The sequence below is a fragment of the Pogona vitticeps genome, chromosome 9, assembly GCF_051106095.1.
Source record: "Pogona vitticeps strain Pit_001003342236 chromosome 9, PviZW2.1, whole genome shotgun sequence".
Taxonomy (NCBI): Eukaryota; Metazoa; Chordata; class Lepidosauria; order Squamata; family Agamidae; genus Pogona; species Pogona vitticeps.
The window spans coordinates 8,279,673-8,346,620 of record NC_135791.1 but is presented as its reverse complement, the minus strand read 5'-3'; the positions used below and the strand labels follow the sequence as shown (position 1 = coordinate 8,346,620).

General features: G+C 44.4%; 2 long non-coding RNA genes across 2 annotated transcripts; one reads left to right on the top strand and one right to left on the bottom strand.

Annotated features, from left to right (window-relative positions):
• The first annotated feature begins 6,383 nt into the window (after positions 1 to 6,383).
• Positions 6,384 to 44,277, top strand: LOC110086152 (uncharacterized). The gene is made up of 3 exons (XR_002301772.3): positions 6,384 to 6,566; positions 10,294 to 10,397; positions 43,659 to 44,277. It is a non-coding gene; the product is annotated as an uncharacterized LOC110086152 (long non-coding RNA).
• On the bottom strand, positions 38,350 to 49,694 carry LOC144584269 (uncharacterized). Its single transcript, XR_013538406.1, has 2 exons — positions 49,413 to 49,694; positions 38,350 to 40,630 (listed from the first exon to the last, which is right to left on the bottom strand). It is a non-coding gene; the product is annotated as an uncharacterized LOC144584269 (long non-coding RNA).
• Between the last annotated feature and the right edge of the window lie 17,254 nt (positions 49,695 to 66,948).

The window sequence follows — 66,948 nt, the reverse complement described above, 5'->3', positions numbered from 1 at the left end:
AAGCAGGTTTGGAAACAAGCTTTTGAACATATGCTGGTTTTTTGCTTTCCTTTGAGAACCTCCTTTATGCTTTCCTCTACTTCTAGCCCACTCCAGCTACAGCTCCCCTCACACTGCCAACACAAGCTCACCTGTCACCTGAGTGAGTGGATGAGGACACATGTCCTATCATTTTCTCCTTGATGTCAAAAGGTATTTAGTAATGACTCACTGAGAGTGCCTAATAACACTCTTGCCAGGTGTGAGAGACAGACAGAGAGGAAACCCCACCTCCTTCACAATTCCCTTGCTTTCATAGCCTTCACTCCTATTTGCTCTAATAATCGTATAGGTAAGTCCTTCATTTTGATAGTTATTCTCCTTTAAAGAGATGGAAAACAATGAAACCAGGGAAAAGATGCCTGAACAATAATGTCTAAACTGCCAGAGCCGTTGAATAGAGCAAGGGTGGACTAAAGAAACATTTTAGGAAGGGGACATTTCCTTAGCACACTAATCCACAGAACCTTGGAGACTGGTTGGGCACAGCGTCTTTTCCTCATCAGGGTGTTTCTGTCAGGAGGGTCAGGAGGGCAACAAAATGGTGAAGGTGGCCACTTGTTGCCTTCTCCTGACATCGTGTCTAATGAATTTAAGGAATTTGCTACTATAATAAATGACTTATGGTGAACCTTTTCAGGGTTTTCCAGGTAGAGAATACACAGTTAACCCTTCCCTTCTCCTGTGGGCACCCTGGGATTGCGTAGCTTGCCCATGACCACACAGGCTTGCTGTACGCACAAAAGGCACAGTGGGAGATTGGACTCCCAAACTCTGGCTCCATAGTCAGATACTTAATCCAATGAACTATCCAGCCAGCACATAATACAGTGGTGCCTCGCTAGACGATGATAATCCGTTCCACTGAAATCGCTGTTTAGCGAAATCATTGTCTAGCAAAAAGCATTTCCCCATTGGAATGCATTGAAACCTGTTTAATGCGTTCCAACGGGGAAGAATCACCATTGTCTAGCGAAGATCGGCCATAGGAAATCCGCTTTGCGAACCGCCAATCAGCTGTTTAAATCGCTGTCTTGCGAGCACAGAGGGAGCTGTCAAAATTGTCGTCTAGCGAAAATCGGTTTGCGAATCAGGGACCAAACGTTGTCCAGTGAAATTCCCCCATAGGAATCACTGTTTTGCAAATCGCTATAGTGATCGCAAAAAGTCAATGTCTAGTGAAAAAAGTGTCATGCGGGGTAACTGTCTAGCGAGGCACCTCTGTATATGGTATGATCCACTTAAAGCACTGAAAGTTGTGCAGTAAAGAAATGTCCCTCTATCTATCCCAACAGAGGAAGCAAAATCTCTTTCCCAAAATTCTCTCTCTCTCTCTCTCTCACACACACACACACACACACTTTTGAAAGGACAATACTGGTCTGGCTACACCAGACTGCTCTGTGTTCATTAGATTCTCCAAGGCTATTGAAAGGACATGACGTACAGTACATAAAGGAAACTACATGGGAGAAGATGTTTTAAATATTAATTAATTTTTTTTCTTGCTTAGCAGTAATAATGTAACTATCTAAAAGGCCCTTGTATAACTTCATGCTGGCCTAAATGTAATCTCTCTGGAATGTTCCTGGCAATGTGTAATTTAGAGATTAGTTTAGCAAGGAAGAGGCCATGTGTAATCTCTAGAGATTAACTTTAGGAGGAAGACGCACCTTAAATTTTGGTCTTGTTTATCTACACATTAGAATGTATGAATAATAAGATAAATCCTGTGGTTGCAAAATCTATTTGTGGAATAAAATTAGGTAATGGGGTGTGTATATTTAAAAAGAGGACTTTTCCCTTGATCGAAGACGCACATCACTTTGGCCAAGAGCCCTATGCGCTCTCCTATCCTGCAGAATACTGTAAATCCTTTGAAAAAGTTCCACTTGGTCTTTGACACTTAACTCTCTGTCTCAGGGTATAATTGGGCAGGCAGCCCAGGCAACACGAAAGCATTTTTGCAACAGAGGAAAGAGATGGGGTTGTTTTGCCGTGGAATTGCCTGTATCATTTTTAAAAAAAAGATCAATAAGCAGGGAGACAGTATTGTGAATTAAATTGCAGCATAAAACTACATGCTTGGGAGGGAAAGGAAAGAGTATATTTAAATTCAAGCGATTACTGCTGCTGAGAATGAATTAAAATCCCAGTGCAAGCAATTTAGGTCATGATCAATATGCACAGAAAATGATGTACAAAAACCAAATTAGAGTGGGATGGGGGAAGCATCCAGCCCAAAGGAAGGATATTGTCACACAGCGGGTGGAAGATTGGGATAGTGCGTTGATTTAAGGTCTTAATCAAAATGGCTCCTGACTTGTTTGGTTTTCTTGTTTTCCTTTACCAGCCAACTTCTTTCTATACCATTCATTTTGCCACTAACCCTGCAGAAATCATATACATATGATTGTCAGTAGTTTTTACTGTTTCCCCTTCACTCTTACGATCCAGTCGAAATTATGGCCGAATCCTGTTAACAGCAACGACAAGCAAGGACATTTGCCTAGTAGTTTTTCCCTCTCCTTTGAGTGATCAGTTGTGCAACTGGTTGCCATTCAGTTTTGCAACCCGTATGTAACGAATCACATGTAGGAACCAACGGAGTTGGTTGCCTGATGCTCTTCCATGGCCATGTCAATGAACATGTTGAGGTTACAATCCACGACGTTGTCTACATCGATCTATCTACCGCTTTATAATGTTTACATAGTTTCTTTAGCAAACTCTCTCTTTCTCTTTCCCTCTCATCTCGTAGTTTCTATAAACGCACTACCTCTCTCTCACTCTCTCTCTCTCTCTCTCTCTCTCTCTCTCTCTCTCTCTGTATCTGTGTGTGCAAAAATTTGGTAGTGTGAATAGTGTATTCCTTCTTTGATTTTTCTTGAGTTAACACAATGCATGTGTGCTGTCTCTCTATCTCTCTCTCATTCTCTGTCTGTGCATATATATAATTATAGGATTTTTGCAATGTTTTCTGCATGCCCTTTTTGTATATGATCTCTGTAGTCTCCGTAGTGTGCACTCTAGTCTGAGGTTGAACAATATCTTGATTAGATCACTGAAACTTACAAAGAAAAGCTTACAAGTTCTCATCGACTGTTCATCAGGTGAAGAGGGTATCAATCTTGAGACTAAGGCAGATGAGTCAAAAAGGGGGCCCAATGGACTGCCTGAGACTTGTGAAGGAGACAGCCAACAAATGGAATTTAGATTCTGGATGAGACTGAGGTGAGCAAGGAGTGTTCCTCTCCCCTTTGCAGACAAAAAGGCTGTCCTCCCTTTTGTCGATCAACCCTACCTGCCAATCTGCCAGTTGCCTTAGGTGATGCTACAAGGGTCCTTTTGTAATCTTGAACAGGAAAATAGAAAGCCACTCCTCAGTCTTCACATTGACAAAATAGACCAAATACATACCGGTACCACACTAGGTTTAAAAGTCTATTGCGTCCCAATGGGTAGTCGTGCCCGGTAGATTGGAAGTGACAGAATCCTTATTCAGATTCAGGTTCATGGACTCTTTGTCTCTCAATGTGAATGCCTTCTGTAGTATCAGTAGCATGTCACGTGAATATGAAATTGGACTCAGCTACGCTTGGCATCCAATGCCATGCCGGTAAGAAGACCAAAGACATGCGCCAACAGTCAGGGATCTTGGAAAGGAGTAAGACATTTGGAGTCGCTTAGTCAAAAAAGCCCATGTTGCGGGTTAGATGACTCACCAACATTCAGGTAAACGGATACTGGGAAACAAATAGGGTATGGCCAAACAGCGTACTGTTGGTTGTTGTGCGTTATTCGGGCTCCTTGGCCATGTTCTGAAGGTTGTTCTTCCTAATGTTTTACCAGTCTCTGTGGCCGGCATCTTCCGAGGACAGGAGTAGCACTGTTGGTTTTTGTCCTCAGAGCCTCAAAAATGAATCGAGCAGGACCAACGCAAGGTCCTAGAGTCTAGGATCTAGACCTTGTCCAGGCCTCTTGAAATACCTACTACACAGACTTTCCTCATGTGAATGGGAAGAGAGAGAGTCCAATGTTCCCTTCCCAAATCTTTCAGTGCCTAACAGAGCATGGGAGAACACAAGAAGCCTTCTTGCCAACACTTTTAGAGATTTTGCAGCTCAGAAAGCTAATGGGATCTTAGCCTGTATTGATGCCAGGTGATAGATGAAATTATTGGATGGAGTGGACTTGCCAAACATCCGTTGACCTATTATTGCCTGACATGCAATGTTTCCTTCCTTCCTTCCATTAGCCCGGGAGGTTTTTTTCTTTTAATATGTCCAGATGAAACCGAACATTTTAAAGGACTGTACTGTTACCTTCGTTTTCAGAATATCAGTATATAGAGAGAAAAGACCATGTGTTTGTTTTTCTGCACTGCTTTCCTGAAAACCAAGGAAACAGTGCAATCTGAGCCGGAAATTTGGAGGTAGAGCAAAATTAGGACATGTGTGGCCCCTGAGCTATGTTAAGCGTATGAACCCTTTATCATTTTTGGAGACGTGTATTATGAGAATTGAATTTAGTGGTTTGGTTTTTTAAATTTAGATGAAGTTCGATAATGTGATGTCCTAAACCACATGTGGGCCATCTCAGCAAGAGAACTGTCTTCACACTTGTCAGCAGCCTGAAGGCCCCACTCCCAGGAAGTGGGGCTAAAGAGGAGGGACATGGACAAAGAGTCAAATCTATATATTTGTTAGGGGTTTTTTTAAATATAGGTAAAGGTAAAGGTTCCCCTTGACAATTCTTGTCCAGTCGTGTTCGACTCTAGGGGGTGGTGCTCATCCCCGTTTCCAAGCCATAGAGCCAGCATTTTGTCCAAAGACAATCTTCCGTGGTCACATGGCCAGTGCGACTTAGACACGGAATGCTGTTACCTTCCCATCGAAGTGGTTCCTATTTATCTACTTGCATTTGCATGCTTTCGAACCGCTAGGTTGGCAGGAGCTGGGACAAGCGACGGGAGCTCACTCCGTTGCATGGATTCGATCTTACAACTGCTTGGTCTTCTGACCCTGCAGCACAGGCTTCTGCGGTTTAGCCCGCAGTGCCACCACGTCTCTGCTTTTAAAATATATATGTGTATATATATATATGCAGTTAATGTACTGTAAGTTTTTGTTAACTGAAAAAACAAGTGTAGGTTTTAAAAGTTTACTTATTTAAAAAGCCCTCTTGCACCCTCTACTGACCCAAATAGTATCTTTTATTTAAAACAAAACAAAATAAAATAAAATGGAGGTATGGGGGGAGGGTGTCTTCCTCAGGAAGCCCCCTTGTGCCCAACTGGGCACAAGGGGGCTTCCTGAGGAAAAACATATTTTAAAAAAATAATTTGGAGAGGAACAGGGCTTTGGGAATGCCAAACGATGCAACTCCGGTCCTAGAATCACATGTGGTCCCCAGACTCTGCTTTAATCAGGTCTGCCCTAAACTGCAACTTTTATTATGCGCCATCAAGTCACTAGTACGTTTTTCATGGAAGGAGGGGCAGGATTTCTTCCCGTCCCCCAAATTTCTTGTTCGAGGGTCCCCCCCCCCCATGTTTGCCATTACTGTTGTGATTCTCTCTTGTTGACGGCAGTGACAACTCCAGGGCTGGAGCGCATCATTTCTACTTCCAAAAGTGACAACGGGAAGGCCTTGGGAAGACCCGTTGGGGGGTCAGCCTTCTCCCAATCTGATTCAGGCCCCGCCATGGAACGTGTCCATTTTTTCTCCTCCACTGAGGACAGAACAGCAGGGGGTGCCAAAATTCCCACTGCAGCCAATGGGGAAGGGGTGTCCCTAACCGAAGGTCTCCATCATGGCTGGACATCTTCCTCCAAGGGAGAGCCTCACCTTACTCTGTCACAGGACTATAACTCTGTACTCCATTTGCTTTTAAAAAAGCTTTCTTTCCAGGGTTTATCTTGGTAATGCTACTCTGTTTTTTTAAAGGGTTTTTTTAATAACATGAAATGTACAATCCTTTTGTCAATCAACAAGTCTCTCAGAAATCCCAGCTAGCCTCATTCCCTTGCAAGAAATACCATCCTCTTGTCTTAGGCTGAGCCGGTGATCTATTCCTCATTGTAAGCAGACCAACATTTAAGTGGTGTCTTTGGCTTTCTTATTATTTCCAGGTCTTGGCTGTTGGTATACCTTCTGTCCCTTTTTTGGCATGAGATAATAGAAGATGTTTTCTTCTGTACCTTGTTACAAAAGGGTTAAATTTACACACAGAGACACGGACACATGGTGGGGAAGGAGGGGGGGACCTAACACGCTCCTGGCCTCATTCTGTTTGGAAAGAAGACATTGACACCCAGAGTGTCATCCATCCCTTTATTGCAAAGATCATCCTCTCACTTGGGTTTGTCTGTTCACAGCCGTCTCCTCCCTCCTCTTTCCCTCCCTCCTTCTCTCTCTCTCTCTCTCTCTCTCTCTCTCTCTCTCTCTCTCTCTCTCTCTTTCTCCTTTGCTTCCTCTCCATCAGGAAGAAACAGCTTGGAGTGTTCTGCAGTTCAAACATTAAGGTACAGTAATTATGCTTCAGCGGGTGTTGGGGGGGTTGAAAGAAGGGGGGAGAGGAAGGAGTATAAGCATGTGGGGTGGAGTGGGAAGATTGCTATACATTGTCCTGTAATGAGTGCCCCATTGTTCCAGCTACAAACCGGGAAAATTTAGGAAGGGGGCTTAGAAAATGTGTCTTGGTACCTAGTGGGAATACTGTATGTTTCTCTCCCTCTCCCCCCCTCCTCTCTCTTTGTGTGTCTGTGTGTGCACATGCATGCATGAGTACGAAAGGACACAGGATCAGAACTGGCATTGAATTACATATATGGACAATTAATATACTTCACAGCAATAGATGCCTTTTTGTGTATGCAAGGTGCATACCTCACCTTCGGAATGACACATCCATAGCGGCATCTCCATCAGCTGCAGAAGCAATGTTCTTGTCTTCTAAGAAATTGGGCCCCCTGCCACTGTGTGTGCATAATCGTACTCGTCGGAATCAATCTTTCCCCCTCCCCATCTTCCATATATCTATCACAACTAGCATTTAATGAGAAAGACTACAAGGAAAGATTGTTCCCTTGTTTTTACATCCAGTGCTGTGACTGTGCAGTTCTTATCAGCATGCAACTACCTCTTTCTTCAGCCACTCCTTTAAATCCCATTGTCCTCTCCGGCTTTCTCTATGCAAAGCTTTCCATAGATCCCTTTTGCATTTTCGTCCCCACTCTCGGAGGCACTTGTCAGGAAACGAGACTGACCCTTGCAATGCTGCAGCCGTCTTTCTGCTCACTTTTATCTTGTCTGGTAGCAAGACCCAGAAACCGCATCACCGCTGCTAGCGCAGTGCACTAGAACCTGAGGTTGATAGAGCTTTGACACACAAATGCCCCATTCTGCCAATAACCGATCATCTAATGCAACCCACGTTCAGCATCCTACTCCCGTTCCATCAGTCCTATTGTTCAGCCTTCGCTCAGCCTTCTACATCAGCCATGGGAGGACCTCAGGCTCTCTGGATTTATTTGGTGTTTTTCTTAACCCAAAATTCAACCAAAGCCACGAGCAAAATAGCGGTGCAAGGAGCTGGAAGTGCATATCTACTTAGAATTATGGAACCATGCTTCTGAGCAGAGGAAGTAAATGAAGAAGGTTGTATTTTAATAGCAGAATTGAGATTATAGCCCCGTCACAGTAGAATGTATTCTTGTTTTTGATCACCTCTCTGCTGTCAACACCAAGCTTTTTGTTGTTGTTGTTTCATCAGCCTAATTTTGAAATTTCTGTTGTTATTTGATACATAGATTCTAAAAACCATGACTAAGCTACGGCAAATTCAGGGATCTGTAGTAAATATTGCTGTATATCCTCAACCCTCCCGCAATTCATACATCCTGTTTTGCTCATGCTGTGCAGAGGGAGCGTGAACGGACAATTACATGCGCTGGATCCTATTATTTTCCAAAGAATAGCTTTTTTTAAAATGTGTTAATGGATACAATAGAAACCATGTCCCCCACACACACCACTTCCCATCCTTTCCCACCTCCTTCTGCCTCAGAGGTTACCCTGTCTTCGAAATGACCTTGAAGGAAAAAGCTGCTTGCAAATTCATGTTACTGCGGGTATTAAAAGCAAGCCAACAAACTGCCTGCATGGATGACTGGAGTCCAAGGGACTACCAGCGAGTTACCAAGATGGATGTGGCTTTGTAGATCAGCTGCTGACCACATCCATTGTCTTTTCTCCCATCTTTGTGAGGCTGTCCTCAGGCTTGGCAGAACTAACAGCACTGCAGAAAAAAACAGAAGGGATAGGAATGTTTGTCCATCCAATTTTCAGAAGGCATGTTCTTCCTCTGATAATTATGTTTGGCCTGTTTGTATCCAGGGACGCAGTGGTTCAGGAATTCTGGAATGTGAGGTCCTTTGTTTTAACAGTTTGCAGTAGCATTGTACGCCTAGGGGCAAAGGGGGAAGGACAGGTATGGCCTAGCAGATGCTCCCTTGTTTAAGGTCAGCTGAGTGAAGACAGTGTTCCAGAAAGGGGTGGATCCAATTTTATCAAAAATTTTTTTATCAAAACTAGGAAATGTCTCCATGTTCGAAGCGGAAAGAACTTAAAATTGGAAATATTCAAGTGTGGAAAAAAACAGAAATTGTCTCAACAGGCAAACTCTTCAAAGTATTCCCGAAGGCTTTCACGGCCGGGATCCGATGGCTGTTGTAGGTTTTTCCGGCTGTTTGGCCTTGTTCCAAAGGTTTTTCTTCCTAACATTTTTTGCCAGTCTCAGAATACGGCCAAACTGCTGGAAAAACCTACGACAGCCAAAGTCGTCAAAGTTTGCATTTGAATCCCTGCATATTGAGCCATGTTTTTGCTGGATCAGAGTTGCCCGCTCTTGCACCTTCTTCTGTTTTCTCCCTTCGCCTCCCTGCACCTCTCTTGGAAAACTTCTGGTAGGAAAGGATTGGTCTTTTCCCCATGATGTGGAAGTGTTTAGGGGAACATTTAATTTCACAGAATCATAGAATAATGGGGGGGAGGGGCCTCTAAGGCCCTCAAGTCTGACCCCCTGCTCAATGCAGGAATCCAGATCAAAGCAGATGTGGCAGATGGCTGTCTAATTTTCTCCTCATTGCCTCCAGTGCTGGAGCATTTCCCTCCTGAGGTCATTGGTTCATTTCTCATAGTACTCTAAGGCTGCGGTCACACCAGCAAAATGTTTCTGTTTACTCCTCGCGAATTTTGGCCCTTCCCCCCCATTCAGAATCCCAGAACCTAACACTTTTTTCCCCATCAGTTAACCATTTCTCACCCAAACACAAAGCAATTATTAGGACTATTTTTCAACAACTGTGAATAGTAAAAAGCTCAACAAACGTGTTGTGTGCATGTTTTTCCAAATGAGGTCCTCCCACCTTTCGAAAGTAAAAAAGGGGGAGCTGGGACGTAGCAAAATTGTCACTGAAACTGAACAGAATTTACTGGAAAGACACTATTGCTGTGGGGGGAGGACAGTAGGAAGAGAGAACAGCCTAATGTGAGATGTTGTTGGTTGCAAGATCTGAGCAGAGCTGTTAATGAGAGGACATTTTAAAGGTCTTTAACTCATTCGATCACCACACATCCGTGACTTGATGGCACATAACATCTTCAGAGGTTTTTCTTAATTACCAAATGGTTGTACAGTATAGTGACAAGAGGAGTGGAATGATTGAAAGGATGAGTGGAATGACAAGACATAGGAGTTCTACTAACACTGAGTAAGATCAGCCACAAAGCAAAAAAACAGTAATTTCATATCTTCTGAATATTGCTTCTCTGTTTATTCCTTTTAAAATGTTTTTTACAGCCAGATGCAGAATCCCTTGGTAAGTATGAATGTCTGTTTGGCTAAGAAAGAATTAAAAAGATATCCCCCCCCCCCCCGAGAGTCAACTAATTGGGTCCTGACTGAAAGTGTCAAACGTTCAGATTTCTCCAGACCTGGAGCTGATTTCCCCTTTGAAGACATGCATCAAGAGCCTAGTCTCAGAAATCCTGAGATAATGTTTACTGAAAGCATGGAGACCTGGGACAAACACAACTGCTCTGTGCTTTTGTAATGTAGAAATACTTTGAATATGTCTTACAAAATTGTATGCTAATTTCCTGGAGATACAAAGCAAAAGGTTTCTTTCTGGAGAACTGTGACTCTATTTCCTTCTTTAAAGCAAGTCTTCTTTTTTTTACTCCTCAAAGAAAACCTGCCTTTTGACCATTCTGTGATCTTTCATTGCCTCCAAACGTCTCGCTTCCTAACTCATGAAGCTGAAATAATGTATCTACTTTGAACACTCTTGCTGGTAAGTCTGTTCCATACATGCCCGATTTTAGAACAAAAATGGTTGCTTTTCCCTTTTGAAAGGCCTTTTTTGAGGAACAGTATTTCAGCCCCTGCACTCTGGATTATTTTTAAAAAGTACTTTGGACCAACCATTCTCTTTCGAGATAAGCTAGACTGACCTTCTTAATTTGTCTGAGCTATTTCAAATCTGAGGACATGTAATTTTATTTATTTATTTATTTATTTGATTTTTACCCCGCCCCTCTAGACCATGTCTACTCGGGGCGGCTTACAAAATAAAACAAAACAGTATAAAAATATATAAAATCATAAAATTACAAATTTCAATTTAAGATCACTTGTTTCTGCATAGGGGTAAAAACAATTTGATTTTAAAAAATCATAACTAAAAAACCGTTTGCCTGAACTTCCCTAACTTAGGCCCATCACAAGAGCAGACTGACTTCTATATCTGTGCCAAACATGATGCTGAAAATAGTTAGTTTCACATTCATAATTTTTTTTTTGTTTGGACTCCCTCGTTTTAAATTTTTAGAATTGCCCTATAGGGTTGCCCTACTGCATAATAACATAAAGATTACAGCTCCCAAAAGTTATAGCTTTAAGCATTATAGCTTTAAGCAATTCTTTAGCCTTCAGTATATCCAGACACACATGAAAAATATGAAGTTTACCCTAGTTATTGCTGTATGATTGTTCGAATCTATGGAGGGAAAGCCATGGTCTCCTTTGAATGTGTTGCCTGCATCTCATAATGAAGTCTGCTGCTGCTTAATGTCTTACTTCCTGCTTCTCACTATTTCTTGCCTTCGTGTAGTGTTACAGGTGAATATTTATCCAATCTGAATGCTTTGACTTCTTAAAATTAAAGGAAAAGATAAACCATATACAAACTCAGCTGGTGGCTGCTATTGCAGATAGAATGGAAATTCCAATGATGCTGGCCAGTGCTGCAGAAAATGTTGATCAGTTTGTTTTGTTTCTGAAGCAGGGCTGCCGTATCGTTCTATGGTCTTCGCTCTAATAGAAAAACATATACATTCGTCGTGTGATCTGCTAAGATTGCAAAGTGCTTGGCTAGTCTAGTGGAGCTAATAGGCTTTTGTGTGTATTTTGCCAGTCTTCTGGCAAAATTAATACACTTAGATCTGACATCAGGAATGGCAATACACAAAAACCTGTTTCAGAATATTTCAATCTACCTGGACACTCTGTGAACGACTTGAGAGTCATTGTTCTGGAAGAAAACCAGTACGAAATAAGACTTGAAAGTGAAACAGTTGAGGTATACATGGATGTTAGAGACCCATTTAAAAGGATTAAATATCAATCAAGTGTTCTTAAGTCACTACCAGGTGTGAAATACTATATTGATTCACACAGTTTGCCACTTCTGTCAACTGTGCTATTGTTACCTTATAGACTGATAATTATTCACAACCTGGTGGCCTGTTCCATTATTAATGAACAATTATCACTTGGTCCTTCATCTGTACTCCCATTTGGTCATGGGGCTATGTATAAATATGTCGTCATCGTTTAGTCGTTTAGTCGTGTCCGACTCTTCGTGACCCCATGGACCAGAGCATGCCAGGCCCTCCTATCTTCTACTGCCTCCCGGAGTTGGGTCAAATTCATGTTGGTTGCTTCGCAGACACTGTCCAGCCATCTCATCCTCGGTCGTCCCCTTCTCCTCTTGCCATCACACTTTCCCAACATCAGGGTCTTTTCCAGGGAGTCTTTTCTTCTCATTAGATGGCCAAAGTACTGGAGCCTCGGCTTCAGGATCTGTCCTTCCAGTGAGCACTCAGGGTTGATTTCCTTTAGAATTGATAGGTTTGTTCTCCTTGCAGTCCAGGGGATGTTCAAGAGTCTCCTCCAGCACCACAATTCAAAGGCATCAATTCTTCGGCGGTCTGCTTTCTTTATGGTCCAGCTCTCACTTCCATATGTATAAATATGACAGTCGTACAATCTCACTCTTCCATCTGAGTAAGTGATTTATGAAAACTCACATTAAAATATAACAGTCTTTAAGATGCCACAACATTTTTGTCTCTAGTTCTTTTCATTCTGTTTGTTTTTTTGTTTTGTCTGATATGATTGAGCAGGATTTTTCTCAATCATTCCAAAGTGCAGGGCATGTAACAACAGCTTCTAGGAAGCCAGATTTAGGTTGAATATTAGGAAAAAATATCTTAACTGTTACAACAGTATGATAATGGAACCAGTTACCTTGGGAGATTGTAAATGTGCCAACGCTGGATGCATTCAAGAGAAATTTGAACAATGATCTGTCAGGGCTACCTTGATTTGGATTCCTGCACTGAGCATAGGGGTTGGACTTAATGGCCTTATAGGCCCCATCCAACTACATTATTCTATGATTCTATGTCTTAAAAGCCCCTAAATTGTTTTCATACACACTACTTCCAGGGCAGTTGTCATCCATTATTTATTTGTGCATCTGATTATTCCTACTTGCATGTGAGGTTGTAGTTATACCAGGGGAAATATTACCCACTTCTAACAATATTTTTCATACTTTCGTTGTAATGCATCGTGATCACATATTATATATACAGTGGTGCCCCGCATAGCGATATTAATCCGTTCCGGATTAATCGTCGCTATCCGGAAACATCGCAATGCGGAAGGGAAAACCCCATAGAAATGCATTTAACTTCGTTTAATGCGTTCCTATGGGGCAAAAACTCACCGTTATGCGAAGATCCTCCATAGCGCCGCCATTTTTGCTGCCTCGGTAAGTGAGGAAATCACACGAAAATGGTTGCGGTGGCCATTTTATACATACCCGGCAGCCATTTTGGAACCACCGATCAGCTGTTCCGCAAACATCGCAATGTGAAGATCGGTAAGCGAAACGCTTACTGATCATCTCAATGCGATGTGTAGACTAGTCAAACATCGCAATGCAATTGCATTAGCGATTCCAAAAAATAGATTGCTATGTGGATTCGTCGTTAAATAGTGCGCTCGTTATGCAAGGCACCACTGTACTTGAATGAACATCACAACATGCTTTAATCTTACCAATTCATTTTCTTCTGTTTAAATCCATACGGCTGGCTACACCATATTGCCAATTATTTTCTTTCTTGTTTATGGGGCACTATTTTTTTAAAAAAATTAAACAATATATCGATATGTTAGGTAGTGTTTTCTGATGGGTAGAATTTCCTCTGCTGCACCGGTGCCTCTGGAAGCAAAGTACTGCACTTAAAAGATACCCACCCCCACCTACCCAGGGCTCACCTGATCAAAATAAAACAGAAACATCCTAACAAGTGGGAATTAAACCACAATTACACTGTTGGATGGTATAATGAATCGCTAATGGCCATTCATTGCATGAGCACAAATTTATGACACAGTCTAACTTTAGCATAGGTAGGGAACAATTCCATGGCGTGATCCCACCCTAAGACTTTCCCTTTTCCTTGATGAAACTCTGAACAAACTTTTTTTTGCCCACTTCTCTGATATTTTAAAGTCACCTTGCATCCTGATTCTGTCTTCTGAAGTGTTAGCTTATCAGTCAGTATCTGTACATATCTCTTCCCCTGCTTTGTTGAAGATAGGGGACACTTGCCCACTTTTAGTCTTTGGGGAGGCTTACTTGTTTTCCAGCAATACAGACAAGAGATTCTCAGATTACTTCTGTAAATTCCTTTAGTATGTTTGGAGGTAATTCATATGGCTCTGGGACTTGAATCTGTTTTCAGCACGTGGTGCACTCTTTTCATTTTAAGGAGAGATACAAGCAAAATGTGTGTCCAATAATTCCATCTCTCTCACTCATCTGGACTTCTTCCTTAGCTCAGTGCAGCAGATCTGTTGTTTCCTTGTTCTTTTTCTTGCTCTGATCATGCCTGAAGACCACCTTTCAGGGGTGTCGTTGTGCCACACCATAGGGGGTCAAAGCACTAGCACTTTTCTGGCAGACAAGACCCTGCTAGATTGCTCCTTACTGGTTTTTTCAGCTCGCTCACTCTCTCCTCTCCCCTCAGGTACCCACTGGCTTGGGTTTGTTTTCAGACCACTTTACTCTTTGCTGGAGGAGGAGTTTTGTCCTACCTTGTGCTCTGTCCAAACAAGTTGCAAACAAGGCTTTCATCCTCTCTCCCTGTGTGGTCAGCTAGTTTGAACAAACCCAAGGAAACATGGAATCCTGATGCAACTTTCCCTTGCTGTGTTACTGCATCCTCACTTGCCTGCCTGCTTGTCTTGTTATGATGGCTTGTGTGCTGCTTGGCTTTCTGCACTCCAGTCTTTGTCTGCTTGCATGTACAAGGTATCAACTAAAACCTAGAAAAGGAATCACCCTGCAACTCACTCATCAAGTGGCTTGGAAACCTTTGCTTCTTTCACACTCTCTGTGTGTGCATGTGTGTGTGTGTTTTCTACTGTCGTGTTGCTGAGCCCAGGAAGATGGGGCAGGAGAGAAGCATAGGGTGGGTATAATAGAAACCCTATAGTTCTGGCTGAGTCATAATTTGGAGCATATGAATGTATATTCAGGCATGTTCACAAAGGTAAGAATGTGCCATGTGTGTAAGTTCCTATTTAGTAAGCTCTGTCCTTCAGTTCTCACATTCCAATTGCGAGTGTCATGCCACCCAATTTTCATAGTGTTTATTAAACCATATTTGCTTTTCTATGTAACAGTTCAAGCTCATCTTGTTTGTTTCCCATGTTCTGTAATATATACTGAGCTGGCCTGGTTAATCTTTCTGCTGTTGTTATTGTTAAACTCCTAGAAATTAAAGATCTTTGCAGATCTACTGCGAGACATCCAGAGATTAATTGGAACATATAGACCTATATGCTCCCACTCCTAATCATAGAAATAACTAGTTAGAAATAACTACGTACTTAGTTATAACAATTTCCTTTTTCAAGCAAGAATACTAGAAGAATACTTTTTACAGTGGTGCCTTGCTAGACAATTACCCCGCATGACAGTTTTTTTTTTTTTGCTAGACATTGGCTTTTTGCGATCGCTATAGCGATTCGCAAAACAGTGATTCCTATGGGGGAATTTCGCTGGACAATGTTTGGTCCTTGCTTCGCAAACCGCTGGACAACTATTTTGACAGCTCCCTCCGTGCTTGCAAAATGGGTGTTTTCCAGACTTAAGCTTCTCAAGATAGCTATTTAAATAGCTGATTGGTGGTTCGCAAAGCAGCTTTCCTATGGTCGATCTTCGCTAGACAACAATGATTCTTCCCCACTGGAACGCATTAAACAGGTTTCAATGCATTCCAATGGGGAAATGCTTTTCACTAGACAATGATTTCGCTAAACAGCAATTTCAGTGGAACGGATTATCATGGTCTAGCGAGGCACCACTGTATTTTTCTGTTCTAAGGGTATGGCTAAATAGAGTAGGTAGGATGACTTGTGCTGACTTGTTTTCTGTCTTGTGCTCTTAGTTTTGAGAAATGTGTTAGCAAAGAGTTATTTTTAAGACTGTAGCTAGAATGGTAACTATCTATTCATGAGGCCATTTGAATGTTTACACCAAATAATTACTTTATAAAAGTAACTTTCTGTTTTTAATCACAGCTCTCAGAATTGCTCAGAATTTGTGAGTAGTGCTGTACTCCCAAAAAGTAACTTTTCCAAATTCTGGACCTTGAACATTCTGCCAAAAAAAAAGGAAGGAAGGAAGGAAGGAAGGAAGGAAGGAAGGAAGGAAGGAAGGAAGGAAGGAAGGAAGGAAGGAAGGAAGGAAGGAAGGAAGGAAGGAAGGAAGGAAGGAAGGAAGGAAGGAAGGAAGGAAGGAAGGAAGGAAGGAAGGAAGGAAGGAAGGAAGGAAATGAAAATGATCTGAGGTAGTAGAAGACACTGTTCAGTGCTTGTTCCTATTCTAGGCTACATGCAAATTAAGATGAGAATATTAGGGCTATCATATCACTCGCAACCAATCTGGAAGCTACCTTTTATGTCAATAGCCCAAGCCTCCCTGGAGCATATTTTGCTCCAGCTGTTATATTAAACCCTTTAGGCCAAAATGCACTCCTGATGTCTATACAGTAGTTTATAAGAGACATATAGGCTTATGCTTTTGTAGAGCCAATAAATAGTTCTCCACAACCTGCGGAGAATCAATGACCTTTGGTGGGGTCACGCGGTGACTCTCCATCCTCCTGACTATCAGCCAAGGCGAATGGAGCTGTTCGCAGTTGCAGCTCAACAATTTTTGCAAGGCCGCGGATTCCTCATCCCATAGGCTTGCACAAGAGATTGACAGCTTTTCAACCAGCCCCTTTGGCAGGCGCATGGTTTACACTACAGCGTTTAAACGGGAAAGAATGTTGTTTCGTATTCATCTCAAACCATATTTAAAAGCACAGTGCCCCCAGGCCAGTTAAAAACTTAGCTGCGCTATGTATCGCTAGCCTTCAGAAAGAAATTGAGCAATTTCTAATTGCAGAAAGAGGAGCATTGGAATGATCTGTCCGGGAGGGTTTCAAAGAATTCATGAGTGTCCCTATTTTTATTTTATTGCTGAAATTGTGGGTGGCTTGTGTAGGCTGAAATCCTGTGCATCCAGTCTGTGTAGATTGAAGCTACCTGCCCATATGCAGGTATGACAGCAGCAGGCCCAACATAAAGTGTACAGTACTGGCATTTTGAGAAAGGGGGAAATGTTGCTGCAGGTCTTGACAGTTCCCATATGTTAGGAATGTTTTACAATTTATTCTCCCTTTGCCAAGTTGAGCAGTGTTCTGGATCTGTTCAAGTACATGCCAAACACCAGATGTGCTTGGCATAATGTGTTTTGAGGGGGGGCAGTGTGCACAGAATAAACCCTTTGCTTTGCTGCATTTTTAATTTAGAGCAGGATTTGTTCTTGACACCAGATACAGAAGCTTGACCTAAATCCTGAAGCAGCAGGAAGCAAGTTAAAGAAACAGTCACTCTTTAATATTTTTTCCCTCAGATTCTTTTATTTGTTTTTTTTTTTTTTTGCGATTGTTAAAACAAACATCTGGAATATTATTGATGCTTTGGATTTGTGCATCAAGCTTCATTTTCATTGCTATTGCTGTTTTAGAAATGGCGATCGGGCACCAGTAAAAACCAATGGGATGGCTCTGGGGCAAGAAACATGTGGTGTTCTGGATGTTGTGATTCACAACAGTCCTGGCCAATGTGAGCACTGCTGTGGTATGATGGAGTTGGAGACATGGAAGGCCACATGGTACTCTCTCTGTGATAACGGACATGTCATTACATTCTGCTTAGTGCTAGAAGACTGAAATAACTGCTTTTCATATATATTTGTTTCGCACGGAAAGTGGTTGCTGCTTATTTCTCAATGTAACTTTAAGTGTGATTTTAACAGGATAATCTTCAACATGTTTACTTAGAAGGAAATCATTCTGAGTTCAGTGGAATTTACCAGTCAGAACAGTGGTTCTCCTATTTTGATCTTCCATGCTTGGGACTACAGCTCCCAGGAGTCCCAGCTCCGATGAAAGGTCAGAGACGCTAGGTTGAAGTCTAGGACGAAGCCCCCCAAAAGTTGCGACTTTCTTATCTAGCAAATGTATTTAGGATTTTAACTCTAAATTTATTTTCCAACCGGCATCTTAAGCTCCTTAAGGCCGCATTCCGATATTGGAAAGGAAGTCCCATTAAACCAAGCAACACTTATTCCTGAATAAATAAGCAGCAGATCGTGCTGTAAACGAAAGGAGCCAAGAGAATCCAAATCAGATCATATGGCAGCATAGCCTTTCTTGATTCGTGGGACTGTGCTGTTGAAGATTAATGGTTATTGTAGTCCCAATACATCTGGATGGTGCAGCCGGTAGGCAGATTTCAGGGCTGGAGGTACCTGTTGGATGGAAGGTTCCAGGAGCCATAGTCCAAAAAAAAAAGTAACTTTCCCAAGCTGTCCACAAGACACAGGAGTAAAGGCAATTACCTGGGCCTTGGCCTGCTTGATTCCAAAGGTGCTTAGATTCACTCAACATATGGGTAAGTGCCTTTCAGACAATGTGGATTTTAATGCACTCCAGTGGATGTGCTGCTTTGAATGATGCTTCAGACTTCTGTTCTGATGCCGCTAAGTAGATCTCACTAAAGTAGTCAACCTTGCTGAGTAAAGGAGACTTTGATTCCCAGCTCTTGTAAACAAAAAACGCCCAAGCAAGCACATTGTAAAATGCATCGCTTTCTGAAACAAGCTATTTTCCCCTGCTTTTCTTCTCCCTTTGAACTGAACAGCAGCAGCAGCAACAAAAGAATATATTGGTACCTTAAAATAAAACATTTATTCTAACTCTTGTGCTTAGTGGGCTGGGAGGGTTGGGGGGAGTTGTGCTGCAGAGAAGAAACAGAGAACTAGAGAGTCACTGAAAGAAGATGAGAAACTGCCGTCAAGCCCTTCCATTAACAGCCTGGCAATTTATTTGGAAGGGAACCACAGATGAGCCTCTTTGTCGATGCAGGTGGAAGTTCTGAAGCAGTCAGCGGAACAATGAAGAGCAGGCCCACCTTTCGTGAGAGAGATGCAAGAAGCAGGTTGGAATCTGCAAACAAGAAAGGGTGGAATCAGATGGGGAAACATTGTGCATTTTGGACTGCTTATGGCGTGGTCAGCTTGTTTCCCAGTAATCACACAACTTAGGGGTATAAGGCCCCAGCCCAACCCCAATCTGTGCCCAAACTGGACCTTTTTGATCCAGCAACAGAGCTGCTTTGGGAAGGGAGGAACTGGCTAGAGCAATTCCAAGACGGAGAGAAGTGTTGTTTTAAGGGAGATCACTCCGGGCAAAGCAACCCTTTCCAGTGCTATCAGATATGATCCTTTCTTGCTGTCTTACTGCAACCCAAGAGTGAACCATGCCCAAGAAAGGGCAGTGGCCCCCAGATTTTTGTTCGATAGAGTCAGCCAAAAATGGCCAACAGATATTGCACTGTAGGTCCCTGCGTTCCTAGTCAGACTATAATAAGCTTTGATCGCTAAAGCCGGATGGGACCCCTAAGGATCATTGAGTCCAGCCCCTGCCAAGGAGGCACGGTGGGGAATCAAACTTCCAACCTCTGGCTCTACAGCCCAAGACCTAAACCACTGAGTTGTCCAGCAGTTAGGCTATGGCGAGGGACCTTTCTTTATTTGTATGAGAGCATTGCTCCATTTCAAATTAGGGACACATATGAAGTATAGATAAACTTAAACACAGAACAGAGTGTTATGATAATTGGACTATTTTTGACCAGATGCACAGTGGGCTACTTCAGTAGGGTTATCTCAGCTGTAGAAGATTGGGGGACGTAGAAGGAGCTTCCCTGAAGAGTGGGAAAACATCGTAAATACACTTGGGTATCATCCCCTGGGCAATGGTGGGTGTGCAACCAGCCAATCCTTTACTTTGAGAAGCGTTGCACTGCAAACTTACTGATGGTGAGGGATGAAAGGCATCTACAACATCTGAAAATGCTACATTTGACCAGTCCCTAACCTGGATCTTTGTAGGCTGGCCACATGAGAAACAGGAAACAGCTTCTGTACCTTTCATAATTATATGGAGGAGATGTAGACATCTTATTCTGGGTGGGAAAACATTTATTCATTAGAATGGTCATGCATATAATTCCATGGAGGACAGCCTCTGTTGGAAGCGCTGCCAGATCTAAGTCCAGTGGAAGGAAAAGAGATAGACATCTGAATCTCTTGTGCAGGCTTTGAATGTGTAGGTAGTGACATGAGGGCTATGTTTCTCTCTTTCCTACACCAACTATCCATTTCCTACTCTTCTTTTGTGAGAATTGCTGTCCTTTATTGGCAGTACCTTTTCCCCCCTTGCTGTGCGAGCCTCTGTTCCAAACTGGGTGTGTGGAAAATATATTTTCATTTGGACTACCCAAGGAGTGGGTGCATTTGGGGAAGCCAAGCTACTGACCAGGACCATTTTATATATAAAATGAGTAAATAAATGTAGAAACAAGATAAAACTTAGGTAACCTACTAACCTAGTAATACAGCAATACCAAACAAGATGGTGTGTATATTAGGTTACTAGGTTACCTACGTTTTATCTCATTTCTACATTTATTTACCCAGTTTCACCTCATGGCTGATTTCAGAATCAACCCACAACCCAGTTGTTCCTCTCAAGCCTTGCCTGTGTGGACACCTCAAAATCCTCTGTCTGTGGTATCACTCAAGTTGATCCCTGGTCTCAGGTTTGGGCCCTAAAACCTCAAGCGAATGGGCAGCTGCTGCTTCCATATTGAACGGTAGCTGTGGATAACACAAAAGTTTGAGCACTGGATAAGCCTATTAAAAAGCAGAAACATCACCTTGCTGACAAAGGCCCGCATAGTCAAAGCTACGGTTTTTCCAGTAGCAATGTATGGAAGTGAGAGCTGGACCGTAAAGAAGGCTGACTGCTGAAGAATTTATGCCTTTGACTTGTGGTGCTGGAGGAGACTCTTGAGAGTCCCCTGGACTGCAAAGAGAACAAACCTATCCATTCTGAAGGAAATCAACCTTGAGTGCTCACTGGAAGGACAGATCCTGAAGCTGAGGCTCCAATACTTTGGCCATCTCATGAGAAGAGAAGACTCCCTGGAAAAGACCCTGATGTTGGGAAAGGGTGAAGGCAAGAGGAGAAGGGGACGACTGAGGACAAGATGGTTGGACAGTGTCACTGAAGCTACCAACATGAATTTGGCCCAATTCCGGGAGGCAGTGGAAGACAGGAGGGCCTGGCATGCTCTGGTCCATGGGGTCATGAAGAGTCAGACACAACAACAGCAACAAATACCGGTGGAGAGATTACCTGCATGAATAAAATCACAGAACTTCAAGGGATTCAAGATATTGTTGTAAGGCACTAGTTAGTCCAGTGGCTAGCTATCTTCCTCGAGGTTTGGACAGCTTTTCCAGAAAGGGAATGACTAAATAAGGTTTGCACATTCACACAAAATGATGTGCTACAGATTTCAAACTCCATGCAGTGGCGTCTATGTTTGTGCCTCAGAAGTAAATCTAACATCCCCATTGCCTTACCTAATAAGACCCTTTGTCTAGATGCCTCTGTATTTTCAACACTGACTTCCAAGCTTCTCCAGAGTAGCATGGTCACCAACCTGGATTTTGACCTGATCATCTTCAGCCTTGAACTACTGTTGATCCAGATGTTTTAGCTCCAGACTTGACCAGAGAGGTTCTTAGGGGAAATTCCCAGCATTAAGTTATGATGGAAGGCCTGACTCTGAGATCACCTGTGTGTTGCAACAGATGATCTTGAAGACTAGCCTTTGCAAATCATCCTTTGCTTCTGAGGACCTTCTCTTGGAGCCAGAAGACACGGGAAAGGAGTCAAGGTGGTACAGAGGCAGCTCTTGATCCAGAGAGTGTAGCTCTTAATTCATTCTTCGTGTGGTTGCAGGGCACTGCATGGGCATGAGGCTTGGACTTCTAAAAATCAATTGAAAGTATTGGGGAGGGGGAGGAGCTTGGCTTTACCTGTGTTGTAATCAGCACTTTGGCCTATTTTAATTATAAGTAACTTTAAAATGCTGATGGGTTTGGTCGTTGACTTAAACGAATAAAAATAATGCATCTATTTTATTTCATTTGTTTCATGTGGCATTTAATTTAAGGGATAAATACAATTTAGTGAATTAAACAGAAAATATTTGTTTGTAAATAAACTAGTAGTCTTGTAGCACCTTTAAGATTAATTAGAATTTTTTTGTTAAAAAAAAAAAAAACAAGCTAGATATCATTGTAAAAGTTACAAAGGGGTTGTTATTGTTGTTACATGCTTCTGAGTCAGAACCAACGTACAGCAACCCTAACACGGTTTTTCAAAGTAAGTGAGGTATGAAAGGAGTGGCATTCCCAGCTCCACTCCCCCCCCCGGGAGTTTCCATGTGTGAGCGAGGATTTGAATCCGGTTCTCCAGAGTCCTAGTCTGGTCACTCTATCCACGAACTACATTACACTGGAAACTCCCTATAAAGGGGTAGTGGGGGGTTCTTAACGGCTTAACTCCCAATAGATTTATTTCAATGAAATAAAAATATTAAAAATAATATGGATATTATTTTCCAATTTTTTCAGAGTTAGGAAGCTGCAGAAAAAGATCACAAAGTTATTAAGCACTATACTATATTGATTTAATTTTTATTTAACCCCCCCCCAATAATGGGACCTAAGATAGTCACCTGGTGAGTCTTCTGCTCCATATACCTGTACTGTGATTCTACTTAACTCTGTCTAATTCTGGATTATATTAAATTGGTCTACACTGTTTTAAGGCAAAAATGTCTTCCTTTTTTATGACTTTTGCAATTCCATTTTTGGTGCTGCAGCAATAGCTACCCTACCCTAGGGTTTCGATTAGGGTCTGTTTTTTCCCAGTCTTACCTTCAGATGTCAGGAATTGAACCTGTAGCCTTTGGCATGCAAAGAACACATTTTAGCACTGAGAAGATATCCCCAGAATCTCCCAACTAGCATGATCCGTGAAGGATTCTGGGAGTTGCAGTTTTCTAAAAAAAGTCTTTTTTTAAGCTCCATCTAGAGCTTTCTGCATTTTAGGAATATATGCTTGTCCAGCCTTCCTTTCTCTTGTGGTGCAATGCAGATGGATTTCCTCTGGAGCATCCAACTGAAGAGGAGCTTCCTTCTAATACCTCGCCTTGCATACCTCCTTGGAAGAGGATCTCATTTCTGATCCACAGAAATGTATATTCTTCCTTGCGCGATCCTGTAAATCCACAAAGAAGCAAGTAAGAGCAACTCCGGACTCCACAAGAAGGTCTGGTTTTGTTTGATTTTGGCTCCGGTGCAGTTGCATAAATGGACAGAAACTCTCCCTGCTGTATATTTTTCCTCATAATCATGTAGCACTTAGAAACATCACTTTTTATTTTTGCCTTCCAGATCCCAGGATTTGAGTTGACACAGGCATCATTTGCATGTCTGGTTTCTCAGGCCTCTAGCTTTGAAAGAGTTGGGCGCTTTGGAAGGATAATGTGGTTTTAAAAAAAAGGAAACGCATCTTTCCTTTAATGTGTGACCTGACTAGAGATGGGTGCAAACTGAACACAAATTGAGTTGGTTTGTGGTTTGGTTTGCGACCCTGTTTGGGGTTCCTGCTTTTCTGAAATACAACGAAGTGCCAAACGCTTTGTTTTGCTTCAGCAAAACGGATCCCTTCCCACTCTCTCCCCACTGTCCCTGTCTCCTGCTTCCTGGTCCTGTCGCCTCCCCCACAGCTCCTGCCTCGGCTGCTGCCCCCACCCGCAAAGACAGCGGGGCCTGCTGCCTCTGGGGATGTGCCCACAGCCCTGCTGATCAGGGTGCATGCAGACGTGAGTGCATGCGCATGCACATGTGGTGGCAGTGTGGTGGCACGGCAGGAGTGGGTAGGGGTCCCCCCCCAGGCACCAACCAAAAGCCAAACCACAAACTGGTTCAGTTTTCTGGGTGGTTCGTGGTGGTTCGTGGTTCGTAGCTAACCACGAATCATCACGAACCACCATTTTTCAGGTTCCTGCCCTCTCTAGGCTTGATCTGAAAGGCATGTGTGTGTCGAATGGAATAAGACAAAGCAGGCAGAGGCAACACACAATTGCTTGGTGGCAGAGCACATTATTTATTCCTCACTTCTCCAGAAGCACTAATGCCTGCTTCCTCCCTTGCTGCCACCACTCTTCCTCTCAGTTTCTGCTCCAGTCTCACCACTTCTCCCCCACTGGCCTTGCTTCTCTTCTGTCCCACCTCTTTCCCTCACCCACCCCATTCATGGCTCACTCATTTGCCTTTGGATCTCATATGGGCCCACTTAGGATGGCAGAATGACTTTGTTCGCTGACATGGAAGTCAGCCTCACCAAGCAAACCATGTGAGATCTCTTGACCTGACAGGAGCAGGAGAACTATCTTTCAGAACATGCCAACAGTGGAAAGGTTGCAAAGGAGAGGTAGTGAGGGGTCTGGGGTGGATTAGTGGGGATGCTGAGCCTATATTCCCCCCTCCCCATTATTTGGGGACCCCAGCTGAGCTTTGATGGGAAAAGGTGATTGGGAGGAGGGTTGGAAGAGGGTAAAGCATTACTCTGATTTAAATCCTACCTTCTGCTATACGCCTTTGCAATGTAATCTACAGTATGTTCTGACTTTTGCAAGGAAGGCATCTGTGCCCATCCAAATATTGTTGCATGACAATTCCCATTAACCCCAGTAAGCAAAGATCAGGGGTGATATGAACTGTAGTCCAACAGCCCCCTATGAGGGATATCATCCATGTGCTCCTCCCCCATTATAGACACACATCTGTCCTCTCACAGACTTCAGGGAATAGGCCGGGAAAGAACACACCCTCAGCCTAAACTAGCTACCTCCAGCTAGCAAGAATTAGACCACATGATATAAATACAGGGATCGGGCCTTGCAATAAACTGGAATGCCAGATCTGGTCCCTCACCTGCCCTAGGCAAGACTATTATAGGACTTATCTGCATAATCATCTTCCAGTGTGATAAATGCCAGCATTCACTAGCAATGTGGTCCTGCATTGTATCTAGAGTAGACAGGCCCTGTGCAAAAGATTACATGAATACATATCTGACATTACAAATGCCCCTTCAAAATCCAGCTTGTACTTCTGGGGGTTCTCGGTCCACAAACTGCTGAAGCCTACCTTGGAGGATTTTGAGCATAACCCTGCTAGCGTGTGAAATGAGTGCAATTGTGCGGTGGTTGGGGCATTCTTTGGCACTGCCCTTCTTTGGGATTGGGATGTAGACTGATCTTTTCCAATCCTCTGGCCACCACTGAGTTTTCCAAACTTGCTGACATATTGAGTGCAGCACCTTAACAGCGCCATCTTTTAAGATGTTAAATAGTTCCACTGGAATGCCATCACCTCCACTGGCCTTGTTGTTAGCTGTGCTTTCTAAGGCCCACTTGACTTAACTCTCCAGGATGTCTGACTGAAGGTCAGCAACCACACTATCTGGGTTGTTTGGGACATCTAGATCTTTCTGGTACAATTCCTCTGTGTGTTTCTTGCCACCTCTTCTTGATGTCTTCTGCTTCCGTTAGGTCCTTCCCATTTTTGTCCTTTATCATGTCCATCTTTGCACAAAATGTTCCTTTAATAGCTCCAATTTTCTTGAACAGATCTCTGGCTTTTCCCTTTCTATTCTTGTCCTCTATTTCTTTGCACTCTTCATTTAAGAAGGCCCTCTTGCCATTCTTTGGAAGTCTGCATTCAATTTTCTGTAACTTTCTCTATGTCCCTTGCATTTTGTTTCCCTTCTCTTCTCTGCTATTTGTAAGACCTCGTTGGACAGCCATGTGCTTTCTTGCATTTCATTTTCTTTGGGTTGGTTTTTCTTGCTGCCTCCTGTACAATGTTATGAGCCTCCATCCATAGCTCTTCAGGCACTCTGTCCACCAAATCTAGTTCTTTAAATATGTTCTTCACTTCCACTGTGTATTCATAAGGGATTTGGTTTAGATTATACCTGAGTAACCCAGTGGTTTTTCCTACTTTCCTCAGTTTAAGCTTGAGTTTTGCTATAAGAAGCTGATTATCAGAGCCATAATCAGCTCCAGGTCTTGTTTTTGCTGACTATATAGAACTTTTCCATCTTTGGCTGCAGAAAACATAATCAATCTGATTTCAGTATTGCCCATCTGGTGATGTCCAGGTGCAGAGTCACCTCTTGTGTTGTTAGAAAAGAGCGTTTGTGATGACCAGCTTGTTCTCTTGACAACACTCTATTAGCCTTTGCCCTGCTTCATTTTGAACTCCAAAGCCAAACTTACCTGTTGTTCCTTTTATCTCTTGACTCCCTACTTTAGCATTCCAAGAACATCTTTCTTTGGTGTCAGATCTAGAAGATGTTGTAAGTCTTCATAGAATTGGTCAATTTCAGTCTCTTCAGCATCGGTGGTTGGTGCATAAACATGGCTACTGTGATGATGAAAGGTCTACCTTGGTTTTTTATTGACATCATTCTATCATTTTTGAGATTATATCCCAGTACAGCATTTCCCACTCTTTTTTTTGACTATGAGGGCTACTCCATTTCTTCTACGGGATTGTTGCCCGCAGTAGTAGATATGATAATCATCTGAACTGAATTTGCCCATTCCTGTCCATTTTAGTTCACTGATGCCCAGGATGTCAATGTTTATTCTTGCCATCTCCTGTTTGACCACATCCAGCTTACCAAGGTTCATAGATCTTACATTCCAGGTTCCTATGCAGTATTTTTCTTTGCTGCATCGGACTTTCCTTTCACTTCCAGGCGCGTTCACAGCTGAGCGTCCTTTCGGCTTTGGCCCAACCACTTCATTAGCTCTGGAGCTAATTGTACTTGTCCTCCGCTCTTCCTCAGTAGCATGTTGGACGCCTTCCGACCTGAAGGTCCCATCTTCCAGCATCCTATCTTTTAGCCTTTTGTTTCTGTTTATGGGGTCTTCTTGGCAAAGATACTGGAGTGGCTTGCCAGTTCCTGCTCCAGGTGGATTGCGTTTAGTCAGAACTCTCCACTATGACCTGTCCGTCTTGGGTGTCCCTGCACGGCATAGCCCATAGCTTCTCTGAGTTACTCAAGCCCCTTCGCCACGACAAGGCAGCAATCCATGAAGGGGCTCCACCAGTATGGATTGCAGCTATGCCATGCACAGTTGCTATGGCCAATCTGTCACCTTGTGCTTATTCATCTTGTGGTAGGTTTCCCCATAACTGGCTAGGCTAGTCTTCAGATGGCAGACACTAAAGATGGGGAACGATACTTTTTCAAAATACAACTTCTTGGGAAATTGCCTTCGTCTCTGAGCTCCCACTCTGCAGAAATAGCCTTAGAACAATCACATTTATTAAAATTCGAAACCGGCGATGAACCAAATACAAAGACTGGCAAAATAAAGCAAAAAGAGAGAGATGTCCAGCATTATTAGCACGGATGGACAGAATTGTATCAAATCAGGATTAGGCACATGGAAGACAAGGTGGAATCCCTTTGTCACAGTGCCTATGGGTGTGGGGGGGGGCTGTCTGGGGATTTTAAAGGAGCAGAAGCTTTCACATGAGAGCAACATAAATGTGAATAAGCTGCAGAAGTGTAGAAGATAATTAAAATTATTTCCAAGGCACATGTAAAACATTGCCATGATTACTCATTTACTCCTTTCATCACTGTCGTTCTTTTCCCGAGAATATGAAAATCCTCCTACTGGGAATTCTTCTAAATAAAGCATTTAATATAAACAGGGCACGGCTATTTCTTTGCCTCTGTTTTTTTTTTCCTTGAGCACGTACTCCTTCTTTCCTAACAAGAAAACAAAAACAAAACAGCATGGGATTTGTGCATCAAAAGACCTGACCTATATATAGGCAACCATAAAGCCTCGTTGAGATTATTGCTGCTCCCCATCCTCCACTCCTTGTCTGTTTGCCTTTCTGGTGAAAAAAAATGTCTGCAGTGCTTACTCCGAATCCACAGCAACTTGAATGAATTGTTAAGGATGAAACTGCGCATGCATGTGCGGCCCTATGCATGTCTGAATGTGTGTACATGTGTAGATGATTTGTTGCAAACCTAAACTCCAGAGCTTCAATCAGTTATTTTGGGGGGTCACATTCAGCATCTCCAATTCATTGTGGAACATTATTCCCTAGCTAATATCAATGCAGAGATGGAGATAGTTTGGACCCAAGCAACTTAGGGCTTTATAGGTTAAAACTAGCACTCTGAAATGTGCCCTGAAACCGATCGGTAGCCAGTGGAGCTGCTGTAACAGAGGAGTTGTCTGTTTCCTGTAATCAGCCACAGTTAACGATCTGGCTGCAGCATTTTAGATCCTTTGACGTTTCCAAACCCTTTCCAAAGGCAGCCCCACATACGGCACATTACAGTAATCCAATTGAGATGTAAGGAGGGCTCCGTGCTCAGATCAGACCTCTCAAGAAGCAGGCATAGCCAGGGCACTAGTTTTAATTGTGCAAAGGCATTCCTGGCCACTGATGAAACCTGGACATCCAGGCTCAGATGAATCTAGGAACACTCCCAAGCTACATTTCAGAGGGAGCGTAACCCCACCCAGCAGAGGCTGCAACCGTGATCTGGTTATCGACTCATCAGGAGCACCTCTGTCTTGTCTGGACTATGTGTCGGTTTATTCACCCTCATCCACTCCATTACTGACACCAGACTAGGGCTGAAACAACTTCCTTGGATTTAGATGGAAAAAAAAGATAGAGCTGGGTGTCATGAGCATACTGGTGTCTCCAAACCCCAAAACTCTGGACAACTTCTCCCTGTGGTTTTATGTAGTTGTTAAATAGCACTACAAAACAGAACCCTGCGGGACACCACAGGCCAACGGCCAGCGTGTCATACAGGAGTCCCGCAGGACCACTGTCTGAGCTCTCTCCTCTAGGAAGGACCAGTGTTTCTGTCAAACAGTGCCCCCCAAGTCCCACCCCAGAGAGACGGCCCAGAAGGATATCATGGTTGATGGTATACTATGGTTGCCAAGTGAGGACAGAAGCAAGAACAGCTGGGATGTGGCTGTAGTCCCTTCTGTGCCAAAATATTTTGGAGGGCTGTTTTGAACTTCATGAGATGGTGAAGCAAAGGGGCAACGTACAATGGAGGAACATAACACCCTTTAATCTCTCTGGTGAACTCATGTTTGCCATGCCTGTTCCACGGAATACAGAGTAGAAAACTAGGTTCCCATTTCCAAACCCTTTCCTTGGGGTAGGCAACCTGAGCAAGGAAGGTTATATTGGACCAAAGCCGAACAAACATGTTGTGTGCAACGTACTGGAAAAAGACGCTTGCTAGGAAGGAGGTGCAGTAGGAAAAGAGAACAAACTAAGGTGCTGTTGATTTGCAAGATCTGGACAGAATGGTTAATGACAGGAGATTCTGGAGCTCTCCTGTACAATAATATAGATGCATGCACTGCTCTGCAGCCATAATCTTTAGTGGAAATGCGTATAGTGACTGATGTCAGTTTTTTGCAGCAGAACTTGGAAACATTACTTTGGGGGGGGGGGGGGGGACTTGGCTTTCCAGAATCCCCCAGCCAGCCAAGGTACTGGCCCTGCAGGGCTGTGTGATTTCTGGGAGTTGTAGTCTTAAAAAGCAGATTTCTCCTGTTCTGTGTTAAAAGAATGGAATGTTCTGCCATTGATTTGTTACTATTTATGGTGTCACAAATTGCTTTCATTTCTTTTGTGGCACGGATACTGCCTGGTTGTTCTGTGCAAACGGCAGAAGGGTACTCTTGGCAGGAGACCACCAAGCGTTGCCACTTTGTCCTCGCCCACATTTATTTCAGATTTGGGGACAGCTTGCAATCTTCAGGTCAGTAGCACCGCCGTGAGTACCCAGATGGCTCCACAGTGAGCCAATTCATTGCTGACTTTTGAGCAATTCTTTCTCGGCTCCTGCCCTCAAAGGCTTCTTTTCTGTTTGAGATCGGCAGACAATTTCTTCTACATCTGAACCCAAGGAAAGGAAGTCCTGTCAGTTCTGTCAGTGCTTCCACATCTCCCATGCCACTATTAAACTGACCACATTAAACAGCAGGTTTATTTTACTAGACACCACGAAGCGACTGTATGATGATGTGATCCGGTGTGATCTACGGGTTAGAGTGTGGGAAGACCTGATCCAAAACCTAACTTGACTCAGATGTGCAATTGACCAGATTAGCCTTGGGCTAATCACACTCTTTCAGCCTCATCTACCTCATTATTGTGAGGCTAAAGTAAGGAGGTAGGAGAGCTAGCCATGCCGCCTAGAATTCACTGGAGGAAAAGCAGAACAAAAATGTGAAACGGTGGAGATGGCTCTTGCCTGAAGCATTTATAACCTTCTTAAAACTTTACAGTCTGAAGTCTCATGCTGTAGTTTACCTAGCTTGTGCAGATCTGGCACAGAATTCGACAATCTCGGACATGGGATGCCTCCTGCAGACAATGCCATTCTGCTGTTTATAATTGAACAAGCAGGTCCCCCAGAGACAAGAAAAGAAATTAAGATGAATCAGATTTTAAAGTGAGGGCATTCAGAAGTCAGGAGAACAAATTGCTCACTTAGGAGCTGGTGGCGTTGAGCTCGAAGACCTCAAAATCAGCATTGTTAGGAGAGATACTTTGGGGTGAAGCCCCTGTAGAACACTACCAAACTAGAATTAATTGGCAACTTTGAGTCTATTCAGTTCAAATGTAAGCAGAGTGCTGGGCATTATTCTGATTCCAGATGATAAACTTGTAAATTTAGAAAAGCAAAGGAATGATCTGTTGCCCTTACTAAAGGGCTATTCTGTTCTTCTGGAGGGTTTAGGCTTCTTTAATACAGAAATATCATTGATGAACTATTTCAGCTCCTTGTCTTTCATGTTTTTTCCCTTGACTTTTCACATAAATAAATCTTAATATGTATGATAAAGACATAGAATAATCCATGGGTATGTATGCCACAATCAGTCCATTAATTTTTTAAGATGGCTCTTTATTTTCAATGCATAAAATCAGCAGTTATGCTTCCGGAATTGGCAGCTATTTGAAATATTTATCTGCGTAGACCTTTTAGACTGGCACAAATAATAACACAATGGCCCAAATCCTAGCGGTGTTTGTGTAAGATTTCCTAAACTTGCCAATGCTAGGTGTGGCTAGCTGGCATGGTGTCAGGGCATGTCTCCATTGCCCAGTTGGGCATATGGCCATGCATGCAATGGAAACACATTCCATGTACCTCACCAACTGGCCACAGCAAGTTACACAAACCATATACAAACACCAATAGGATTCTGGCTAATCTCTCTTTCTCTCTCATCCTTGCAACAATAGTTGTAATATAACATAGTGGCTGGTTATGCTAATCAAGGTGAATGTTCCTTAAGAGACATAATCAGTGGTGTAATCGGGGACATGGAAGGAGCTTCCTTGGTGAGGATTGTGAACACATTCACGTATCCCCTGGGAAAAGCAGTTCTCAGTAGGCTGCTCTTGCCTCTCCAGAAGCACCACTCATAGATTCCTTCTGACATGAATGTCAATGATGTGTGGTGCAACAGAAGGAGATACAAAGGGATGCAACCAGATGTGGGCTTTTTTGTCCTGCTAACGTTGGACTGCGAGCCTTACTTTGATCTGGCATGTGCATGAGATGAGAACAGGGCTTTCAAATTTTGCTTGTTTTGTGACAGAGAGAAACAAGCCAGAGAATGGGAAAAATCAGACTAAAACTAGGTGATGCTCAAGGAGTCTAGTAGCTGACGCCTAAAATATCTGGAATGTCCAAGGTTGGAAGCCATGAATCTGGATCACAGGTTGGCTGACCTCAGATTTGCAGGCTGTCCTTGGTCCTTCCTCCCCAGGGACGTGGTGGCACTGTGGGCTAAACCGCAGAAGCCTGTGCTGCAGGGTCAGAAGACCAAGCAGTCGTAGGATTGAATCCACGCGGTGGACTGAGCGCCCATCGTTTGTCCCAGCTCCCGCCAACCTAGAGGTTCAAAAGCATGCAATAGGGACCACCTCGGTGGGAAGGTAACAGCGTTCCATGTCTAAGTCGCACTGGCCATGTGAGCACGGAAGATTGTCTTCAGACAAAACGCTGGCTCTATGGCTTGGAAACGGGGGTTAGCACCGCCCCCTAGATTCGAACACGACTGGACAAAAATTGTCAAGGGGAACTGGTCCTTCCTAGACTCCCAAATGGAGGCTGCTGCAAAAAGACACGTTGAACAAATTTGGAGCCCAGGAAGTTATGCTGAATTAAGCAGTCAAATTTAATACAACATCCAGTCTTTCCACAAAACAAAACAAAAATCCAGTCCTGCTTTTCTTAATTTCAGTAGCATCAGAGAATCTGGTGGTGGTGGTGTTGATAGGGGTTGCTACCATTTTCAGGCAATAAATAGAAACCTGTGCTGATCCAAGACAAATCACACAAATGATCTGCCGAGAGCTCAAGAACTATCTCCTGCTCCCCCCCCTTGCTCTAGACTGTGTGCCAATCAAAGATTTCGAAAGGTAAACAAACAAAAACGAAAATGAACCATGCAGCAGGCAGAGTACACAGACACAAAGCCATGTGGAGTAAGACAGCCACATGATGTGAGGCTGTCGTGACTGCACTTTCATTTCCATTCATTAGGCTCGAGTAAGCATGGCGCATTGCACAGCTGTGCCTCGCCTGACCCCTGTGAGTTATGGATGACCCTATAGGTTATGAAACCAAGATGCATATTTATTACCCATCCTTTCTGTCCACTATGGATCTGCAAGTCATCTTCTTTGTATAACGAAGGGGAAAGACTTTAATGAAGCCAGAGCAGAAATCTCCTCGGTAATGCTGCATCCCATTACTACCTGAGGATTTGCAGCTTTCTATATATAGGGAGTAAGGATAAGATTCCCTGCTCCCCCACCCTCACCTTGGACCTCATTTTGTTCCCTATTGCTTGGCAGATTTACTTTGACCTGTGTTCCTCTTCTCTTGGTTAAAAATAAGTTTATTTCTACCAGCTCTTCCTATGAAATCCTTCCTGTCACCTGTTTTTCAAGGGAGTATGTTGTGTTGCATGAAAAGTAACATTTCCCTGCTCTAAACACAGCCAGCAAGCCAAAAATACCGAACATGAATGACAATAGATCACTTTCTGTTTTGTTGTTCTACAGTCTTCCATATTCCCAGCCAGCTCATTTATATTTGTTTTCAATTCCTTGTTTACCACCTAGAGAGGATGGACTGAATATATCATTGCAAAAATGGAATCTGATTTACTGTTTGTCCAGACGTCTTTCTAGAAATCTCCCTCCCTCAATCCAGCACCTTCAAGATTTCTTGGATTTCAGATTTCCATTATCCCCAATCAAGTGTGGCTGGAGATGACACAATATACAGTCCAATGGTACCAGAGTGGGGAAGGCAGATTAATATTCCCTGTAGGGGAAAAAGTCAGGGTGAGGGATTCTTAGTTGCCTCCACGGCCAACATATCCCAGACTTATTTTATCTTGGTTATTAGATTTCCCTAATTAAAAATGCTAATCTTCATGAAAGTTAATTCTGAATTTGGTACCGAAGTATGTGAAATCCCCTTTTCCACCCATCACATCATGTTACTTCTCCAAATCCAGCCATTCATGAACAAGAGAGAAAGAGAACTACTGTATTTGATTCCCTCCCATATGAATTTTGTTCTCACAACAACCCTGACAGGTAGGATAGGCAAGGAATACTGTAAACCAGTGGTCCTCAACCTTGGGCCTCCAGATGTTCTTGGACTTCAACTACCAGAAATCCTGGCCAGCAGAGGTGGTGGTGAAGGCTTCTGGGAGTTGCAGTCCAAGAACATCTGGAGGCCCAAGGTTGGGGACCATTGCTGTAAACAACCTCCATCCGGGTCAACCAGGGAGCTTCATGGGCAGGTAGGGTGTGAACCTGGATCAGAAGGGCTGCCAACTTCCACATTACCGCCTTGCGTGCTAAAATTACATCTCTGTGCAATTAGAGATTATGCAGCCTCTGTACATAGGTGCAAAGCTTGGGGGGAAATAACTTTTTCGTATTCTATTTTTTATTAATATTATTATTTTAGAGAATGCAGTTCTGTTCTATTCAAGTGGCTTTTGGAGCAACAAAGGTCAGGGATGTTGGCAAGACTTTGGTACCAATCCTGAGTCCTAGGCTCCAAGTCCCTATTAAAAGCAAGCTTTTTTTTCTTCAGATAAAAGGTTGGGGGTGGAGGGGAGTTCCAACTCACAAATCAGAGTCATAAAAAAAACCCAAATCAAGTCTAAGTCGAGTAATGTAAGTCCAACTTGAAAATGAGTCCCGAAACTCAAGTCCCCACCCCTGATGAAGGGTTGATGAAATGGCGGTAAGTCTTTGGTTTAATACCTTTAAAAAATAGTTCTGTGGTTCGTCCGTTGCATCTCACTGTTTCTGGCAGAAATTTCCCTTAAGAAGTCCTCATTCTGCCCCATTTTGTTCTGTTCTGACTATTACCTAGCCCTTTACAATTGAGTGCCCTCCTTCCCAAAAACTATTCAGAGCACAATCTTGAGCATGTCTTCTCAGAAGTCAGTTCTGAGAAGACAGGTGGAGCTTATTCCCAGGTAGGTGTACAAAGGGGCTGATGAGTATTTACCTTTCTCCCTTCCTACATGGTGTCACTTCTCTTCTCAGCTGCTGCTGCTTTCTCTCTCTCTCCTCGGATTAGTCACGTGAGCGATTTTGTCCAATGAGAGAAAACATAGAAGAGCAAGGATGGTGTCATTGTCTCCATAATGAACCAGATGTGGCCTCATGGTGATGCCTCTGAACGCGAGTTAGAGGGTGTTGGGGAAAGGGGGGAAAAGTCAAGAAATCAGCAAACATTTCCACAACAAGTGCTGAGACGCTGTCTCAGGAAAATGGGTGGATGGACCGACAGATGATGGATTGGACAGACAGACAGATTAGGCATCTTTCAGTCTCTGACAGACAGACAGACCAACAAGCTCATCAGAGAAGGAAGGATTTGCCAGAAGAAGCAAATGGAAAGATAAGAGTTGTGTCTGTCCGTGAATAGTGCAATATAGCACTGTGTCATGCTGTTGTTCTCTATTCCTTTCAATCCCCACCCCACCCCACTGGGTTTGCCCCCATTCTCCTTCCTTTCATGGGGGAGGTACTTGTCATCCCCGTAGAGTGATGGATGGCTTTGCACTCCAAAGAAATGAATTACAAATATTGATTAGATTCTCATCTGCCTGGGCCAGACCCGGTGCAAAGAGGCCATCCCACAGTGCTGAAGGGAGACGGCTGGGGGTGGGAGGGTGATGGGGGGGGTTGAGAAAGGAGGCCACGGCCATGAGGAGAAAGGAGGCAGTTAATTCAGAAAATTAATTGCTGTCAAGTGGATTTGGGTCCCAATCAATCAAGGTCAGACAAGTTGTGATTCTCTGCTGATAGATGCTCAGAGTGGTGCAGTGCAGAGAGGCCTGGTGTCTATGCTAATTGGCTGGAGGGAAGGAGATCCAGCCCTCTGCTTACACATCCCGAATCAGCAGGGGAAAAGGAGAAGAATTTATACATCATTTTTATTTTGCAAGCAACTGCTACTCCCAACCTCTCTCTCTCTCTCTCACACACACACACACACACACACAGAGAGAGAGAGAGAGAGAGAGAGAGAGAGAGAGAGAGAGAGAGAAAATATCTAATCTATAGATCTACCACCGTATATCATAAATATGCACATATCTGTCTTTATAAATACAGACACAGATGTGCTATAACAAGGTGTTTTGACATCCCCTTGGAAAAGCAGGTTGAGGCCAAAAGTGTGCACGACTGTTTTCATATAGGGTATTATTATATCACTTATTTGTAACCGTTTTAAGGTTTTCTAAAGCTTCAATATTGTTCTGAGCCGCTCAGAGACCATTGGTAATGGTGCAGCTAAAAAAATCTTGTAAATAAATAAATCTTGCAAATAAAATGTTCCAAAAGGTTCTGCCTTAGTCCATCCTCTTTCTTCTGTACTTTGCCAGTTCAGGGGCAACAAAGCTTTATTCTGAAGAGCTGAAAAAAGTGAAATCCATAATCATAAAATAGGTCTGTGTCAGTTGTCACTCTAATAAATGCATGTTCGAAGTCAGTGGTTGCCAACCTTGGGCAACCCAGATGTTCTTGGACTGCAGTCCCCAGAAGCCTTCACCACCAGCTGTGGATGGCTGGAATTTCTCGGATTTGGAATCCGAGAATACCTGGATTGCCCAAGATTGGGAACCACTGTTCTAAGCGATTAGCTACATTCTTCTAAAATTAGCAGCAGTTTATGCTTCGAAGAGTGTGTGTATCTCCACATACAGAGAGTTTGGGAAAGCAACTTTTGATTAAAGCTTCCAGGAGCTTCCAAATGGCATAATCATGGTGGTGGCGGCGGCTTCTGCAAACTGTCATCCAAAAATGTTACATTTTTAGCTGAAGAAACTGAAACTGTAAAGTGGGGGAATTGTCCCTGGTTTGAATCTTGTTTTTGCCATGAGGTCACTAAAGGGCCTTAATTAAAACATTTGGTTCCAGTCCCTCCAATTAGAACACTGGCAATCAGACAAATTAACTTTACAGGGTTGTTATACAGGGACAAGAGCAAAGGTGGACATCTATGGATCTCTCAATATTCTTGAACTCAACTCCCATTCAGAACTTCGGAGTGTTACCTTTTTTTGATTACAAGTCCAAAAATACTGTAGTGGGAGATTCAATTTTTTTTTTAAAAAAAGTGACCGTTTCCAACCTCTGCTCCCTTGATTTCTGACCATTCGCCCAGGGCTGACAGGAGCTACAGTCCATTAGCATCTGAATGATCACATAATCACCAACCCTAAAGTATTTGTTTTTCTTTTTTACAAATTGCTTAGATTGAAAATTTTCAAAACTACGTGTAACAATAATAAAACATATACACAGTACACAAATACACAATACATGCATTAACCTACTATTTTTATGTCATTGCTAAGAAATGTTAGGCTGGACTACAAAGGAAAGATGAGCATAAATTGATACATTTTCAATATGCAGTAAAACAAGACATTCTAAAACAACAAATAATCCCTTTGTGAAGTGCTTTGGATGCTGTTTTGATTATGATGATATTTCTGCTGATGAACATTAGGAAGGGGATTTCTGGGTTAACTGAACTGGGGGGGAAACACAAAAGAGATTCATTTTTTTCATTTTCAGAGTCTTGTGGGTTCATGATAGAGAGCCTCCAAAATACAAAAAGAAAAGCTAACAAAATTTGCAGAACTCTTGCATATTTCGCATTTGTATGACCTCCATTTTACAACCTCTTTTGACATTTCAGCATATAATTACGTTGTGAGTCTCATGAGGAGGGCTGCCAGCTGTCAATTAGGATTCAGAGAACATCTTAAAATGGGTGGGTGGGAAGTCTGAATGTTGAAAAGGGCTTGGAAAACTGCAGTGGCTGCTTGGTGACCTGTTTGATGTTGCTGAGTGAGCTCCTCTGACCTCCATTTTGGATTGGATTCATTCCTTGTTAGCCTGATAATGGTATTGCTGTCGCTGCTCTTCCATCGCAGATTACCTTTTGTTTGTTTGTTTAATCATCCCACTGTTCCTCGACTTTTGGATTACTTTCTGGATTACTTGGAATCCTTGCTTTTTTGGCCTTTTAGTTTTGGTTGGTTGGTTGGTTGGTTGGTTGGTTGGTTGGTTGGTTGGTTGGTTGGTTGGTTGGTTGGTTGGTTGGTTGGTTGGTTGGTTGGTTGGTTGGTTGGTTGGTTGGTTGGTTGGTTGGTTGGTTGGTTGGTTGGTTGGTTGGTTGGTTGGTTGGTTGGTTGGTTGGTTGGTTGGTTGGTTGGTTGGTTGGTTGGTTGGTTGGTTGGTTGGTTGGTTGGTTGGTTGGTTGGTTGGTTGGTTGGTTGGTTGGTTGGTTGGTTGGTTGGTTGGTTGGTTGGTTGGTTGGTTGGTTGGTTGGTTGGTTGGTTGGTTGGTTGGTTGGTTGGTTGGTTGGTTGGTTGGTTGGTTGGTTTAGGGATTTCCCCCCCTATCTGCATTGCTGGACTGAAACAATTTAAGTGGGGGAGCTGTCTCCCTAGTCCCTTATATTTTGTGTGTTTGGGTTAGGACCCAAGACGCCTTGTGCCCTTTTAAACAAAAAGAAGGGGTTAAAATATTTTGATTTTTTTTTAAAAAAGGAGAGTTAATTATGTTGCCTTTAATGTGTGTGTTTTATGTTCAATGTGTTCATGTTGATGATTTCTCTTTCTCATCTGTTCTGTTTCCTGCTGGAGAATTGAATGAGGATGGTGGTGATCAATGTGAACTTCAGAGTACTGTTAGTGCCTGCGTAAGTCTGTGGGCAGTGGTGGTTGCCCGCTTTTCAAAACAATGAGTTTCTTTGCCTGCTTTTTTGGACTAGTTTTGAGGGATCCATAAGGCTTAATTGCCTCCAATGTCACCAACCAGGATGGAAAAACTGAAATGGAAGAACCTGGAAAATGTGGGTATTTAGGGGTTTGCTGAAAGGACCTCTACTTGAAAGAACTCAAAGCCAAAGAGGCCCCCTGAATCTGAATGAAAGCAAACTGAAGATTTTCCTCCTGCTCATTCCTAATGAGCACACCTTTGATCTCTCTGATAATTTTTGTGATTTTGTTTGTTTGTGTGTGTGTGTGTGTTTGTGTATTTCAGAGGATTTTTCCCCATCTAGGCTATTACTGCTGGTTGTTCTGATGCTGTTTAATTAACTCTGAGTTGCCTGATTTTCCTTTGTGTCTTATTGCGTGTGATTACTGTTTTAATTTATATTATGGGTTCTCTGTGGTGTTGCTTACCTTTCAAGATCAAAAGGCAGGCTACTAAACAAATAAAAACAAATAGTAGCAAGTTAACAAGTTCATTCAACTGGGTATAATGGGAATGGTTCCTAAGTGTAATTCTGAATCTAATGCTTTCTTTTTTTCCTTCAAACCATATATTTTGTCTTTGCAATTTTCAGTAGTGGAGGTAACAGAAACTCATCTGCATATGACAAATAGGTTTTAAATATGACCATTCCTCTGCATCTTATTGTTTCTGAACATTTTATTTGCTTTTAAGCTCAATGTCTTATAGTTGACATTATAGGATGACCACAGATGGATCTGAGTTGGCTAGTGGTTATCTTACCAAACCTACATTGTCTGTGAAGAAACTGAGTTATTTAATCAAAGTATTTTGGCTCAGGACTGTAAATCATTTAAAGGTGTATCAGATTACGCTTCTGCCTTTTTAATGGTAGTTATTAAGAAGAGGACCTTTAGTCAAGGTAAACACGTTCTGTATATTGGCAAAGGCTGTTTGAACAGAGGCTAATGGCAGGATTATAACATTTCTACTCTCTATAAACCTATTGCAACCAACATGAATTTGGCACAACTCTGGGAGGCAGTGGAACATAGCAGGGCCTGGCGTGCGCTGGTCCATGGGGGTCACGAAGAGTCGGACACGACTAAATGACTAAACGAAACGAACTTATTGAGCCAGGGTTATAATGAGAAGATTGTAAGTTGAATTATATTTAATTAATCAGAAGATCTAGATTCCAAAATAAGTCTGTGTTTTCCAAGATAAAATACATTATTATTATTCAGATACATTAATACGTTCTTAATAGTGAATTTAAGTGGTGAAAGCCAATGGAATCAAAGCTAAAATGGATCTATTGTTTGACACAGTTAGTGAAGGAAACCATGATGGTAAGGAATCGTAAAACAAAATTTTAAAAACTTGTGCGGTGAAAAGCTTAAAAGGTAGGACACTGAGCTTGCTCATTAATTATTAAATGTTGAGGATTCATTGAAAGTGGGGAACGGAACTGAATAAAAGCACAGTAGGACTCCCTTATCCACAGGATCTGTATCTGCTTATTCACTTATCCATAGTCTGAAAATATTAAAATATTTTTTAAAAACGAATATACATATATTAATGATGAAATTACCAGAACTGGGCACTAAAGGGAGCTAAAGACCATGCTATAGTATTCATTACTGAAATAGTGTTATGCACTTTTCAGCATTGGCTGGGGAAGCTTGGAACCAATCCCCCAAAGATACAGAAGTCCTACGGTATCCAAAAGGATGGCGTGGCTGACTAGCTGGTGGCAGATTTGGAGGCTGAACCCAGAATAAGAACATTTCTGTCCAAGGATGAGGCTACTCTGCAATCTTACTGCTCCAGGCTTCACCATTTGTCTAAAGTTGTATTTTACCTTCCAGACCTTTAAATGTCCCAAAAGAGAATTTCTGCTTCACCAGTTAATTCCATTCCACTCTTCAAACACAACCCATGGCTTGCCACTCAGGACCGTTAAAGGGGGGCGGGGGGCAGGGGGGAGGAAATACCCCTGCCAACTATCGGCATCTTCTCCACAATATCTGTTCTTCAAAGAAAAGAAGTCTTGTTCTTAAACCCTTGCCAGGAGGGAATTCTGAACTCTGCTAGCGTGCCCTAGTTATCTCTGTGCATCAAATGCAGAAAGAGGAATGAACAAATAACCAGAAGGAAGAAGGCCAATTAGCAGAGTGGATCCTGAGTAACTGGACACAGCTGAGCCATGGGGTGCAGGTGGAACCAAAGCAAACCCATTGTGTTCTTCACTTCTTCATTCAGCAACGAAATGTTTCCTTTTCCTATTTAAAATAAAAAGCACTTTAAACCACAAAGGAAACAACAAGTAACAGGAGCATAGCTGTTGACCGTGAAATAAAAAATAAAAAATCCAAGCACATCTGTAATACTTTTATGAGTTGAGTCCATATAGTTTCATACTTATGGTGACCTAGTAGGGTTTTCAACATGATGTGAGATGTTTGAGAGGCGTTTCTGATTGCCATCACCATGTGTATTTTCGTGACCAGCTGGGGGTTTGAACCAAAATCTTTGATGGGCTAACCAAAAAGGCAAAGTGATTAGGATAGGCTGCATATAATCTTCCCCTTTACCATCATCTTGATACCACCCCCCATCTTCTGGTGAGGGATCTGAATATGTAGAGTTTAAGATATTAGGGTTGAAAAGAAGTTGTTTCATTTGTTGAGTTAATGTAAATTAATTGATTAAATAACTAATCCTGAGATTTACACGGTCATATGGTTGTTACTGTGGTCCTGCAATGGTCCATTTGTTATGGAAAATGTTATGACAAGTTCCTTTTGACTTAAAGAGACCCTAATAATATTTTCAAGATACATAAGAAATTCTAGAAGTAATGTATCATTCCCCCCCACACCAGAGAATTCCCAGGCCAAATTGAGGATTGAACCCAGGTTTTCAAAATCCTTCTTCACTACTCTATTCCTTACAAAACTTATTTTTTTTAAGAAAATGGTGATTATGAAATTTAGTAAACCATATCTATCAATTGATTGATCCATAAATTTATCAATATCTACTACTCAGTTAATCAGAGGCATCTTTTCACTCAATTAAAATATTTGAAATATAATTAACTAACCTAATTAACACTGCCAGTTATACAAAATGTGATGTTGGAGGAGAACTTTATGGATACCGGAGTCTGCCTGAAAGACAAAAGGTGAGCTGTAGATTAAATCAAGCCTTAACTCTCACTAGAAGCTAGAATAACCGAATTCCAGCTATTATACATTTGACATGTCGTGCAGGGACAAACCTCACTGGAAGAGACAATAATGGTAAGAAAAATGGAAGGCAGTAGGAAAGCAGGGGAACCTAACAAAAGATTGATTAACTCAGCCTTGAATTCGAAAAATGACCAGAGTTTTTGGAAGTCACTGGTGGGTAGAGTAGCAAGAAGCTGAAAGGAATATGGAAACATATAACAACGGGAGGGGGGGGATTGCACAAACTTATTAGTTCATCCGCCCCATTGAACACAACTAAGTTTTTCTTCTGAGAAGACCTAGCTAGGGTTGCATTGTACAATCTTGCCGCTCTGCTCTTGTGTGTAATGTGTCCATAGCATTTCCTTAGTGTAAGTAGTGTAAATACTAAGGCCTTGCAGGCTTTCATGGGTCTTTAGCTGGCAGCAATACATTCACAAATCATTTTTGGTTGCTACAGTTATCCCATTGTTTTGCGCTTGCTTATCTCTGCCTTGTCAGAAGGGATCGGATGTTTTGTGCCCCGATTAATCTGAGCCTCGCGTATAGTTCCGTTCAAAAATGGGTGAGGATAAGCCTGTCTTGCTTCCCTCCAATCTGGTGTCCCAGGGATTCCTGTAGTGACTTAAGGGAGAGATACGTTTGGTAGACAGATTAGCCCAACAGAGCCTTAAAAAACGGGAAATTAAAGCAAATCGACATTTCTAAACCAGCAAAACGAACGGCTCTGTGGATTCAAGCCAGGCTTATTCACGGCCAGAATCACGTTTCTCTAAATGTACAGTAGTCATAAATCCTCTGGTTTGAGTGGGTCTCCTCCAGGTGCAGATCCAAGGTCCAGATTTATTCCTGCTCTGAGTAGAGCCGCTGAGTTCTACCGGGGCTTACTACCTGTGAAGTCCCATTGGCTTCAATAGCTTGGTTCGAAGTCTGGATCCAAAGCAATGCGTCTTGAAGGGTTAAGAGGAACATGAATTGCTTTCTCCCCCACCGCCGACCCTTTGGGAGGGATTTAACCCTCGGGAGAAAGAACTCCCCCACCCAGCGTAAAAAGCATCTTGCTTTTTCTTCTCCCCCCCCCCCTTTTTTTGTAAATTTTCTTAAGGGAGGTGGAGAAAAGCTTTGCCTTTCAAAACACGCCGCAGCCCCCCGATGCCTCCTCTTCTCTATCGCAAAACGTAAGAACAAACCCGGGCTACCTCTACACACACACACACACACACACACACACACACACACACACACACACACACACACACACACACACACACACACACACACACACACACACACACGGGGACTTTCTCACCCTCAGTCCCCCCCCCTTCGGATTTGGCTGGCTGGCTTGTTGGTTTACTCGTTTAAAATATTTTTAAGCCGCCTTTCTCCTGAAAAGGATCCAAGGCGGCTTACATCATTTAAAAGACATTTTGCTACTGGGGATGGGAGAGGCGGGATGTCTTCAGTGATTACTAGAAAGGGGAGGGAAAGCTGGATAGCTCCGTGGGTTAGGCATTTGGCTGTAGAGCGGGCGGTTGGGGGTTCTATTCCCCACTAGGCCTCAATGACTGGGGCTGGACTTGATGATCCGATGGGACCCACTCCAGCTCTGTAGCACTAGGACAGTGACTAAAGTAACCCTAGCTAGATTTCTGGAAGCTGTCGTTCACATCCTCAACTTTTCCAACCTCCGATCCGATTTCCAGAGAGATGCCCTGCAATCTTCTGGCGCCTTTGGCCAGAACGTCCGAAGGTGAACATTTCTGGTCTTGGTTTTCATCAGCCCCATCCCATAATATTCCCCGAAATGTAATCGGTAGCAAAGCGATTTGATTCCGAGGAAATTCTTCAGAGATTACACAATTTGCCAAGCGATTATTAAAATTACAGCAGGATGATGTGGAAAAAATATATTTTCCATCTCTTTAGGACCTTGTTAGTCCGGGGGAAAAGGTGCTACTATGCAAAGAATAGCTCGGTGTCTTTTTGGAAGCCTAAAATTCCATTTAATCCTCCTCTTCTTCTTTCTTTCTTTCTTTCTTTCTTTCTTTCTTTCTTTCTTTCGCAAACAACCCAGACTCTGAGAACGGCATGGTCGAAACGCTGCGTTAAAACGAAATCCACCGAAGTGAAGTCACCAGTCAATCCTATAAAGGTCAGCTGAGAAGTCCCATTGAGTTCAGTGGTGTTTACTGCTGGGTAAACGGTTATAAGATTGGATTTATAGTTTCTTTATCCTTTGCTGCAAAATAACTCAGGGCAAACATAGAGAAGTAATTCAGCATCAAAACGGGGGGGGGGGGGCGAAAATATGATTTTTAAATTTTTTCCCCAATTCCTTATAGGGGACGGAAACAGACCGTGAAGTTCCAATATATGTATTTATTTCACGTTGTTGTTGTTTTTAACTTCCCGGGGTCGTAGTGGCTGGTTATACTTATTTTATTTGGCCAGGCGCTAGCGAGATCTAAAAGAAGGTTTGAATTCAGGCATTCTTCGGCCCGGCCGTTGAAATCGATGAGACTCCAGTTCCATACCAGTTCCTTCCCTCCCATTGATTTTCGACGAGTTTAGTCGAAGTCTGAAGCTCTGGATCCACACCCACCACCCCCGCAGCTAGCAGCTGATTACTGAAATACGGAGGACGTGAGTCGCTATTGCGGGCGGTCCTCCCCCTTCAGTTACTGGTGGCTCTCCCACGACGAGTGGGGCCGGATTCCGACCTTCAGCATCTCTCAGCCGAGAAGACCACGGTGGCGTCTGAGCCCCAACGACTAAGCCAGAAAGCCAGCCAAGTTTGCTACAGCTCAGACCCTTGGTTTCTGCTCTTCCTCTTTTTCTTTCTTTTTTTAAAGAAAGCTGCCTCGATCCACCACCATCACCGGGACTCTGCAGGACCCCTTCACCGCCCACCGGATTTATTATTTATTTACGCTTTTACACTTGTAAACCGCTGATCTGGATGGCCAGTTCGGGTGGCGTACAAAACCGTCAATGATTCGGCCGTTATATATATAGGATTTTTAATTTTTAAGTCGGCTTGAGGGAACAATCCCTTATAGGGAACGGAAACAGACATGCGCTCCTCGGGAGCCCAAATCATTGACTGTTTTATACGCCACCGGAATTGGCCATCCAGATCAGCGGTTTACAAGTGTAAAATGTTTGGGTTTTTTGTTTGTTTAACTTATATGCCGCCCACACTACCCAAAGGTCTCTGGGCGGCTTACAACAATTAATTACTTGGGCACCGCGTTGCCCCCCCCCTCCCCACCTCTCACCAGCCCTCCACTGGCAGAGCCCCCAACCCCGTCCATATATTCCCCAGAGAGGGCCGAGTTCCCCTATGGCTGGGCCGGGAAGAGGTGAGCGGGATTTGTCAAGGCTGCAGCGTCGCTCAACAGAGCCTGTGCGGACCGAGGCTCGGTCCGTCCCAAAGCCTCGTACAGCCGCGTCCCCCTGCATGCAATGCAGTGGTTCGTTAAAAAAAAAAAAGCCGCCAGCTGGGTGAGGGTCTCCGGCGGAGGGGAAGGGAGGGGAGTGCTGTGAGGAGGGAGGGAGGGAGCACAAATCCGAGGGGACTGCTCATGTTTTATAGAAGGCGACGGGATCCCTAGTCCGAAAAGGTTAATTCTTTCTACCGGGTGAACTCGAGTTAATATTCATAGGCATCGGTTAATTTAATATTTTATAAAACAAATGTGAATTTCATCAATGAATTTATTCAATAAATGTGAATTTCATCAATGAGTCCATGAAATAAATGTGAGTTTCATCAACTAATTTAATAAACCGATTAAATTATAAAAATGTAATAAATTAATTTATTCATCCGCGCGTGTGGGGCTGCTGAAGCCACTGCCCACGGATTTTGGAGGAGGGCCCCGCCTTGTCATCATTGTGGAGTCTCCCCCCCCCCCCCTTGTCTAACAGCCATGTTATCCTTCGGCAAGACTGGAGCGTTCTCGCCCTGTCCATTGTTGTGGGTTGCCTTCAACCAAGCGCCGCTCCCGACGCCCACCGTTCTCGCAGGAGCAGGAGGTCCCGGCCGGTCCTACCAGGTTATTTCCCCGGAGGGATGCGGGGCAGCGGGAGGTAAAGGACCCGGCAGATTTCCCTAAGAAGAAGGTGGGCAGGAAAGCAACTTCCCCGGGAGGAACACAAACCGCCTCTCAGCTGGCCCCGGTTCGTAAAGTTCGAGTCCGTTTCCTGTCTCTTGCGAGCTTGCTCTCTACGGGGCTGGGGTGCGCTCAATCTAAATAGGGGAGAAAGCCAGTGGCATTTGACTCGTTGTGCTTTTTTTCTTTTTCCTTAAATAAAATGCAACGGCTGAAATCCGGTAGTAAGTCGCGACTAAAGTAAACCCACGGAACCAGCTGGCAGTTTGGTGGGCCAGTCCCTCTATGAATCCCATTGATTCCATGGGCCTGCTGTAGGTGCGATTTCACCATCGGATTACGCCCTTCGGAAGGAAGCAAAATAAAAAAAAGAAGCGCAGAAATTTCGTGGCCCTTGGATGCCTAACCATCAGGAAAGGTCCCTCTGAAATTAAACCTGTTCGGCTTTCTAGGTCCCTTAACTCTCGTTTCTGTTTTTATTCCGTCTTTGTTATGTGTGCTGAAAAAGACCCATGACGCTGTCTGCACGGGGCAATGATATCGCTATAAATGAGCTAGACAATCTGCTGGTTCTGTGTTGAAAACGAAACATCGGGAAAGTCTTGTTATTGCTGTTCTAGGTGCTGCTGATGGTGAGGACGGCCTGTTTGTTTGTTTGTTTGTTTGTTTGTTTGTTTGTTTGTTTGTTTGTTTATATCCCGCCCATCTGGTCTATACGACCACTCTAGGCTGTTTCCAGGGCTCATCCTCCGACACACACACACACACACACCCGCGCGCCGGGTCTCATCCTGTTCTGCACACACGCGACTCACGGCCAAGTGATCCTTTCCCTTCACGTGTTTCATTTCTTTCCTTCAGCTGTTTTTATTCCGACGACATCAACAATAGGGTGATGCACTGAACGTGTTTCGGCATAAAAGGGGGCGCGATCCGGAAGTCTTGGAGGGAAATATGGAGGCGAATTTTATTCTAACTAAAAGCAGAGCGCTCAGAAGGACACCGAGAGGCGGTTGCAGAAGCCCCTTTGTGGCTCTGCTCCTTGACGGGTCGGTTCCTTTTCCAACGGAGGGTGAAGATCCATTCACTGGTGACGGAGCAGATTCTGGTGGCATCATCACAAGATTCCTGAGGATGCTTTGCTAAGCTGTCAGCCCCACGGTGCTCGGAGCGCCCTCCCAGTGAAGGGTTTACAGGCGGCCTCGTGGGTTACTCCGCGAGTCGTTGGCACAGGGCTTGACCTTTCGATTCTTCGGGATAGACTGCGAGGTCTTTGGAGGCTCCACCAGACTCTTGGGGAGGAAAGACTGCTCGGGCCAGGTTTGAGCGGAGTTCGCCTGGCCCCGCCGCCGCAGTAAAGCCCGCCGAGCTCCGGGTGACTTAGCCCCAGGTATGTGCCTGCAGGATTGCGCCCACCTGATGTTTGCCCTTTGCTAAAGACAATCCACCAACCAGTGTGGTGGAGTGGACAAAGGGAGGACTTCGGAAGGCCAGCTTTCGAGTCTCCCCTCAGCTACGGAAACCTGGGGGGGGGGGTGACGGCAGTGAGGCAACCATGGCTTAAAGCCCTCCCTTGGGTCGCCACTAGTCCAAAGGACAAAGCACGGCTCGCTTCCTCCTCCTCCTCCTCCTCCTCCATCTTTTCCTTCTGGGGGGGGGGGGGGAACCAGGCAGCTCCGCGTTGGCCGTCATCCTGGCCTTGTCCGGAGGAGCGATTTGACAGGGCTTAAAAACTCGTGGAAGGTCAAACCCAGGACTGCGAGAGATGGGGCGGCGTGGGGGGGGGGGGAGAACCGAGACAAGCTGTCCCAGGGCCCCAAACAATCTCCTATTCCCCCCCCCCCGCTTCCCGGGCTGATCCTGCCTTAGGTGTTGCTTCCAAGAGTGTCTCTCTCTCTCTCTCTCTCTCTCTCTCTCTCTCTCACACACACACACACACACACACACACACACACCGCCATGCATTGTCTTTGAGCAGCAGGAGGGCAGTGGCAGAGCCCCCCCAAGATCATCTCGGCCTATGGAAAGCTTTCCTTTTCCTGATTCTCCAACCATTCCCACCCACACACCCTGCACCTCTCTACACACATACGCAACCGTGCTCAGCCTCTTCCCTTGTTTTGGTCTGCTTTTGCCCGCCTCTCACCCCCCACCCCACCCCCACGTCCATTTGGAGAACAGTCCCTAGGCGGCGGCTGTCCCTGGTGGCAGAGTAGGCGGGTGGACCTTGGGGTCTCCCCCAAAGACTGCGCCGCCCCCGCGTGAGAGGGGCCTCATCCAGGACCCCTGGCCCCGCGCCTTCAGCCTCCGCTGCGCCATCAAGGCCTGCTTTCCACTCCGGGCCTTACCGGAGGGGAGGCGGCGAGCTGTTTTTGGATGCGCGAATAATGCGAGCGAACCATTTCAGTGGCTAAATTCCCTACTCAAGGAAACAGAGCCGGACTTGTCTTTAGGGTTGGGGAGTCTTAGGCTATTTTACTCAATGGTGTCTTTCCATCCCCTCCCTCTCCGTTTTTTTCCCGTTTCCTTTTTTTTTTTTTTTGGTCCCTCCTTGTCCTGTCCTAATCCTGACCCACGCAGGCTGGTGGCAGCCGCCGCCTGAACCCTACAACCTCCGCCTCTGGAGGTGAGAGCGCCCTTTCCGAAGACGTACATGGCCGCCTAGTTCTACCCCTCTTTCTCCGGGATAGGTCTGACGTTTTGGTCGACATGTATTCCTCTACGTTGTGTTTATATCACGCACCGTCGTCGCAACACACACAAGCGTGTGTGTGTTTGTGTGTGTGTGCTGGTTAGATCACGTGCAGACGACGGCGGCGTGTACGTGGTTTTATGTTTTGTAGTTTAAAAAAGAAAACAGCAGCAGGATATATTCACAGATCTATTAAATCCTTCACGGGTACTCTGTACAGACGACCAAGGAAGGGGAATCTCGTCGTCTTTAAGAGCGTTCCGTAAAGAGAGAGAAAGCGACCCGACCCCTCCAGCAACCACCCTCACGCTTTTCTCTCCTCCTCCAAGGAGTGTAATTCCCGGGGGTCCCCATCCTGGAACACCCCCACCCTCTCTAAATATCTCCTCCCACTCTCGCCCGCTACAGGGTGTTCGCAAGGCCGCATCCTTTCTCTCCCTCTCCGCCCGTCCAAATGAATGTAATGCCTCCCCCCCCCCCCCGGCCAGCACATAAATATCCATCCTTACGTCCCGTCCCCCTTCCTGCTTTTCTGATCGGCCTGTGAGTCTCCAGAGCCTCGATAATCTGAGGCAGCTGAGGCTCTCCCACTAATCCTGCTTTCAGCATCATTTGGGTTGTGGGGGGGGGGGGAGGGAGGGGGCGGAGGCGGAAGGAGGGAGAAAGAGGCAGCGCGCAAAGCGCGCATCGCCAGGCCTTTTGCCGCACAGTCCGCGGATGCTGGTTCTCCGGGTGCGCCCCGAAAGGCGGGGGGGAGGGAAAACAAGGGCCCGGGGACGGCTGTTGTTTTGTTGCGGTCCAGAGACTCCCTCCTTTCGCCTCCCCGCGGCTCTCCCGGCGTCCGTGGGCCAGCAAAGGCGAGGAGGATTTATTTGTCAATGCCGAAGACGGAGGGGAAGATGCTGCGGTGGGGGGGGGGGTTCCAGGTGCCGCCGCAGAACATCCCACCCTCCGAAGCCATCGCGACCCGCTTTGCTTGGCTCCCGAGCGCTGAGAGGAGCAGGGGGAGAGAACTACTTACTTTTTGGATGGGGGGGCTGTCCCTGACCGAGAGCTTCCAGCCTCTCCTTCACTGGAAAGAAGGATGGAAGGAAGGGAGGAAGGACGGACGGTGCCCTACTTTTCTGGCCTCTTGGTCGATAAAATGGTGTCACTGACAACCAGCTCCCCTCCCTCCTTCTCTTGATTTTTAAATTGACCCCCGGCTGCTGACAGCAATTCGCCAGGATGATGAATCCGCGGGTGATGGAGAGCGCGCGCACCAGCCGAGGAAGAGGCGCGCCCCTCCCCGCCTCCCACTCCCTGGATTTTCGAGCTGCAGCCTTCAGACGGAGGAGCGGGGGAGGCAATAAGAATAGTAATAATAACTGTAATAATAAAGGAGAAGAACCAGTAGCACGGCGATGGACGTCGCAGCAAGATTTTTTTTTTTGCAAGGAAAGAGGGATGCGTCGCAAGGGCCACGGTATTTTTTTGGAAAACTGCAGGCGATTTGGGGGGGGGAGAGCGGGGGGGGGAGAACAGCCTGCCCGCAGCAAACCCGATTTCCCTCCTGCCTCACCCCCCCCCCAAACACACACACACACACACACACACACTTCGCCCTTCGCCCTCTGCCTGTGATGGTGCAGTTCAGCAGAAGGAACGGAGGAAGGACGGGAGGAAGGAAGGAAGGAAGGAAAAAAGGAGCCCTGCGCATCCGCCCACTAGCGGCACATCACAGAGGCAGAGATCCGCAGACACGCGCCGGGCAGAGATTCCGCCCTTGCGAGATGGGGACCCTCAGCCGCCGTCTCTTCGTCCGGGCCTTTCAACGTCTTCTCCCGTTCCTTCCCGCTTGGCTTAAACCCTTCGTGTTCACAGCGGACCTTGATTTAATTTCAATACAATTAAGGCACGCGGTGAATGCCAAGAGAGAAGCCGCGTCCAGCTTGCGCGCCCCGCCGGCCGCCGCCGGCTCTTCCTCGCGCGCCTCCTGCTAGAGACACCGTCTCTCCGACGCCCCGAACGGAGAGGATGGGGGCCCGTCGAGAGCCATCCCAGTGTCCAAGAGTACCCCGGGATCGGATTTTCATATTAAAAAGGGTTTGACAAACTCTACGTGGCTGGTAAGGAAATGTGAGAATAAAGCTTGGTGTATGTATGTATGTATGTATGTATGTATGTATGTATGTATGTATGTATGTATGTATGTATGTATGTATGTATGTATGTGTGTGTGTGTGTGTGTGTGTGTGTGTGTGTGTGTATGTATGTATGTATGTATGTATGTATGTATGTATGTATGTATGTATGTATGTATTTGCCTAGACGGTTTGCAGTGTTTTTGTCTGCGTGCAATTAATAAATCTAATTTCTCTTATTCAAGAGTTTGAGGTGCTAGTTTGATTATTGCGCTGAGACCTGGAGCAGGGCAGAAAGGGCTTTGTTACAGTTTGATGATCGTGGCGTTAAGCTGCCCTCCACGGTTGCCCTGACAAATCCTTCTCACACGCAGAGGACTAAATATAGGGGGAGGGGGGAGGCCGGCGACGCCTAGATACCTGTCTGTTTCCCTCCCCCCCCCTTTGGTGGGAGTGGGAAGGGGGCCGATGGTGATCTCTAAATAGCGTCAACCAGCGCATGTCCGTGTCAGGCCTCTTACCCCCCCCCTCCAAAAAATACGTCTCTCCTCGACCATGTATTGTCTTGAGAGTACGAAATACCAACAGATCTACGTGCATAAGAAGTGGGGTTTCACGGACTGGGCGTGGGGGGGGGGAAAGCAAAGCAGCTTGAGATGAAGCGATGCGGGTGCCGGCGGCCGTGAGGGTAGACTCGCCAATCCTGCAGTGGGAACGTGATCCCAAGCGCCCGTCTTCTTTCTGCTGCATTACCTTTTCAAGTAGCAGGGTGAAAATCTGAAAACCGGGGCTGGGAGAAAGCAGTCCGGCCGTCTTTTCCCATCCCTTCCCGTTTATTTAAATGAACTTGTCATTGATATTTTCCTGAAAGGCCCTTCCTCCCGCGCGTCTGAGATTGACACGCCGGTTCTGTGATTGGAAGTGTACAAAGATTGGCCAGATATGAAATGAAGATGACACTTCCCTCCTATCCCCTCCCCAAAGTCGGTCACATGATCCGAAAATGTGTGCAAGAGGCAGTGGAAGACCTTTGCCGCCAATGACTTGGACGTAAAGGAAATATTTTCCCCCTTTTAAGTTTACCTGGCTGCTCATTACCTGGCGCCCCCCCCCTTCTCTCTCTCTCTCTCTCTCTCTCTCTCACACACACACACACACACACACACACACGTACATTGCGTGTATTCTTCGTGCGGCAGGGGACTCATCCGAGCCCGCGGAGGAGCCGATGAGCGCAGAAAGGATTTTCAGCACCACGGAGAGCTCTCGCCGCGTTCTCTCCTGGACCCACTTGCTGAGAGCGAGCATCTTCCACGCGGTCTTCCTGTTTCCAGAGGAGAGCTGTTCCTCGGGCTGAAATATATGTATGCTAAGCCCACTGCTCCTTTTTTAGGAAAGGACAAAAATCCAGAAACCGGGAGAAGGCTGAGGAGCACTGGGGTCGTAGGTCTTGGTTTTTTTAAATCTGTTGCTGTTGTTTTGGCATTTTAGATCGGGGTAAGGGAACGCTCCTTATTGCCTTTTTTTTTCCTTCTCTATTTTATCGCTAGAGCTCAATTCTCGCTCTCTAGACCGATGCAGGCGCCTTGGATCCGGGCTTGCGGGTTGGGAAGGTTTTCTGCCGTCGCCGCCGCCGCCGCCGCGGGGCGCCCTTCGCCTTTCCTGTCAAGCTCTTCCCTCCCCCCCCCCCCCCCGCTGCGCTCATCCCTCCCGCTGGTTTCGGCAGGAAAGGGAGGGGCCGCCGTTCCCGCGGTCCCCACCATCTGCTTTCGTGACGTTTCGCCTTCCCAAGGACAGAATGATCAGGCTTGGGGGGAGGCAGCGGGAATCGGCAAGCAGCGCTGGCTGGGTTGCTGGAGCACTCCCCCCCTCCTTAAAAAAATAATTCAAACGGAGCAAAACCCAAGAGCAAGAGAGGGAGGGAGGGAGCCTTTATAGAGCTCCTAGAGCGCTGGATTCGAGCCTCTGAGTCAATCCGGGTGATGTAATATTTTGCCCGCTGGTTCCTCTCCCTCCTCCTCCTTCTCTCCTTCTCCTCCGCCCTCCCTCCCACCAGCTGTTCCGGAGATTTCACCCCAGCTTATGTAAAGCAGGTCTTTGCTTTGTAGGCGTACATGCACCTGCGCCGGCTTGAGCTTCTTTTGCCTTCCCCCTTCCTCCAGAAGGACAGGGTCCCGATCCACGACGTCTGCCCAGAGCTGGGAGTGTTCAAACACATGTACAGTGCAAATCTTATGCTGGTCAGCTCAGAAATAAGTCCCATCGAATACCGTGGGGCGGGCAACCCTGCAAGTGCGTGCTTGTGTATGTGTAGGGTTGAATCTCTGTATGACTACAGTGCTTGGTAAGAGGAGGGGCAGGATCTGTTTACTGACAGCTGTCCACATATCGCCATATCATTGTCTTTATCTTTCCACTTTTCTGTTCTTCTCCTTACTGAAAACAAACTAAAAACACAGCACTAAATAGAGCAATCTAAAATGTTGCTTTGCTCATATTGAGCCAAATGTTACAACTAACTTAAGTCCCATTGATTTCGATTTTATTAATTCACTGTAAATGACTTTTCTATGAGTACTAATATTTACTATTAATAGTAATTATGATGTTGATATGGGAATGGTCTTTCAGACCTACATTTAAACTTTTTTGTCCATTATTCATTTCCAGTCTTTTAACTTGTTCATTTAATATCTACTGTTCTTTCCCCCCCCCCCCATGTGTGTCTCAATTTGCTCATGGAATTGTTATAATGCTGTGGTATTTAGTTTGGAGGAGGTCCACAGAAGAGTTTTATCTTAGTATTAAAAAAAACATATACAGGACTGGAGTGGTAGGATGATTCATTTTTGGTGGATGATTTAATACAGTGTTTCCCTGAAAATAAGGCATGGTCTTATATTAATTTTCACTCCAAAAAACGCATTAGGGCTTATTTTCAGGATATGGTTTTTTTATGTACAACAATCTACATTTATTTAAATACAATTATGTCATATTCTGGCTGCTGCACCATGATGCACAATGGTGGAGGGTGGGGTTTCACTTAACTGGGGCTTATTTTTGGGGTAGGGCTTATATTACAAGCATCCTGAAGAATCATACTAGGGCTTATTTTCAGGTTAGGTCTTATTTTCGGGGAAACAGGGTTTCTGCAATACTTTTGCTTAGCATGGTAAGTCAGCACCTGAGTGGGCCCATTGAATCAATGTGGATTTGGTGAGTCAACTCTTCGATAAATCCTATTTATTCAAACAGTTCTGATTTACTTTAGTAAGTTGCAACTAGAGTAGGCCACTTTTGATTCAATGAAAATTACAGAGGAGCTGGCATACCAAATCCCCACTGACTCAATGGCCTTACTCTAGGCCTACTACTACAAGCAACAGGATTTCAGCTATTGTGTTCATTACCATTAAAGCGTTAATCTTAAACTTTTACAAATGAAAGAGCACCAACACCTGGCCTGATGTGAGTTCATCCAGAAATAGATAAATGTGTGTCTGTGTGCATGTGTGTATGCAAAGGGGTGATATGCTTTCTTCTCATGAAATCCAGACTACTAGCTAATTCCTAATTGCTTTCTCCACTCCTGAAAAATCCCATCTCTTCACTCACAGTTTTTCCTGTAGCAATTTGAAGGTTGGCACTGTCAGGGACCCCTTCGATCCCATTGTTATCTTTCATTAAAAACATTGTCACAATGCCACCAATTTCAGTGGATATTTTCTATTTTAGAATGTCCTTTTAAAATAGCTCTATGGAACAAACACAACAGACCATATTTAGGGGAAGTTATCAGAAATCCATCCATCCATCCATCCATCCATCCATCCATCCATCCATCCATCCATCCATCCATCCATCCATCCATCCATCCATCCATCCATCCATCCATCCATCTCTTTCTGTCTTTCTGTCTTTCGGTCTTTCTTTCTGTCTGTCTGTCTGTCTTTCTTTCTTTCTGTCTGTCTGTCTTTCTGTCTTTCTGTCTGTCTTTCTGTCTTTCTGTCTTTCTGTCTTTCTTAGGTGGACTTCTGCCTTGAAACAAACTCAAACTGAACGAAAGAGACAGAGGTGAAATAAGATCCAGCACCTTCTGATCCTTGCACTGTAAAAATATATATTCTGTACACCTTTTCCATCATCTTTCTAAATTGTCAAGGGATCCTGCAGGAATAGATTCTATCCCACTGTTGGTGAAATCTGTCTAATAAACCATTCAAGCATGTGTCAAGCCATCTGCCTCCTTGGTGACAGTTCATTATAAAGCTTCTAAATGGCACTCTTCTTCCACCGTCATTGCCTCACCGTAACACATACAGGTATATGGTAACCTGTTGGGATACAGCCCTGAGTACAGTGCTCTCTACTTCCCTGAATCATGACAGGAGACATTGGCCGCGATTTACACCATACAACCTGTGTTTTCCCTTCAAAAGGTAAAATCAAGATTCAGACCTGTTCTGTTGAGTCAGTTTTAAAAGAGGGTGGGGAACTGATGGTGATTAGGAAAGGAATTATTCAGTTATTTTTGTCCCACACATAATAAAGGAAAAGACTGCTGTATTAATTCAGTGATGGAACTCATGATTTTATGAACAAGATCTTGTATTAAGTTCTCGATGGCTACAACAAAGTGCTCCTTCAAAGCAAGACTGGGGAAAGCCTTTTGCCAGAGACCAGGAGACCTGAAGCCATAGATTGATTATAGTCAAACTGTACATTTGGAAATATTATCAGCTACTACCATTCAGCAGGTTGAGGACTGCATATTGTAATGATTCACCACATCTTTGCCTTTGGAAAACTAATGAAACTAGAGTAAAGGATATAGCCTATTCTCCTTCTTAGCATGCTGGAGGGTTGTTCTTTTTAAAAAATATGTGTGCAGAGGTGTTCACTTTTTCTCTGTTTTTGCATATTGTACAATTTAACACATAAACCCACACTCCACCTACAACCAGCTCCTTATAAGCTATAGCATGCCATAACGCTGAACATATTGTTTGACTCTCTGTCACTGAATCTGTAAAGCTCAAGAAACCAACACGATGTTTCTTCTAGCTCCTGTGTCTCTGGTGCTTCATTGTAGTAATTCAACAATAGAAGAATACAGCAGTTTCATGTGGCTAGAGTCCTACTTCAGAGCATGCTTAGCATCATGATTAGCACAGCCCTGACACTCCCATTTCCATCTCTGGGAATGTAGGCCGAATTCCCCAGATCAAATATTCAAAGACATGAAACTGACCCTGTTTGGGTGCCAGAAGATACAAGATTAAATACACTCTCTCCTCTGCGTAAGCCTGTCATTCAGTAACAATGAGAAACAAAACCAAAATAAATGTCATTGTTGTCGTAGAACTAAGTCATGTAATGGAAGCATTGCCTGCCATAGGTGGCTCTGATCAGGGCTGCTGAGTTTGAATCAGCCGCATATGACATGACAGCTTTGTTATCACACTTCTCAAATGTTTAAAAGAACAGACTTTTAAAACTTTAAAGCAGCTGAAGGTACGTCATCATCATTCAGTAGAAGCACCAGGACTGGGAAAAGGGCCATTTCCCAGGTGATGATGTCCCAATCTACCCTCCTCTGAAGTGCAATTAGCCCCACAGAAGGAGGGAACAGTACCTGGTGTGTGTGTGTGTGTGTGTGTGTGCTCGTGCATGCACATGTATGTGCACATGTGAGCACATGTGAATTTAGGGACTAACATCAATTGGACTGGGATGTGGGGGAGTAACATAGAGGAGGCTTCAGGACTCACCCAACCCTGCCTAGTCCGGTGACGTTTCTATGATGAACTCAACATACTTGCCTTAAAGTGAGAACAGTGAGCATTCAGCTGCAGGATGAGGCCACAGGGTTGTCTGCTCCAGCCATCTACTCACATTGTGGCCAGCCAAATGCTTATGCCTAGGAGACACCCATAAGAGTTGAAAACAAACAAACAGCGGGAGATTCAGTCACTGAGAGTATCTACACTACAAAGTTATAGGTGACAGATACCACTTTAACGTCAACTGGTATGCAATTTTGGTAAGGCACTTACAATTCTCTGCTCTCGTTTAGAAGAATCTACCTCTGGTGCATCCTCATCGTAAATAATAACCGTATGCCATAAAGTCAATTCTGGCTCATGGTGACCCTTTTCAGGTTTTTCCAGGCACAGAATACTCAGAAGTAGTTTACCCTTCCCTTCGTCTATGGGGAGCCTTGGGACTGCACAGCTTGCCCAAGGCCACCCAGGCTGGCTCTACTCCCAGGAGGCCCAGTGGGGGAATCAAACACCCAACTTCTTGCTCCTCCTAAACCACTGAGCTATCCAGCCCACATGCACCTCAAACAGTAGATGAATAAATATATTTTATATCTGGATCTCTCTTCCTCTCCATTTATGTTATTTGATAGTCTTTCTACTAAGAGATGTTTGTATTACAAGGGAAGGGATTGGCTAGGAATAATACTGATTGGCTTACCTCTTAACTAAGGCTGATTTTTGTCTGTCTCCCAAAACGGACATTATTTCAGCTCAGGTTATAACAGGATCACAGGCATCGAAGAAAGTAACCAGCTGGTTTCCCATCCGCCCAACATCTGCTCAAACAGAAGAAAGCAATAAAGGGAGAAATATGTTGCTAATCCTCAATACAGAACTCTATGCCTAAGTAATACTTTCCAGTCCTTCCTGCTCTCCTTTTCACAGGAACTGAACACAGCAAGAGAGAGAGAGAGAGAGATCCTTCTTAGGTTTGTTTTATGGAGGTTTAATGGATGCTGAAGCAATAATAACTATGGTTGCCCATGACTCAGCTAACATTTGGAATCCAGGTTTCCCAGACATCAAGGGTAATATTCTTCTAATATGTTCTCTGCTAACAGAACTGATTGCTTCTTTGGAAAGCCTTTGTCATAATCATTTTTAAAGTGTTATGAACACGTTGGCTCTGGACCTAGGAATAAAGAATTAAGATTCTTTAGCATGAGCCACAACTTTATGAAATTATGCAAATCATTTTCAGTAGATAACGCCGCAAAAATCTGTCGCTGCTCTGTCATTAATCAGGGTTTGAAAGCACTATTTTTGTGGAGTGCTGTCGGAAGTAACTTTGCGCAAGCTGCCAGAAGTAACTTTTCATGCTCTGCAGCTAAGAAAATCCCAGTCAAATGGAGGGGTCTGTGGGGCCACAGAGAACATCATGTTGCATTATGCACGTTGCTTTATTTATGTACCCATTTAATCATTTGTCAGTTAATTGATGGTGCCTTTCTCTCAAAAGATACAAGGTAAGACACCTGGCTCCTTTCCTCTGCAGTTCATCCTCCCATCTTGGCAAGGTCGGTCCACCTGAACAAGTGTGCTAGGCTCAAGGTCATTCTACAAGTTTTATGGCTCACTGGATCTCCCAAGACTCTGTCAAATTTGGAAACTGGCCGTGTACACATTGGGATTTAGTGCCAATTGAGAAGAAGAATTCATACTGCTAATTTCCCAGAATTATGACTATGAAGAAAATGGTTTCTCTAAATAGCTTCTTTTCTATGAATGCAAGGATGGGATTTCTCTAACCTCTGGCTTATTCTTGTTTACTGTACTCTTGATTGCTTCTTCAGAGGCAGACACTAGAAGCGGTCCATAGATAACTGTTCGGGTTAATGGTTTTCTGATAGGATCGTCCCTAATGTTTCAATGCATAGAAAGTGTGCATCTGGTCCCAGAGATACGGTGGCAAAGAGTTAATGGAGCAGGAACAGGGAATATAAATGGAGGGCCGGGTGTGTATGCATTAAGTGGAGCACTAAAAGACGGAAGGGATTTGTTCTGTTAAAAAGAGAAGAGTTTATGATTTGTATTTTAAGTGAAATCCTCCGACAGACAACGTGGAACTGAAGACCAGTGATTTGGCTTCCCAAGGCAACAAACGAGATGCTCTCCTTTCTCATCCCCCACCTACTTAAGCCGGCTAAAAGGATGGTTGTGTTTTCTTACACCCTGGAGAGCGAGGCAGCCCAAGCTAGCCCGGTCGCCGGCGGCATGAGACAGCGGCGACACCCCCCTCGCCCCCACCATGGCCCCCTCCCCTCCCAAACCACTCCAAGAAAAACAGGATAAAGCCTTAGAAGCCCGGGGCAAGCTCTCCGCAGTTGGGTTAGCCAACAAGGCCGGTGGAGGAAGGGCACTGGCGCTCAGTTTTCTGGCATGCAGCTGCTGAATGCCCAGAGGTTGGGAATGCTAGGGAGAGAAAGGAATTTATTACTGCCAGATTGGTAGATTTAGTCATTGCTGTTACTGATGAAAGAGGAAAGAGTTTCTGTTTGTTAAGGTAGTGTTAATTAATTCATTAAATAACCAATCATGAGATTTACAAAGTCCTATAGTTGTTACCAGGGATGGGGGACTCTACTTGCAGGACTTGCTATCAATAACAAGTCAGACTTAAGTCCTACCGTGAGTGACTCAACTCATCCCCCCCCCCCGAATTGGACTCAACTAGGGACTCATAACCCTAACCCACTCCTCCCTTTTTTTCTGGAGGGGGAGAGCTTGTTTTTAATAAAGAGTCAGACTTGTGGCTTGGGACTCAATATCAAAGACTCGAACCCGGGATCTGGTGCCAAAGACTTGCCAGCATCCCAGGCGGTTACTGTGGTCCTGCAGTAGTCCATCTGTAATGGAAGATGTTATGACACGTCCCCTCTGACTTAGCGAGATCCTAAAAAGATTTTCAAGAAGTTGTGGTAGTAAGGTTTCATTCCCCCTGGCTAGAGAATTCCCAGGCCAGAATGAAGGTGGAGCTCAGGTTTCCAGAATCTTACTTCATAACTCTTTCCCTTATGCCCCAATCATGTCAACGCCTTTATTCATATTAAGCCTGGCAAGAAAAGAAAAAAAGTGCAAGATTTCACCAACCTTTTTTCAGGCTAAAAGGAAGGGAGGAAGAGAAGGCCTGATGATCAGGGCCTGTGATCTGCATGATGTCATGAGACGTAATAGAGGAGGAAGACTTTACGGACATTCAAATTGAGCTTATCAAAGACCTTGCACACTTTTGGTCTCCATCCTGGTTGGCCTCATGTAGGCAAAGTTTACTAAAAGTAAGAAACAAGTAGCAACAGGGACACGGCCAGAATTGCAATATAGATTTAGAAAACCAAGGTTACAAATCAACTAAAAATATCTGTCTGTATCCATCTATACATCTCTGTGGGAAGATAGTACAAAAAAAGTTGGCACATTTTGGGTCATGTACAGTAGGCTCTTGAGAGTCCCCTGGACTGCAAGGAGAACAAACCTATCCATTCTAAAGGAAATCAAGCCTGAGTGCTCACTAGAAGGACAGATCCTGAAGCTGAGGCTCCAATACTTTGGCCATCTCATGAGAAGAGAAGACTCCCTGGAAAAGACTCTGAGGTTGGGAAAGAGTGAAGGCAAGAGGAGAAGGGGACGACAGAGGACGAGATAGATGGACAGTGTCATCGAAGCGACCAGCATGAATTTGACCCAACTCCAGGAGGCAGTGAAAGATAGGAGGGCTTGGCGTGCTCTGGTCCATGGGGTCACAAAGAGTCAGACACAACTAAACGACTAAACAACAACAACAGTAGGCCTGCCCACAGGATCAGTACCTTCAGTTGCACTTTTCTGCTGCCTGAAAATATTAAATTAAAAAACACTAGAAATACATGTTTCCAATGCATGTATGACCAAAGGGAACCGGAGACTATAGCCATGCTTTCTGGCATCCACGGGGGGCAAGCTAGAACCAATCCCTGCAGATACCACAGTCCTATTAGAAGGAAACAACAGAAACCAGGTAATAGATATTGCTACTGAAGTTGATACTGTACTGCCTCAACCTGTGAAGAAAACTGTTGGAATAGTTGGCAGGGCAGCAGCAAGACAACATTTGATTTAAAACCCAGCTCTGCTGCATCCCAGATAGTGTGGACCTTGTGAGTTCTGACTCCTGTCCTCTGAAGATGCTGGCCACAGAGACTGGTGAAACGTCAGGAAGAACAACCTTCAGAACACGGCCAAAAAGCCCGAAATACCCACAACAACCATCAGATCCCTGCCATGAAAGCCTTCAAGAATACAAAATTAAAACTGTTTTTTCATGATATGCTTTGCTGGACCAGGACACCTTTCATAGGGCACATCGGCAAATGGATGAAGCTGAGAGACAAGTAACATGGCCAAGAAAGTAAGTATGAGGCATAAGGAGATTATGAACCCCTAATGCCACATTCCATATTTGGAATGTACAAGATACAACATTTCACAGAAGATTAATTGGTGATACCAGAGATATATAGGGAGCTCTCCTGGTGTCAAGAGACATGTTTGCATGCTGCCAACTAGAAGTGGACGTCAATGAAATACTAAACGCCCATTTAAAATTATGGTTACTGTTTGCTTATGTGTGCTCACATCTGTGTGCACGGGAATACTATCGGCCATGCTTCTTTGGGGTGATGGGAATTGTAGTCTAAAATGTTTTGAGGGTGGATGGAGACCTGTTTGCCAAAAAAAACAACACTCCACCAGTAAAGAAATACTGCAGGGTATAGAACATAACATGCAATGATTCGGGGACTTAACATTTTCTTACAGAGTGATATGCTGCTTTTCATTCAGGGGAAACCCTGTCTGATTTGCCCAAAAAGCATTTTGCATGCATGGACCGAATACATTGGAGTTCTACTCCAACCCACGCAGCAGCTGCAGCACCATATTTCCATGTGGCAAGAGTTAGCACAAGTGCTGCTAATCTCCTAGGCTCGACATTTGTACGACCATCCACACTCCTCTGCTTCTGACTTCTCGGCTTGCGTCCTGGGAATGAACAGACGGGGACAGGAAGGAAGGAACAGAAAAGAGAAGGACAGCAGCTGATGAAATGAGAATTGAATGCTTCATTTTCAGCCTTGCAAAGAATTCAGCGCGGACTGAACAAAAAGGTTCATGGTATTGGAGTACTTGGAGAAAGACCATGTGGTTAGGGTGTCAGGCTGGGATTTGAAAGATCCAGCTTTTCCTGTGTTTCCTTTGACCACAGCTGACATAAGGAGCGGAACAAGAGAGATAGGAAAAGTTACTTTCTGGTGTTATAACTCCCCAAATCCTACACAGCTACTGTATAATTCTGGGCTTCTGAAAGTTGTAGTCTTCGTGTCCAAGAATGTTTTCTGTAGTATTATAGGAGGGATGGGCACACAGCCGAAGCCCAACACCATGATGCTGAAATTCAGCCACGTTTGTACAGCCAAAATTAGGTGGCAAATTGCTAAAAGCCATTAAACCAAGCAAAAAAATAAAAGTAGTGTTTTACAGTTGCCACTAACATTTGGTGGCAAATTGGGAAATCTCATTATAAGAATCCCAAGGACTGACTGCAGCTTCAGATGATATCTCTTAAAGGATCAGGTCAGAGATGATAGGGAACTATACCAGAATTGTTTTGAAAGTTTGGGGAAAGGGGAGCTCAAAATATGAGCTTCTATATGAACCTACCCGGCAGTTAAGATCTAGCCAGGCGGCCCTTTTGAAAAAGCCGTCCCTCAAGGAGGTAAGAGGGATGGCTTGTAGAGAAAGGGCCTTTTCAGCAGCTGCCCCCAGACTATGGAACGCCCTCCCAACTGAAATTCGCCTGGCGCCGACACTGATGACATTTTGGTGCCAGGTCAAAACCATCCTGGCAGACTAATCTGTGGTTCATGTTTACATTTACTTGTTCAATGGGCTAAATAAGAAGTCTTTTGTATCCTGTTTGATATTGCGAGATTGAGAGTCACAGTCATAAATATAGGTGACTAAAACATGAAATTAGTACATCGTGCAAAAGGAGGCTGGCACTGTATGGGACCCTGGTGAGTGACTACCAGAATAACTCTAAGGAAGTGACGGGTAAAGTGCAGATGTCCAAATATGATTGGATTGCCTCTTCCATCGGTCCTAGCCAGCACAATGGTAAAGAGTTCTGGAATGCCACCATTTGCCCCACAGCATAATAAGGTCCCCCAAAATACACTTCTCTCCATCACACAACCTTAACAGCAGAAGCTGTGGAAGTATCAGGTACAAGAGGGAAGCAGGCAGTGAGATGACGACACTAAAGCTATTTATGGACATCATGAAGAAAGCAGAGTGTGAAGAGGCCCAAGGATTCTCCACACTGGGATTATGAGCATAGAAATGGGACACATCAAAGAAGAACATATACAGTGATGAAATGACTGTGCCCTCTTTTTTGCTTGCTTGCTTGCTTGCTTGTTTGCAATTAGTTTCTCCATTTTATTTTACAATCAACAAGACCAAGTGCATCTACAGAAATAATTCTGAATGGGGCCGCGGGGAGGGGGAAAAAGTCCATTAATGATATTTATGGATTTTTGACCTGACTGTAGTTTTTACACAGTTGGCAACACAAACCACCCACCATGATGTGGGGCTGAAGAGAAGCGATTGAAGAAGTAACAATTTTAGGATTTCTTTGTGAGGTGGTTTTGTGAGCTCCCTGAACGTTGATTTAAACTCTTGACAGCTGTTATCCAATTAAAAGTTAAAGGACAGGTCTGTGGCACACAATGTTTAGGATAAACCTGTAGATATTGAAAGAAATAGGATTCCTAATTCAAGGACAGAGAACAAAAAATAATTAAAGCTTTTGATCCAATAACATTCTATTAATATAGAATGAATAAGGATGGACCAGTGGGAGAGAGGTATAGATGCTGTAGAGACAGTAAGAACTGGGAAAGAATTCAGGTGCTACACTGTACGTTCAATGGAGTAAGTGGGGCTTTGCACCAGCACCAAAATTTGGAGCATGCCAGAATCTATTGGTTTGTCAAAAACCCTACAATCATGTCCCGCTTAATGATTACCCTGTACAACGAAGAATCCGCTTCACGACAATGTTTTTGTGATCACAATTGTGATCGCAAAACAATGTTTTAATGGGGTTTTTTTGGCTTTACGATGATCGGTTCCCTGCTTCGGGAACTGATTCTTCGCATTATGATGATCAAAACAGCTGATCATCGGGTTTTCAAAATGGTTGCTGGCTACTCAAAATGGCTCCTCACTGTGTTTTTGGATGGATTCCTTGCTATACAGGCACTGAAAATGGCCGCCCCTATGGAGGATCTTCACTGGACGGTGAGTTATTCAGCCCATTGGAATGCATTGAATGGTTTTCAATGCGTTTCAATGGGCTTTTTTATTTAGCTTTACGACGTTTTCGCTCTATAGCGATTTCGCCGGAACGAATTAACGTTGTCAAGCGAGGCACCACTGTATTTCCTTCCTCCATTTTTGAAAGTAGACTTTTTCCTATTCCTTTTTTTGGGAGGGGGAGGAGATGCACCACATTGTTCTCCTTTTCCATGGAAGGGTCTTAGGCGCATGCTGCCTTTGGGCAGAAGGAGTAAGAGATGGCGTCACTTGCCCCAGGGCCCAGAGTGGCTTGTTTGGGCTCTGCTCAGCAAAGTATTGGGCCTCCTTTCTTGGGCTACCTTGGATTCGTTGGGTGGGAGATAGCTTTTGACCTGGGCTTCATTCTGAGACTTTGATCTGCAGACTAGGTTCCCAGGGGAGCTGCAGGTTATAGAAAGATCACAGGGTTCGCCAGTAAGGACCAGAACTGTCAACGATCACTGCCACACCAGGGCTGTCGCCAAGGGGCACCTCTGCCCCCAACCCAGACCTGGACCCCCAAAAAAAGGTCCTGGAGAGGCCAGTGACGACGGAAGTGTCTGCATTGTCCCCTTAACGTAAGGCCAGGAGAGGCTGGATGTGCCTAAGTGCTACAAACCCTCTTTGCTGCAGGGACCCTCTGTCCATGGACAGAGTTCCTATTCCAGTCCTCTGAAGATGCCGGCCACAGAGACTGGCAAAACGTCGGGAAGAACAACCTTCAGAACACATCCGAAGAGCCCGAAAAACCCTATGCTTATTCATAGGGTTGCCATGAGTCGGCTTGGTGGCTTGATGGCACATAACAACAATTTTTAGATTACAACTGTCAGAACAAGCTTTAGAACTGAGACAGGCTTGCAAAAGTTACTTCTTAGACTATATCTCCCAGAATCCCCCAAACCAGGATAGCCCACGCTGGCTTAAGACAACTGTCCCAGAATCCTCCAGGCAGAATGGTCACTCCTCATGTTGACTGAGAGATTATGGTAACCCATCCCCTCCCTCCAAATACAGTAAGTAGTTTTTCGAGGCTCTGGCTAGGTGTTAATAGTCAAGAGAATATGAAAGCACAAGCCAAGAGGAAGGGAGAACGTTTGAAGGAAAGAACAGGGAATCGAGGAGTGATCCAGACAAAGAAAAAGTAGTAGGCAAGGCCAGAGAGAAGAATTTCGGAATGAACAGGAAGCTGGGTAATGCCAAGAATCAGAGAAGAGAGCTACGCATGGGTAGGAGCTGCAGAGATAAAAAAGGCTGTTGCAGTTGCTTAAAAGCAAAACATGATTTGGATTTTGCTGCACCTTTACAGTGATTCTCTTAAACCAGTGGTTTCCAACCTTGGGGTAACCCGGGTGTTCTCGGACTGCAATTCTCAGAAGTCTTCACCACCAGCTGTGCATACGCGTGTTTCTGGAAGTTGCAATCCAAGAACACCTGGGTTACCCAAGCTTGGGAACCACTGCTCTAACCCATTATGTATCAGAGTCTCTGTGTGTGTGTGTGTGCTTATGTAATTGAGCTACCACCACCACACAGACACATTTGTGCTTTGCAAACATGGCCAGATTGCACACAGAAGGCATCTGCTTAAGGCACAAAGAACATTTTGTGCAACTGGTATGCTATGGAGAAGCAGTGCTCATCAAGACTGTTGGCAGTTGCTGTGGAGCAGATTTACAAACGACTGCAGCATGGGCGCATGTAGATGAACCACCCACATCTCAGATACTCCTGTAAAAGCACCCCGGTTAATGGCCTTCCGTCTCCTCCTTCTGCTGCACACAATCATCTCCAATGCAGGTCAGTCTGCCCCAATGCCATGCATCATTTTGCCAACTGAAGTACACCTGCATAGACATCCGACCTGCCCTCCGTTCCCACACTGCAGGACTACGTTCTGTTACCATTTTCTTGGACAGGCAAAGAGTCATGGCTGTGAATCCGATGCAATCAAAGTGGTTAAACTGTCAAAGTTACATTCTTAGTGAAACCACAGTTCGCTAAGAATGAATGAAATGCAAATCTGTTTCATTGGTACATTAGCAAAAAAAAATAATCATCAGTTTGTAGTCATAGTGAGAGGCAAAAGGCTATGCAGAAATGTCATTTCCTGCAAACACACACATGGATATTAATCAGCACCATTTCCCAGGCACCTCTTCCAGCAACACTGATGCACACAAGTTTAGCACTGGTGAGGGGCGCAGTGTGAGCCATCAGGGCAAAGCCCTGGGGCAGAAGTCTATTGATTGATTGATTGATTGATTGATTGATTGATTGATTGATTGATTGATTGATTGATTGATTGATTGATTGATTTGATTTTTACCCCGCCCCTCTAGACCATGTCTACTCAGGGCGGCTTACAAAATAAAGAACAGTATAAAAATATATAAAATCATAAAATTACAAATACAATTTCAATTTAAAACAATTAATTTAAAGAGAGGATTACCAAGATGGAATAGCAAAGACAAGAAAAAAGGAGAAAGGAGGAGGAGGAGAAAAGTCTAGGGTGTATATTCAACAGATTGAGCAAGCTCCCCAAAATGTAGAAAGACTGGTCCCTCTACATTTTTTAAGTAAGTGAAGGACTGTACGTTAGTATCTAAAAAAGATCATAGCCCCAAACAGGCCATTAAGTCCAGAGTTCAAATTAGCCACGCTGCTTGGTTATGCTTGGGACTGTATGTTTCTTGAAGGACATGATCTTTAAAATGAAGGCAAAGCAGAATGTTCTAAAATGGTTTCCCCAAAGCAACACCTCTCCCTGGGATGGGACTTGGAAGTGCTGTTTTACAGGGGCTTGGGTCCTTTCCTGTAGGAGAGAACGCAAAAGGTGGTGCGGGGAGACGCCTCTTTGACACCCTGGCTGCTGCCGTGCGGGGTCTCTCTGGGTCCTGTTTTGTCTCCTGTGCTATTAAACATCTACATGAAACCGCTGGGAGAAATTATCCAGAGTTTTGGGATCTGGTGTCACCAGTATGTGGACGACACCCAACTCTATCTTTCCTTGCCACCTAAATCTGAGGATGCTGTTTCAGCTCTAGTTCAGTGTCAGGTGTCAAGAAATGGACTGGATGAAGACGAATAAACTGAAACGTAATCCAGATGGGACAAGATGCTCCTGGCCAGTCAACAGGTAAATCAGGAAACAGGGTTGCAGCCTGCACTGGATGGGGTTACACTCCTCCTGAAAACCTACATGCACAGCTTGGGGGTACCCCTG